Consider the following 71,364-nt stretch of genomic DNA (forward strand, 5'->3'; position numbering starts at 1 on the left):
TTGGAGACACAAATATGCTAATGCGGAACAGCACCCCCTATAGTTGCAAGAAGTTAAAGTGGCTAGTGGTACATGTATTACATAAAGATGGCAAGATGCAGTAGATGATATAGAGTACAGTATATACATATGAGATGGGTAATGTAGGGTATGTAAACATTATATTAAGTGGCATTGTTTAAAGTGGCTAGTGGTACATTTTTACATAATATCCATCAATTCCCATTATTATTAAAGTGGCTGGAGTTGAGTCAGTATGTTGGCAGCGGCCACTAAATGTTAGTGATGGCTGTTTAACAGTCTGATGGCCTTGAGATAGAAGCTGTTTTTCAGTCTATTGGTCCCTGCTTTGATGCACCTGTACTGACCTCGCCTTCTGGATGATAGCGGGGTGAACAGGCAGTGGCTCGGGTGGTTGTTGTCCTTGATGATCTTTATTGCCTTCCTGTGACATCGGGTGGTGTAGGTGTCCTGGAGGGCAGGTAGTTTGCCCCCGGTGATGCATTGTGCAGACCTCACTACCCTCTGGAGAGCCTTACGGTTGTGGGCGGAGCAGTTGCCGTACCAGGCGGTGATACAGCCCGACAGGATGCTCTCGATTGTGCATCTGTAGAAGTTTGTGAGTGCTTTTGATGACAAGCCGAATTTCTTCAGCCTCCTGAGGTTGAAGAGACGCTGCTGCGCCTTCTTCACAACGCTGTCTGTGTGGGTGGACCAATTCAGTTTGTCCGTGATGTGTACACCGAGGAACTTAAAACTTTCCACCTTCTTCACTACTGTTCCGTCGATGTGGATAGGGGGGTGCTCCCTCTGCTGTTTCCTGAAGTCCACAATCATCTCCTTTGTTTTGTTGACGTTGAGTGTGAGGTTATTTTCCTGACACCACACTCCGAGGGCCCTCACCTCCTCCCTGTAGGCCGTCTCGTCGTTGTTGGTAATCAAGCCTACCACTATAGTGTCGTCCGCAAACTTGATGATTGAGTTGGAGGCGTGCATGGCCACGCAGTCGTGGGTGAACAGGGAGTACAGGAGAGGGCTCAGAACGCACCCTTGTGGGGCCCCAGTGTTGAGGATCAGCGGGGTGGAGATGTTGTTACCTACCCTCACCACCTGGGGGCGGCCCGTCAGGAAGTCCAGGACCCAGTTGCACAGGGCGGGGTCGAGACCCAGGGTCTCGAGCTTGATGACGAGTTTGGAGGGTACTATGGTGTTAAATGCTGAGCTGTAGTCGATGAACAGCATTCTCACATAGGTATTCCTCTTGTCCAGATGGGTTAGGGCAGTGTGCAGTGTGGTTGCGATTGCGTCGTCTGTGAACCTATTGGGTCGGTAAGCAAGTTGGAGTGGGTCTAGGGTGTCAGGTAGGGTGGAGGTGATATGGTCCTTGACTAGTCTCTCAAAGCACTTCATGATGACGGAAGTGAGTGCTACGGGGCGGTAGTCGTTTAGCTCAGTTACCTTAGCTTTCTTGGGAACAGGAACAATGGTGGCCCTCTTGAAGCATGTGGGAACAGCAGACTGGGATAAGGATTGATTGAATATGTCCTTAAACACACCAGCCAGCTGGTCTGCGCATGCTCTGAGGATGCGGCTGGGAATGCCGTCTGGGCCTGCAGCCTTGCGAGGGTTAACACGTTTAAATGTTTTACTCACCTCGGCTGCAGTGAAGGAGAGCCCGCAGGTTTTGGTAGCGGCCCGTGTCAGTGGCACTGTATTGTCCTCAAAGCGAGCAAAAAAGTTATTTAGTCTGTCTGGGAGCAAGACATCCTGGTCCGCGACGGGGCTGGTTTTCTTTTTGTAATCCGTGATTGACTGTAGACCCTGCCACATACCTCTTGTGTCTGAGCTGTTGAATTGCGACTCTACTTTGTCTCTATACTGGGACTTAGCTTGTTTGATTGCCTTGCGGAGAGAATAGCTACACTGTTTGTATTCGGTCATGTTTCCGGTCACCTTGCCCTGGTTAAAAGCAGTGGTTCGCGCTTTCAGTTTCACGCGAATGCTGCCATCAATCTACGGTTTCTGGTTTGGGAATGTTTTAATCGTTGCTGTGGGTACGACATCGTCAATGCACTTTCTAATGAACTCGCTCACCGAATCAGCGTATTCGTCAATGTTGTTGTTGGACGCAATGCGGAACATATCCCAATCCACGTGATCGAAGCAGTCTTGAAGCGTGGAATCAGATTGGTCGGACCAGCGTTGAACAGACCTGAGCGAGGGAGCTTGCTGTTTTAGTTTCTGTTTGTAGGCTGGAAGCAACAAAATGGAGTCGTGGTCAGCTTTTCCGAAAGGAGGGCGGGGGAGGGCCTTATATGCGTCGCGGAAGTTAGTATAACAATGATCCAAGGTTTTACCAGCCCTGGTAGCACAATCGATATGCTGATAGAATTTAGGGAGTTTTGTTTTCAGATTAGCCTTGTTAAAATCCCCAGCTACGATGAATGCAGCCTCAGGGTGTGTGGTTTCCAGTTTACAAAGAGTCAGATAAAGTTCGTTCAGGGCCATCGATGTGTCTGCTTGGGGGGGAATATATACGGCTGTGATTATAATCGAAGAGAATTCCCCTGGTAGATAATGCGGTCGACATTTGATTGTGAGGAATTCTAGATCAGGTGAACAGAATGACTTGAGTTCCTGTATGTTGTTATGATCACACCACGTCTCGTTAATCATAAGGCATACATCCCCGCCCATCTTCTTACCAGAAAGATGTTTGTTTCTGTCGGCGCGATGCGTGAAGAAACCAGCTAGCTGCACCGACTCCGTTAGCGTCTCTCGAGTGAGCCATGTTTCCGTGAAGCAAAGAACGTTACAATCTCTGATGTCTCTCTGGAATGTTACCCTTGCTCGGATTTCATCAACCTTATTGTCAAGAGACTGGACATTGGCGAGTAGTATGCTAGGGAGTGGAGCGCGATGTGCCCGTCTCCGAAGCCTGACCAGGAGACCGCTTCGTTTGCCCCTTTTACGGCGTCGCTTAGGGTCGCCGGCTGGGATCAGATCCATTGTATTGGGTGGAAGGCAAAACACTGGATCCGCTTCGGGAAAGTCATATTCCTGGTTGTAACGATGGTGAGTTGACGTTGCTCTTATATTCAGTAGTTCCTCCCGACTGTATGTAACGAAACCTAAGATTACCTGGGGTACCAATGTAAGGAATAACACATAAAAAAACAAAATACTGCATATTTTCCAAGGAACGCGAAGCGAGGCGGCCATCTCGGTCGGCGCCGGAAGTACATGATGGAGCCTCCAGTATGCAAGGCCAGTATAAAGGCTTCTCTGCCCTGCTCTCTGCAAAGTCCACCAATCAAGTGCATGTGTGGTGCTATGCACACATTTTGAACCTTATTTTGGCAGACAGAACAGAGAGTGTCTTGGCAAGTGGGTCACTTTTTTCTCTCATTAACAACATAGCTGTGTTCTTCCGTGAATCCTACCAGAGGATGAACATTTGGGAGAAGGAGAGCACAGACGTCTTGTTCCAATTGGAGAGACACGCTGGTGGGCTAAAGACAGTGCCTTTAAAAGAAGGTCTTTGGAGCTTTTGGAAATCCAGATGAGGGTCTGTATGTTGACGTCCTTCTCACTCTTTCAACCATACAAGATCAGAAAAACATCAACACTTCTGCACGGGTCAAGGCACAAGGATACATTGAGGGGTTGAAACAATACTTACAGCTCAGATATTCCTCAGAATATTTCAGGTCACCTCACCAGTCTCAAAATATCTTCAAACAAGTGGAGTGGACATTCTGTCTGCGCATCGTATGGTTGTGTCTACAGAGGAGCAGCTGAAAGGAATGGCAGGAGATTTTGAGGCAGCTGCAGACACATTTGTTCAGTGGGCCAACAGGAAGTTGCAGGAACGGGATGAGGAAACAGAGCTGGAGTTAGAGACTACTGCCAATGAAAAGGTCTCGAAATAAGAAAACTATACCTGGAGAGATGGCACAATATGAGACATTAACTGGGGCAGAGAGTGCATACAGGATTGGTGTCCATAATCAAATTCTGGATACAGTTATAGATAGCGTCCATCTGGGATTTCTGAGTAATGGCACTTTGTATGCTGACATGGCTCTTCTGGACCCTAAAAACTTTTCTGGAAGAATACACAACCAGAATACACAGCCAGAATACACAGCCAGAATACACCGCCAGAATACACAACCAGAATACACAACCAGAATACACAACCAGAATACACAACCAGAATACACCGCCAGAATACACAACCAGAATACACAACCAGAATACACAACCAGAATACACAACCAGAATACACAGCCAGAATACACAACCAGGACGATGGAGGATCATGGACCTGAAGGGAATGAAGACGAGGTGGAGATGGTGAACGAGAGCTGTTCATCTTGCAAGGACCGTCCAGTGTGTTGCTACCGTATTCTTAGTCGGTACAACCTATTGACTGACCCCTACCACATCCTGGGCCTTGCTTACAAGTTCCTCCTTACCCTGTCAGTAACCCAGGTAGCGAGCGGAGCTTCTCTACTCTGAAATTCATCAGTAGGCTCAGGAGCGCTCTAGCTCAACAGCACCTGGAGGCTTTTATGCTCATGGCTACTGAGTGAGATGTTTTAATGGCCCTGGACAGTGACCTGGTTGTAGATGGCATTGATGAGAGAAGTAAGCTGCGGCAGAAATTGCTAATTTAAGGAGGTAGGAAATATGTTTATTTTAATTTTATTCTGACTTGCCTACTCACCAGTCTTTTCACCAACACATTTCTTCCTGTATTATTTATTCTACTGGTCAGATGGTTCCAGAGATTCTTGCCACCTTGCTGCCAAAGCCATTGTGCCAATATGTGCTCTTTCTAGCCAGCCTCCTCTGAAGAGCAACATGTTCCCCTTGTTCTATTTGACATCTATTTTACTAAATAATTGTTATAAATATTGTTCAGTAATCTTGTTTACATAAAGTGTGGCCCTGGTTGTGGTGTATAGCTGGGGGGGGGGGTTTGGTGGGCCGGTCTGAGTCAAAAAATCCAGAGCCATTTTTCATTCCCAGTCTGTCCCTGCCTGCTACAACAGGGCGCCCTGGAGGTTTTGTAACATTCTTGTGTAATTTCCTCAAAGTATAGAAAGTAGCAATTTTAGGGTGTTGAATAGCCAAAAAGTCATGTTCATTTTTGGTTATCTGACCAGAACTGTAATACCCATCTAGGACAGTAAAGATAGTGTTCTGAAATTGGGCAGTGGGGTCACTTCTGAGTTTCATGTCAAATGTGTTGTTGTCTACGACACTCATTTACATAAACCGTCCTATCCATGACTACAACCGACCCACCCTTATCAGCAGGACTAATAAGGACTGATGTATCGGATTGTAAATCAAGCAAAGCCTGTTTTTCATCTTTAGGTACATTATGGAGAGATATGTTCTCCTGTTTGTTCTTAAGGAGATGAACAACATATTTTTCAACGAGTCTGCAATATGTCACAATAGAGTGACTGCGATTGGATGGAGGTGCAAAATAACTCTTACTTCTAAAATGAGTCGGAGTATGTGCAGGTGAGCAACCTCTGTTCAGTAAAAATATCACGATAAGTATTCCCTTAAACGGATGTTTCTAAAAACGTAAACATGTTTACCATAACATCGAAATCGTTGCACTGAGTTGTAGGCACAAAAGATAACCCTTTATTAAGCAAGGAGACATGAGCAGGGCTCAACATCTTGCTTGATAAATTGAAGACACTCAGGCCCGTAGGTTCTGGGACGAACGGTCCCCTCTGCCTCTGGCAGTCGTTTCTTCTTACCCCGTCGGCACGGTCTCTCGATGGATAAGAAACTGGCACTGGAAGCAGATGAGGCGCTGGTTGTAGAGCTTTGGTCAGATGGGGGTGGATAGAAGTGAGCGGCCTCCCTCCAGCGTCTGTCATGGAGAGGAGGAGCAGGACCTCTTTTGTCAGGGTTTCTCCAGAAGTAGACTTTGTCCTCGGCCTTGTCTTTTTTGTCTTGGTTGAATTTCTTGATTTTTTAGTTCCTTTATTTCTGTAGACAACTTGTCCTGGAGCGCTTAGTTAGTTCTCATCAGTTCATTGAATATGCCATCATTAATAACAGCTCCCTGCAGAGCTGTGCGGTTCTCTTCAATCGTATTATCCATTTCAATAAAAATCATTTTCCAACTATTGTAAATGTTTGTAGGCCTATGTAGGCAAACTGTATCTATGATCGTATGCTATCCATTCATGTTTTTGGTATGTTATTTTTTATATCTGAGAATTAACTAATGATATAAGGCCACACCCGGCCATGATTACAGACACCTGTGTGTGTCCTTTGGCAGTATATAAACTAGTCACCCGGCAGTGTTTGTCATTATACCCTGATGAAGTTGAAGTCGAAACGTTGGATACTAGGTTATTCAATTATTGCATCTGAGCTCCTAGTGTGTGCGGCTCTCCTTTAATTTGTCAAGTGTTCTACTCCGCTAACCAGCACCTCACCTAAATAGGTGTGCGTTTCTTTCGCCTCTAGATTAAACCTACTGTTTTACCCATTTCATATGTATATGCATTATTCCAGTCAAGGCCATCCTATTCAACTGTTGTTGTACATATTCTGTCCTGTGTATTCTTCAGATATACTACATATTCTATCAACATACTGTCCAAAATGTCTATACATCCCATCACATATACATACTTAGCATTATTTGTTATACTAAATGTTATCAGATCTTCAACCAAAACCTAATATTAGATAAAGGGAAACTGAGTGAACAAATAACACATAATTACATATTTATTTTATTTATTTCATAAACAAAGTTATGTAACACCCAATTCACCTGTGTGAAAAGGTAATTGCCCCCTTACACTCAATAACTGGTTGTTCCACCTTTAGCTGTAATGATGCAACCAAACACTGTGGAGGAATTTTGACCCACTCTTGCATGCGGAACTGCTTTAACTCGGTGACATTTGTGGGTTTTCATGCATGAACTGCTTGTTTCAAGTCCTGACACAATATTTAATTGGGATTAGGTCTGGATTTTTACTAGGCCATTCAAAAACTTACATTTTGATCTTTTTAGACATTTTCATGTAGACTTGATTGTGTGTTTTGGATCATTGTCTTACTGCATGACCCAGCTGCTCAGAAGGATGGCCTGACTGTAACGGTTGTCGAAGTCGTTCTCCTCCTCAGACGAGGAGGAGCATGGATCGGACCAAGACGCAGAGTGGAAAGTGGTCATTATTTAATGAAAACGAAAACAATACACGATACAAAACAACAAACGTGACAAAACCGAAAACAGTCCCGTGTGGCACGAACACTGACACGAGATACAAACACCCACAAAACACACGTGAAACCCCGGCTGCCTTAGTATGATTCTCAATCAGGGACAACGATTGACAGCTGCCTCTGATTGAGAATCATACCAGGCCGAACACAAAACCCCAACATAGAAAATCACACATAGACAGCCCACCCCAACTCACGCCCTGACCAACTAAATAAATACAAGACAAAGGAAAAACAGGTCAGGAACGTGACACTGACATTCAAAAATAGAGAAAATCAGAAAGGGGGCAAATACCATTTCATGGCACTGTGTGTGACATATATATATTTATTTTAAAAATTTAACAGAAAAATTTGATATGTATATTAATATATTAATGTCCTGCTCATTGTACAGGTGTCACAACTTTCTCATCAAGGTTGTGTTTTGTGCTATATACACACTTCGGACTCCGACATTGCTCATCCTAATATTTGTATATTTCTTGATTCCATTATTTTACTTTTAGATGTGTGTAGTGTATTGTTAGATATTACTGCACTGCTGGATCTAGGAATAAAAGCATTTCAATACCAACGCAAAAATATCTGCTAAATATGTGTATGCGACCGATAACGTTTGATTTGATTTATTATAAACTATCCCACCGTGTGTGTTTGGTTCACAGGGTGACTTCTGCTCTACACAAAATACCCGCGACTTCATGCATCTGTGGAGTGGAAAATTCCATTCGAAGTGACATGTATGTGTGTGACCAATGCACTGTGTGACCCATGCAAGGGGCGTGCACGAGTCACACACATACACAGCTATGTTCCCTTGTTTCTCTTCTCCCACGAGCCCGCACTGCACACTCACTCACACACGCTGTCGCCTTCCGAGGAATATCATCCAAAGTTTCAGAGCCATACAGTGATCATACTGGAAGAATAGATCCGCCTGACATCGCTTTGATTTGGAGCGCGAGCGCCGTAAACACTTCTGACTGAGCGAGACGCGACACATCTACCAGGCACAGGAGTCAGGGTGGGTTTATTTTTCTCTCCCCCCTCCTCTCGCTCTATTTCAAATCAATTCAAATGGCTTTATTGACATGGGGTAACATATGTTTACATTGCCAAAGCAAGTGAAACCGATAATGAACAGATGTGAAATAAACAATCAGAAATGAACAGTAGCCTAACATTACACTTACAAAAGTTCCAAAGTAACAGAGACTTTTCAAATGTCATTATGTCTATATACAGTGTTGCAATTATGTGCAACTAGTTAAAGTACAAAAGGGAAAATAAAGAAAGAAATAGGGGTTGTATTTACAGTGCTGTTTGTTCTCTCTCTCTCTCTAGCCCAGGGTTCCCCAACTGGCAGCCCAAATGTGATTTTATTTGGCCCCCATGTTTTATGAGCAAAAAAAAAACAAATACACATATATATATATAATAATAATAATCATTATTATTATCATTTTTTTTGCATTTTCATTGTTTAAAAAACGCCAGGAAATCAGCTCCAGGTGATTTTAATTTGTGTAACCTGTTCCCAAGTATTCCCACGCATAATAGAGAGACACGTGATCGTATACAAATGTCAGCAAGGTTTGAAATTATTATGTCTTAGTCAAATATTATCTCTGTTTAGGATTCTTGTGGTCAATTTGCAGTCTACAAATTATTTATAATTATGTTGTGGCCCCGACCACCCACTCAAGAAAAAATCTTCCTGCATCTGTTTGTGGGTGTGTGAGTGAGTGACAGCTACAGTTGAAGTCAGAAGTTTACATACACTTATGTTGGAGTCAATAAAACTAGTTTCTCAACCACTCCACAAATTTCTTGTGAACAAACTATAGTTTTGGCAAGTCGGTTAGGACATCTACTTTGTGCATGACACAAGTCATTTTTCCAACAATTGTTTACAGACAGATAATTTCACTTATATTTCACTGTATCACAATTCCAGTGGGTCAGAAGTTTACATACACTAAGTTGACTGTGCCTTTAAACAGCTTGGGAAATCCCCCAAAATGATGTCATGGCTTTAGAAGCTTCTGATAGGCTAATTGACATAATTTGAGTCACTTGGAGGTGTACCTGTGGATGTATTTCAAGGACTACCTTCAAACTCAGTGCCTCTTTGCTTGACATCATGGGAAAATCAAAAGAAATCAGCCAATTGTAGACCACAAGTCTGGTTCATCCTTGAGAGCAATTTCCAAACGCCTGAAGGTACCACGTTCATCTGTACAAACAATATTACGCAAGTATAAACACCATGGGACCGCGCAGCCGTCATACCGCTCAGGAAGGAGACGCGTTGTGTCTCCTAGAGATGAACGTACTTTGGTGTGAAAAGTGCAAATCAATCCCAGAACAACAGCAAAGGACCTTGTGACGATGCTGGAGGAAACAGGTACAAAAGTATCTATATCCACAGTAAAACGAGTCCTGTATCGACATAGCCTGAAAGGCCGCTCAGCAAGGAAGAGGCCACTGCTCCAAAACCGCCATAAAAAAGCTAGACTACGGTTTGCAACTTCACATGGGGACAAAGTTTGTACTTTTTGGAGAAATGTCCTCTGGTCTGATGAAACAAAAATATAACTATTTGGTCATAATTACCATCGTTATGTTTGGATGAAAAAGGGGGAGGCTTGCAAGCCGAAGAACACCATCCCAACCGTGAAGCACGGGGCTGGCAGCATCATGTTGTGGGGGTGCTTTGCTGCAGGAGGGGTTAGTGCACTTCACAAAATAGATGGCATCATGAGGGAGAATCATAAAACACGGGACGAGATGTTAAAAACTGTCCATTGTGCCAATAGATGGTATGCACTCACATGAGATTTGCCGTGATGTTGACAGAGTGGCATGGGAGGTTTATTTCTTAGACTGGGTTAAGATGTCAATTTTGGGACACATCCTCAGTAGTGTGCCTTCGAATCAGTGGGTGTTTCGGCCTTTAATTACTAAACACCCTCATCAAAGGTGGCCAGCTAAAGGGTGATCAAGCCTTAGCTTGTGTCCCATGCCCAATTAAGATTTCCCACGGGACTATGCAAGGCAGGGGCGTCCTCTTCCCTGAGCCAGCCCTACAGCTGACCGCATACCTCATATGCCCTCCTCAAGTTGGAGGGATCTGAATTGGGTTCTCAGGTGGGGGTGGGGGGGTCATGAAATTATAGCCCAGCAAGGGTCCTTCCGTTTGATCCAGATCCACTGGCTGCCTCTTTCAGCTGCTTGAGAAACTGCTCTGACGGTCTGCCGCAGAGCCTGTCCATGGATTCCAAGTTCTTTCAGCAACCTGATGGTGGAAGAAGCCACGAATCCTCTGCATCCCACTTCAACTGGCCAGACTTTTGCATTCCAGCCACGCTGAGTTGCGTCTGCTGCCAACTCTGTGTAACGCAGTTTCTTACGCTCGTAGGCCTCTTCAACAGAGTTTTCCCACGGGACTGTGAGCTCTATGATGTACACAGCCTTTCGTGAAGGGGACCAGAGTACCATGTCTGGACTAAGGTTGGTAGAAGCAATCTCAGGTGGAGAAATGAGTTGCTGGCCAATATCGACAAGCATCTTCCAGTCCCGGGCCATGCCTAGGTGTCCAGTTTCTGGCTTTGTAGGAGGATGCTTGGGCCTTTTCTGTCCCTCCCGGATGAATGTTGTTGTTTTGACGGGATTGCTTGTTTTTGGAGGTAATGAATTGGTTGCACTCCTCTTGGTCTCAAGTGCTGCAGCCAGGCTCTTGAGGACCTGATTGTGCCTCCAGGTGTAGCGGCCTTGTGAGAGGCTGGTCTTGCAACCTGTCATTATATGCCTGAGAGTCGCTGGAGCTGGGCAGAGGGGGCAGGTCGGGTCCTCGCCATACCATTGATGTAGGTTTTTTGGTGATGGAAGCACATCATAAACAGCTCTTATGATGAAGCTGATGTTGCTTGCCTCCATTTGCCAAAGCTCACTCCAGTTGATCTTTCTCCTCTCCAGGCCTTCCCACCGCGTCCATTGCCCTTGTTTAGCAAGAGAGACAGCCTTTGCACTTCTTGCAGTCTCCTCCTGTCTGCGCACCTCCTCGACCACCAGCTTCCTGCGTTCAGATGTTGTTGCCTTATGGAACGTTGGTTTGCTTGCTGCCAGGCCAAAGCCTCCTCTTCCATGCTGGATATTCCCCACAATGTCTTGGTGTCTCAGGGCTGATGTTGCTTGCTGCACAGCCTTGGATGATGTCCATTTCCGTCCAGTTTGTAGGGGAGGTGCAGCCTTGCTAATGGTCTGGTCTTTGGAGTCCTTCAATGTCATCTGAAGGTTACTTTAGAGCACTTGTACTCCTCCGTTAGACTTGTAAGTGGTAGTTCAAGGACCCCTTTGCCATAGAGGCCGATGTTACTCAGGCATCGTGGGACACCCAGCCATTTCTTCACGTATGAGGTAATGGTTCGCTCCATCTTCTCCACTGTTGTTATTGGGACCTCATAGACGGTGAGTGGCCACATTACCCGGGGGAGAAGTCCAAACTGTAGGCACCAAAGCTTGAGCTTCCCAGGCAGTAGGGTCTTGTTGATGTTCTCAAGTCCGTCGGCGATGTCCTGTCTTACTTGCTGCACTTGATCTTTATCTCGGAGGCTTTCGTTGTACCATCTACCCAGGCTCTTGACGGGTTGCTCAGACACCGTTGGTATCGGGTCATCTCCAATGCAGAACCTCACATCTTTAAGCTGTCCCTTGACTATGGAGATGCTTCGAGATTTGCTTGGCTTGATTTTCATCCGGGCCCACTTGATGTTATCCTGCAGTTTTGCAAGTAGCCGCCTGGTGCATGCTGCAGTGGTGGTCAGTGTAGTCATGTCATCCATGTATGCTCGGATAGGTGGGAGACGGAGCCCTTCCTTAGTTCTCTCACCGCCGACCACCCATCTCGATGCCCTGATGATGACTTCCATGGCCATAGTGAAGGCCAGAGGTGAAATTGTACAGCCTGCCATTATGCCCACTTCCAAGCGCTGCCATGTTGTTGTGAAGTCAGGTGTTGTAAAACACAATTGCAGGTCTTGGAAATAGGCCTTTACCAGTGTAGTGATGGGTTCTGGTACGTGGAAAAAGTTGAAGGATTCCCAGAGGAGTTCATGGGGAACTGAGCCAAAGGCATTGGCCAGGTCGAGGAAGATGACATAGAGGTCTCTCTTGTCTTTCTTAGCTGTTTGGATCTGGTGCCAAATCATACTAGTATGTTCCAGGCAACCAGAGAAACCAGGAATGCCTGCTTTCTGTACAGATGTATCAATGTACTTGTTCCTTTCCAGGTAAGTGGACAGCCTCTGTGCTATTATACTGAAAAAAGGAATGTAATGTGGATATATTGAACCAACATCTCAAGACATCAGCCAGGAAGTTAAAGCTTGGTCGCAAGTGGGTCTTCCAAATGGACGATGACCCCAAGCATACTTCCAAAGTTGTGGCAAAATGGCTTAAGGACAACGGAGTCAAGGTATTGGAGTGGCCATCACACAGCCCTGACCTCAATCCTACAGAACATTTGTGGGCAGAACTGATAAAGCGTGTGTGAGCAAGGAGGCCTACAAACCTGACTCAGTTGCACCAGCTCTGTCAGGAGGAATGGGCCAAAATTCACCCAACTTATTGTGGGAAGCTTGTGGAAGGCTGCCCGAAATGTTTGACCCAATTTAAACAATTTAAAGGCAATGCTACCAAATACGATTTGAGTGTATGTAAACTTCTGACCCGCTGGGAATGTGATGAAAGAAATAAAAGCTGAAATAAATCATTCTCTCTACTATTATTCTGACATTTCACATTCTTTAAATAAAGTGGTGATCCTAACTGACCTAAAATAGGGATTTTTTACTAGGATTAAATGTCAGGAATTGTGAAAAACTGAGTTTAAATGTATTTGGCTAAGGTGTATGTAAACTTCCGACTTCAACTGTATGTGCTCTCGCGGGTCACTGACAGTTGAGGAGGGTAAAATAAGATGTTTTTTGTTGGTAGGTCAAAAACCATTTAACATCTCTGTTGTTGGCCTTATTGGAAGACATACAACCCGTTGTTTAGGCTATCCCCAAGTAGTGCATCTGGCTACCTTGAGGTTGATTTGGCCAGTCTGTCTCTATTCTGTCTCTATTCTGTTAAGGAACAGTAAACTTATTCTATTGAACATTTTTCCACAGGCTAAAGTCTCTTCACCACATAGTCTCCATCCTATTTTTAAAGCTGAGGGTTTTGAGAGTTTGTGTAAAATTATGTTCCTTGTGTTTGGATAGCCGGCAGTGTGCGAAGCCTCATTGGACCGGAGGCCTTGCTCGAGACCGTGAGAAGTCATTATCACCACATCAACATCATCATTTTATGTGGGCTACTGTTTGTACCGACATGATCACGATTATGATGATAATTAATTTGATGTGTTGTGTCGTGGAATATTCTAATCAAGTGAGAGAGACTTTGTCATTTCTTCAAACAATCATCTTTATTTAATATCGATTAATTATTGCAATAATGAGGCTGGTCAACCCCACACCCCTGAGTGTTGGACAGAGTAACCTAACCTTTACACAAATGCAGAGAACTATATATAGCTGACACTAACAATGCTAAGCCATGGTTGGTTCAACCCCCCTCATGCAGACTAAGGAGCATCATAAGCCACTCTGGGTTCATCCTGTCGTTATCTGCACGTGGGTTGTTGTCTTAACCCCACCCTGACTTAGTTTTCCAGATGCAAGGATGATTTTGAGACAATGAGGGATTGTTCTACTCCTAAGCTATCCATAGTAAAACACATTCTTGTCTATATAATGCAGTCTTCAACTCATTTGTCAGCTCAAGCCATCTCTGGTGACCATACGCCCAGATTAGCTGCAGGGAACTAGAGCGGAGACCATAAAAACACAGCATTAGCAGGACAGAAATGTCTTCCTATTCGTTAAGTATTAATTGCTAACTATTAATATCAAACAAATCGGGTAAATACCCATTTTTTCTCTCACAGTTGCTAGTCATGACAATCGGGTATGATGATGAATGTATAATAGCGAATGCATAAACCGAAAGTTCCCGGTGGTGAGGCTGCATTGGGGGATGATGTCCATGTAGCTAGGTAGCAGTGCGCGATAGTAGCGTTTCAATTGGTAAAGTCACTCGCACAGAGACCTTAAAGTAGTTGTTTCTCTTGCTCTTCAAGGGGTGTGGCTTTTGTGGAGTGTCATGTCATTGTACTATCATTAATGTTATGATGATTGTTTTATCAAATCGATTAACTATGTTTAATTATTATGATGATTAAATTACCCATGTAACAATTAATTAAGTGGTAATCTTGGGGCACCATGGAAAAATGTTTTTAACGAGTTACCGTTTTCTGAATGAACTCTTAGATATAAATATATCTCTTACATTTCAGTCATCAATCAGTCATTAATTAATTGTATACCTTCTATCAGTCTTATTCTGAATGTCACAAAATCCTTGTATATCTGCACGAACCCTAGCATAAATGATGAATCAGTGATATACAAATTGGCTTAATTATTTATTTACTAACTAAATGATCACACAGAATTACATAAACACAAACAGTTGGTTATTGTTTACTAACACAATGCCATGAAAGGTCCCTAGTGGACTAAACCCATAGGACGGCTTGGTAGACAATGGAAAGGTGTGGGGACAGATAAAGAGCGGGAAAGACAGGATGGGACCTACTACACACAGTTGATAACTAGGCTCATTGAAATGCTAATACTTTGTAAATGAACAGCCGCTCATTCGAAAGAAATTGCAATTTATATATTTATATTTATTTTCTTGTTTTCTCTCTGTTGAAATCGCCAGTCCGTCTGCTGGAGAGTCAGTCGACAGAAAGTCTCTGGTTTGTCCAGAGACTTTTGTAGTTGTAGCTCTGTTATAATGGGTACGTCAAACGTACCAATGGTCGTTCGTTAGGGAAATGTTCTCCAGAATGGATCTTTCAGAGTACCATTCGGTCATTCGATAGGGACGTGTTCTCCAGAATGGATCATTCAGAGTACCATTCGGTCGTTGGATAGGGAAGTGTTCTCCAGAATGGATCATTCAGAGTACCATTCAGTGGTTCGATAGGGAAGTGTTCTCCAGAATGGATCTTTCAGAGTACCATTCGGTGGTTCGATAGGGAAGTGTTCTCCAGAATGGATCTTTCAGAGTACCACCCGGTCGTTCGATAGGGAAGTGTTCTCCAGAATGGATCATTTCAGAGTACCATTTGGTTCTTCGATAGGGAAGTGTTCTTCAGAATGGATCTTTCAGAGTACCATTTGCGGTTCGATAGGAAAGTGTTCTTCATAATGGATCTTTCAGAGTACCATTTGGTGGTTCGATAGGAAAGTGTTCTTCAGAATGGATCATTCAGAGTACCATTTGCGGTTCGATAGGAAAGTGTTCTTCATAATGGATCTTTCAGAGTACCATTTGTGGTTTGATAGGGAAGTGTTCTCCAGAATGGATCTTTCAGAGTACCATTTGCGGTTCGATAGGAAAGTGTTCTTCAGAATGGATCTTTCAGAGTACCATTTGCGGTTCGATAGGAAAGTGTTCTTCAGAATGGATCTTTCAGAGTACCATTTGTGGTTCGATAGGGAAGTGTTCTCCAGAATGGATCTTTCAGAGTACCATTTGTGGTTCGATAGGGAAGTGTTCTCCAGAATGGATCTTTCAGAGTACCATTTGTGGTTCGATAGGGAAGTGTTCTTCAGAATGGATCTTTCAGAGTACCATTTGTGGTTCGATAGGGAAGTGTTCTCCAGAATGGATCTTTCAGAGTACCATTTGTGGTTCGATAGGGAAGTGTTCTCCAGAATGGATCTTTCAGAGTACCATTTGTGGTTCGATAGGAAAGTGTTCTCCAGAATGGATCTTTCAGAGTACCATTTGTGGTTCGATAGGGAAGTGTTCTCCAGAATGGATCTTTCAGAGTACCATTTGTGGTTCGATAGGGAAGTGTTCTCCTCTCGTCTTCGGTCGAGTTTACTAGACTATATAACATATAATAGTCTAGTAGTAGTTTTCTTAACCATTTCATGCGTGGGCACTGCATCCTCACCTCCTCTGGTCTGTATTTAAATTGCCAACCATTTCAACATGTAGCTACAACTCCATGCTCTCTGGTCTATAGAGTAGTAGCCATTTCAAGCGTGGGGACTCCCGTCCCTGCGATTTCTTGACTAAATGTACATTTTGTCACGCGTGCTATTCAAGCACTCGGGGGGGGGGGGGGGAAGGGGCGTTCCCTCCTTTGGTTGTAATGTCTGTGCTCACTTGGGCGTGGCCACTGACTTGGTTAAGACTTCATATGAAAAACAATTCTCTCATTTAGAAGGCTAACATCACATCACATCACATCTTCTCACAAATAGTTTAATATTTAATCATATCAGTTCCACAACATTTGGATGTGAATCTGATCACTGAGAATTATACACATTCAGATATACAGTTATGTTGTTCTACTGCCCTTAGTTGCAAATCTTTAACAAATTCAACAGGATTGTTCTTTAAGTGCCCACAGACCTTTCCAACTGGTTGGAATACAGAAATATTGTTTCATTATTAAACCGTTTTATGTTCAAGTTTGGCCAAGTCTCTCTGTGTGTTCCACAGTCACACATTCCATTCTCAATACTGCAGAGTTTTTACGACCGGTCATAAAACTAATTGGAAGAAGAGAAGAGGACAATCTGGTTTCTATCATTCTTGCAAGTCATGACAGGAGCAATAGGTAACGATGCTCTGACGCAGTTGTTGATATGTTCAGAGGGTCCCTGGTTCGAGCCCAGGTTGGGGCAAGGAGAGGGACGGAAGCAATTCGCTTATATCTTGATGTGTGTGTGTGATTGGCTCTGGATGTTCGTGGAAGTCTTATATCTTGATGTGTGTGTGATAGACTCAGGATGGCTCTGGATGCTGGTGGAAGTCTTATATCTTGATGTGTGTGTGATAGACTCAGGATGGCTCTGGATGCTGGTGGAAGTCTTATATCTTGATGTGTGTGTGATAGACTCAGGATGGCTCTGGATGCTGGTGGAAGTCTTATATCTTGATGTGTGTGTGATAGACTCAGGATGGCTCTGGATGTTGGTGGACTGGTGGCAGTGGTGGTCTTCTATGTCCTGATCCTGGCCATAGGGATCTGGGCCTCCAGGAAGTCCAAGAAGGAGGAGGAGAAATGTGTGGGCAGCAAGAGTGAGGTCACCATGGTAGGAGGACGCAATATCAACATTTTGGTTGGGGTTTTCACTATGACAGGTGAGTCCTCTCTCTCTCTCTCTGTGTGTGTGTGTGTGTGTGTGTGTGTGTGTGTGTGTGTGTGTGTGTGTGTGTGTGTGTGTGTGTGTGTGTGTGTGTGTGTGTGTGTGTGTGTGTGTGTGTGTGTGTGTGTGTGTGTGTGTGTGTGTGTGTGTGTGTGTGTGTGTGTGTGTGTGTGTGTGTGTGGGTAACAGAAACAGTACTTCAGCCTGGAGATGTCGGGGAAGATGTAACAGCGTGTTAAACCTTTGAGTAAACAGTAATGCTGTGACTGATATACGTTTTCCAGGAATGTGTTGTTCATTGAGATGTGTGTGCATGTTTGTGCTCACGACTGTGTATCTGTTGTCATAGCGACGTGGATTGGAGGCGGCTACATCATGGGCACTGCAGAGGCTGTCTACTCTCCCTCTCAAGGTCTCATCTGGGCTTTGGGGCCGCTGGCTTATCTTATCACCTTCCTATTGGGTAAGAAGCACGAAGAGAGCTTATCAGCAGTCAGCTGCACTGCTAGCATTAGCATGAGCTACACACCATCCACTAACACAGGTAGTTAGTATTAGCGACACGCCGTCTACCCATACAAGTTGCAAGCATTAGTATTAACAACATGATAGCATTAGCAACACACCATCCACTAACACAGGTTGTTAGCATTAGCAACATACCATCCACTAACACAGGTTGTTAGCATTAGCAACATACCATCCACTAACACAGGTTGTTAGCATTAGCAACACACCATCCACTAAACACACTAAGGGAGTGAACCACAGGAGACTGCTGTAATGAGTGTTTCCCTAAAAGCTGTCTGGGTTTAAAGATCTTATATTGTACAGAAAGTGAATAGCTTAATCAATTGACAGTGACAGAATTAGATTACTTCCCAAGCAAAGTACATTGTGTGTCTCCTCGGCTATAGAAGGTTGTAGCACAGCCTCAATGTCAAAGAAATGAAACGATGATATCCCCATATGCAACGGCGTCACGTCTTTCCTGGGTACTTTACAGCTTGTTTCTCGCATAAAGCATCACGAACCAAATCAGATCCATTTTATTTTCTTAAAAATGTTAAGCTATGAATGTGATTTTTGCGATTTTCTTTAAAACACAAAAACCACTGGGCCTCAAGGGACCCCCTTCAAGCTAATGAACAGTCATTTTGACTGCAACATTCTAAAAGTGTAATTAATACATTTCATATATGCTATCGCTAAAATAATAATTTGTTTGTATTTATGAAGGTCTAAGGTAATATTAGAATACGATTCAAATTTTATTTCACATAACACAATAGCATTTTCATTAGTTTATGTTACTGTAGGCTATATGTAAAAACAAAACTCACAAAAAACACACAAATTCAAGTTTTCAATCAATTTCTATTTGTAGAGTGCCTTTGTTACAACTATGAAACAAAAAATGTATGTGTTGGAACCAGGTAACAGCTTCTTTTTATAACGCCAAAATAAAACAAATACCCCAAAATACACCAACCACCAAGATGCATGATCAGCAAGACGCGCAGTCAAGTGGTAAAATCATCAGTAGCCTAAACATCATTATAAGCGCCAAGTGTGCTTGATAAATAATGAATGAAAGCAATAATGAATGAAAGCAATAATGACATTATAATGAATATAAGTGTCGATATGACAGCAGTCATATTATTTATACGTCGGGTACCATGGCGAATTTGTTTCTTTGTCATCAAAGTGGAGGTATGCATGGTCGTGGACTACAGGAAAAGGAGGGCTGAACACGCCCCCATTCACATCGATGGGGCTGTAGTGGAGCGGGTCGAGAGGTTCAAGTTCCTTGGTGTTCACATCACCAACAAACTACCATGGTCCAAACACACCAAGACAGTCGTGAAGAGGGCATGACAACACTTACTACCCCTCAGGAGACTGAAAAGATTTGGTATGGGTCCCCAGATTCTCAAACATTTCTACAGCTGCACCATCGAGAACATCCTGACCGGTTGCATCAGCGCCTGGTATGGCAACTGCTTGGCATCTGACCGTAAGGCACTACAGAGGGTAATGCGTACAGCCCAGTACATCACTGGGACCAAGCTTCCTGCCATCCAGAACCTATATACTAGGCGCTGTCAGAGGAAGGCCCATGTGACAAATACAATTTGATTTGACATCTCTGGAGAGACCTGAAAATAGCTGTGCAGTGACACTCCCCATCCAACCTGACAGGGCTTGAGAAGATCTGCAGAGAAGATTGGGAGAAACTCCCCAAATTCAGGGTGGCCAAGCTTGTGTGCCAAGCATCGTACCCAAGAAGTCTTGAGGCTAAAATCGCTGCCAAAGGTGCTTCAACAAAGTACAGTGTAAAGGGTCTGAATACATTTTCTAACTCACCCATTCTCCCCCATCATATTTACTTCATTTATTTCATCTGTTGTTAGATGTGGGAAATTAGTTTCGGTGTAGTTTAGGTTCAGTTACGAGGTAATTATGGGGGTGATTATCAACCGCTCACGGCACATTCCACTGTCAGGCGAGAGCAGGCCCTACTGTCAGGAGAAGGAGTTGAGTAGGCCCTACTGTCAGGAGAAGGAGTGGAGCAGGCCGTACTGCCAGGAGAAGGAGTGGAGCAGGCCCTACTGTCAGGAGAAGGAGTGGAGCAGGCCCTACTGTCAAGAGAAGGAGTGGAGCAGGCCCTACTGTCAGGAGGAGGAGTGGAGCAGGCCCTACTGTCAGGAGGAGGAGTGGAGCAGGCCCTACTGCCAGAAGAAGGAGTGGAGCAGGCCCTACTGTCAGGAGAAGGAGTGGAGCAGGCCCTACTGTCAGGAGAAGGAGTGGAGCAGGCCCTACTGTCAGGAGAAGGAGTGGAGCAGGCCCTACTGTCAGGAGAAGGAGTTGAGCAGGCCCTACTGTCAGGAGGAGTGAAGCAGGCCCTACTGCCAGGAGAAGGAGTGGAGCAGGCCCTACTGCCAGGAGAAGGAGTGGAGCAGGCCCTACTGTCAAGAGAAGGAGTGGAGCAGGCCCTACTGTCAGGAGAAGGAGTGGAGCAGGCCCTACTGTCAGGAGAAGGAGTGGAGCAGGCCCTACTGCCAGGAGAAGGAGTTGAGTAGGCCCTACTGTCAGGAGAAGGAGTGGAGCAGGGTCTACTGTCAGGAGAAGGAGTGGAGCAGGCCCTACTGTCAGGAGAAGGAGTGGAGCAGGCCCTACTGTCAGGAAAAGGAGTGGAGCAGGCCCTACTGCCAGGAGAAGGAGTGGAGCAGGCCCTACTGCCAGGAGAAGGAGTGGAGCAGGCCCTACTGCCAGGAGAAGGAGTGGAGCAGGCCCTACTGTCAAGAGAAGGAGTGGAGCAGGCCCTACTGTCAGGAGAAGGAGTGGAGCAGGCCCTACTGTCAGGAGAAGGAGTGGAGCAGGCCCTACTGTCAGGAGAAGGAGTGGAGCAGGCCCTACTGCCAGGAGAAGGAGTGGAGTAGGCCCTACTGTCAGGAGAAGGAGTGGAGCAGGGTCTACTGTCAGGAGAAGGAGTGGAGCAGGCCCTACTGTCAGGAGAAGGAGTGGAGCAGGCCCTACTGTCAGGAAAAGGAGTGGAGCAGGCCCTACTGCCAGGAGAAGGAGTGGAGTAGGCCCTACTGTCAGGAGAAGGAGGGGCAACCGAGGGAAGACAATTCAAAAATGACATGCCCTCCTTAAACTGGTTATAACTGTTTGTGAAATTAAGATTCTAACACCGACAGTGTGTTATATAGACTTATTTAGGACAAGTCAAGGACGGAGGGGGGCATGACTTTACAAATGAGCAGTTAATGAACAGTAAATGGGTAGTTAATGGACAGTAAATGGGTAGTTAATGGACAGTAAATGGGTAGTTAATGGACAGCTAATGGACAGTTAATGGTTAAAAGGTAGGCCTATGGCATACCCTCTCATACCCCTCAATTCGAGTCCTGGTTTTAACTTAACAGCTCTTCACTGACACGTAGGCAGACTATTTAAAGAGTGCGTGGTGGGTGGAGGAATTAGCTGACAAATCTATGGATATAGCAGCCTATAGCCTAATTTCATCAGTCAAACAGGTAGGTCTTCCTCTTATTTCTTAAATAGATAGAAATAGGCTCCAACACAGCGCCCTCTTGCTGTTAGTAATGTCTAATTAAAATGAAATGAATTATGCCTACTTGAATTGATCTACTTTCAGTCCATTTCCGATTGATTGGGCCACGGCTGCTACTTCAAGTTTCAGCACCAGAATATAAATGACCCGAATCGGGCTTATTGTTCGGTCAATAACTCGATAGGCAGGAGATATACTGTTTTTATTTAAATCATTTATAGTAGTAGCAAGCTATTAAAGTTCACCTCCGGTCCTCCTCATCTTCACGCTCTCCTTCTCAAACTGAACAGAACATAGGCTATAAACCCTCCCGTTGACTGAAATTGAAAAAGCATGCCCCTCCCCTATTTTCTCCCAGGTCCCCATTCTGTACATTTATATCCATCCCTAACACAGATACACATATACACAGGTACACAGATACACAGGTACACAGGTACACAGATATACAGATATACAGGTACACAGGTACACAGGTACACAGGTACACAGATACACAGGTGCACAGATATACAGATACACAGGTACACCTGTGCTCCAGTATCCCTGCACATTGTACATATACAGTCAGATCCAAAAATATTTGGACATTGACCAAGTTATAATTTCTACCACAGCATATTGGAGTTGAAATTGAAGAATGTTTATGAGCTGAAAGTGCAGACTTTCAGCTTTAATTTGAGGGTATTTACATTCAAATCGGGTAAACTGTGTAGGAATTACAACACTTTTCATATGTGATCCCTCCCTTTTTAAGGGACCAAAAGTAATTGGACAATTGGATGCTCAGCTGTTCCATGGCCAGGTGTGTGTTAGTCCATCATTAGTTCATTTGTGGTGAGCTCATTAACACCAAAAGGCCCGGAAGACCACGGAAAACAACTGTGGTGGATGACAGAAGAATTCTTTCCCTGGTGAAGAAAAACCCCTTCACAACAGTTGTCCAGATCAGGAACACCCTTCAGGAGGTTTGGTGTACCTGTGTCAAAGTCAACAATCAAGAGAAGACTTCACCAGAGTAAATACAGAGGGTTTATCACAAGATGTAAAGCATTGGTAAGCCTCAAAAACAGGAAGACCAGATTAGAGTTTGCCAAAAACATCTAAAAAACCCTGTACAGTTCTGGAACAACATCCTATGGTGAGATGAGACCAAGATCAACTAGTACCAGAATGATGGGAAGAGAAGAGTATGGAGAAGGGAAGGTACTGCTCATGATCTGAAGCATACAACCTCATCTGTGAAGCATGGAGGAGGTAGTGTTATGGCGTGGGCATGTATGGCTGCCAATGGAACTGGGTCCCTTGTATTTATTGATGATAAATACAGCAAAAAGCAGCAGGATGAATTATGTGTTTAGGGCTATATTATCTGCTCAGATTCAGCCAAGTGCTTAAACATTTATTGGACGGCGCTTCACAGTGCAGATGGACAATGACCTGAAGCAGACTGCGAAAGCAACCCAATACTTTTTTGAGGCAAAGAAGTGGAATGTTCTGCAATGGCCAAGTCAATCACCTGACCTGAATCCAGTTGAGCATTTCACTTGCTGAAGGCAAAACGCCCAACGAACAAGCAGGAAGTGAAGACAGCTGCAGTAAAGGCCTGGCAGAGCATCACCGGGGAAGAAACACAACATCTGGTGATGTTTATGGGTTCCAGACTTCAGGCAGTCCCTTGACCGTAAAGGATTTGCAACCAAGTCTTAAAACTCACAATTTAATTTATGATTATGATTATGTTTGTCCATGTTTGTCCAATTACTTTTGAGCCCCTAAAATTGGGGGGCTATGTCTAGAAATGGTTGTTATTCCTACACGGTTCATACAATCGTTTTGACAAAACTCTTAAATTAAAGATGAAAGTCTACACTTAAAGCACATCTTGTTTCCTTTCAATTCCGTTGTGGCGTCGTACAGAGACAGAATAATGCAAATAGAGTCACTGTCCAAATACTTATGGACCTGACTGTAGTACTGGAACTGACCCTGTATATAGCTTCTTATGTTCTCGTGTTCTTCTTATTTTGTGTTTTTGTTCTACCGTATGTTATATTTGCTACTACATTAATATTGAATACTTCATTGTTGGGTTTGGAGCTTGCAAGAAAGGCATTTCACTGTACTCGTGCATGTGACATTAAAACTTAAAACTACTGTAGCTTTTATTAGCGTTAGACTAACCCAGGCAGCTAGCATTAGCAACATACCACCCACTAACACAGGTATTAGCCTCAGCAGCACTAGCTGGCAGGAGGAAAGAAGCTCATTAATCAAATCAAAGTTTATTTGTCACGTGTGCCGAATACAACAGGTGTAGACCTTACAGTGAAATGCTTACTTACAGGCTCTAACCAACAGTGCAAAAAAGGTGTTAGGTGAACAATAGGTAAGTAAAGAAATAAAACAACAGACACCAGTTAGTCAGGCTGATTGAGGTAGTATGTACATGTAGATATGGTTAAAGTGACTATGCATATATGATGAACAGAGAGTAGCAGTAGCGTAAAAGAGGGGTTGGCGGGTGGTGGGTGGCGGGACACAATGCAGATAGCCCGGTTAGCCAATGTGCGGGGGCACTGGTAGGTCGGGCCAATTGAGGTAGTATGTACATGAATGTATAGTTAAAGTGACTATGCATATATGATAAACAGAGAGTAGCAGCAGCGTAAAAGAGGGGTTGTGGGGGGCACACAATGCAAATAGTCTGGGTAACCATTTGATTACCTGTTCAGGAGTCTTATGGCTTGGGGGTAAAAACTGTTAAGAAGCCTTTTTGTCCTAGACTTGGCACTCCGGTACCGCTTGCCATGTGTCAGTAGAGAGAGCAGTCTGTGACTGGGGTGGCTGGGGTCTTTGACAATTTTTAGGGCCTTCCTTCCTTTTAGGTCCTTGATGGCAGGCAGCTTAGTGATGTACTGGGCTGTACGCACTACCCTCTGTAGTGCCTTGCGGTCGGAGGCCGAGCAATTGCTGTACCAGGCAGTGATGGAACCAGTCAGGATGCTCTCGATGTTGCAGCTGTAGAACCTTTTGAGGATCTGAGGACCCATGTCAAATCTTTTTAGTTTCCTGAGGGGGAATAGGCTTTGTCGTGCCCTCTTCACGACTGTCTTGGTGTGTTTAGACCATTCTAGTTTGTTGGTGATGTGGACACCAAGGAACTTGAAGCTCTCAACCTGCTCCACTACAGCCCCGTCGATGAGAATGGGGGCGTGCTCGGTCCTCCTTTTCCTGTAGTCCACAATCATCTCCTTAGTCTTGGTTACGTTGAGGGATAGGTTGTTATTCTGGCACCACCCAGCCAGGTCTCTGACCTCCTCCCTATAGGCTATCTTGTTGTTGTCGGTGATCAGGCCTACCACTGTTGTGTTGTCTGCAAACTTAATGATGGTGTTGGAGTCATGCCTGGCCATGCAGTTGTGGGTGAACAGGGAGTACAGGAGGGGACTGAGCACCCACCCCTGGGGGGCTCCAGTGTTGAGGATCAGCGTGGCAGATGTGTTTCTACCTACCCTCACCACCTGGGGGCGGCCCGTCAGGAAGTCCTGGATCCAGTTGCAGAGGGAGGTGTTTAGTCCCAGGGTCCTTAGCTTAGTGATGAGCTTTAAGGGTACTATGGTGTTGAACGCTGAGCTGTAGTTAATGAATAGCATTCTCACATAGGTGTTCCTTTTGTCCAGGTGGGAAAGGGAAGTCTGGAGTGCAATAGAGATTGCATCATCTGTGGATCTGTTTGGGCGGTATGCAAATTGGAGTGGGTCTAGGGTTTCTGGGATAATGGTGTTGATGTGAGCCATTACCAGCCTTTCAAAGCACTTCATGGCTACGGACATGAGAGCTACGGGTCTGTAGTCATTTAGGCAGGTTGCCTTCGTGTTCTTGGGCACAGGGCACATGGTCGTCTGCTTGAAACATGTTGGTATTACAGACTCAATCAGGGACATGTTGAAAATGTGAGTTAGCGATGTACACACATCCATCTTATTACTTAGGCTTACTTGATGATGATGCTGACTTGATGGTCTCCTGAGGGAAATGTTATTTGGCATCACGTATACACAGAAGGGTGTGGGATTTCATTACTGTGTCTTTTATCAGTTTTCTGTTTCTGTGTCCAACAGCGGGGCTATTTTTTGCTAAGCCAATGAGATCACAGCGCTACGTGACGATGATGGACCCGTTTCAGCGTCGCTATGGAAACTCGATCACCACGGCGTTGCTGCTTCCCGCACTGATTAGTGACGTGCTCTGGGTGGCCTGCATCCTTGCTGCCCTGGGTCAGTAACCCCTGACCTCTGACCCTAACCCTCAAAACTAATGGTTGGCTATTGATTAACTCTGCATCGAAACAATGTATTTGAAATGTGTTTGTGTGTGTGCTTGCGTGTGTTGCAGGAGGGACGATGAGTGTGATTCTGGGCTTGTCCTCGTACTATTCCATTGCTCTGTCTGCAGCAGTAGCCATCACCTACACACTGATGGGAGGGCTCTACTCTGTGGCCTACACAGACGTCATCCAACTCTTCTTCATGTTCATCGCTCTGGTGAGAGAAACAGAGAGGTTTTTCCACTTCTCAGTCAAAGCACAGCGTAGATTAGATGTATGAATTACATCAGTTCTGGGTTATATTAGGTTGATTCTGCACTATAACGTAAAGCCCAGTGTAAAGTGCAATATGAATAGTGTGGTTTTGTTTTTCAGTGGCTCTGCGTTCCCTTTCTGGTTCTCAACCCAGCATCCTCGGAGGTCACACTCGCAGCCTTTTTCAACCAATCACAGCAGGCGCCCTTGATGGGCGAACTGAAGTTGGAACATGCTGGGAAATGGATAGATGAGCTGCTTTTATTGGTTAGATTTTTGTAGTATTTGTGTGTGTGTGTGTGTGTGTGTGTGTGTGTGTGTGTGTGTGTGTGTGTGTGTGTGTGTGTGTGTGTGTGTGTGTGTGTGTGTGTGTGTGTGTGTGTGTGTGTGTGTGTGTGTGTGTGTGTGTGTGTGTATCAGATTGCTTGCTGATTCAGTGTGGAGGGAAAAACCAGTAGATGAGGACTTTAGGTAGAGTTTAGGGTTAAGTAGTTAGGGTAAGTGTAGGGTTTGTTTTGGTAGAAATTGGTTGTTAGGATTAAACTGAAATGGTTTAGTTCTAATCTTTCACACCACCATTTTGTCTGGAACCTCCACTAGGGGGTGCTCATGAGTAAAAGAGGGTCCTGAAAGATGGCCTCAAATGTGCACAGGAGCAAAATAAATTGTTTCATGATATATTATGTATGTTATGAACCATACATTTTAAATTTGAGTCCGAACATGAGATAAAAAATGTACAACCAAAGTCCTGGACTGTCTTTAACATGTCAACTATCGACGACACAGAGGGTTGTTGGCACCTTAACTGGGGAGGACAGGCTCGTGGTCATGGCTGGATTAGAATAAGTGGAATGGGATCAAATACATCAAACACATGGTTTCTATATGTTTGATACCATTTCATTCACTCCGTTCCAGCCATTATTAGGAGCCACCCTCCCCTCACCAGCCTCCTGAAGGTAGACAACAAAGTCTTCGAAAAGTCACCATCATATAGAGTATCTCTACAGTACATCGTATCTCTACACTACACCATATATCTACAGTACATCATATCTCTACACTACATTGTATCTCTACACTACACCATATATCTACAGTACATCATATCTCTACACTACATTGTATCTCTACACTACACCATATATCTACAGTACATCATATCTCTACACTACATTGTATCTCTACAGTACATCGTATCTCTACACTACATTGTATCTCTACAGTACATCGTATCTCTACACTACATTGTATCTCTACACTACACCATATATCTACAGTACATCATATCTCTACACTACATTGTATCTCTACAGTACATCGTATCTCTACACTACATTGTATCTCTACAGTACATCGTATCTCTACACTACATTGTATCTCTACACTACACCATATATCTACAGTACATCATATCTCTACACTACATTGTATCTCTACACTACATCATATCTCTACACTACATCGTATCTCTACACTACATCATATCTCTACACTACACCATATATCTACACTACATCATATCTCTACACTACATCATATCTCTACACTACACCATATATCTACACTACATCATATCTCTATACTACATCATATATCTACAGTACACCATATTTCTACACTACATCGTATTTCTGCAGTGCATCATATCTCTACACTACACCATATATCTATACTACATCGTATCTCTACAGTACATAATACCTCTACACTACATCATATCTCTACACTACATCGTATCTCTACACTACACCATATATCTACACTACATCTCTACACTACATCATATTTCTACAGTACATCGTATTTCTGCAGTGCATCATATATCTACAGTACATCATATATTTCTACAGTACGATGCATCACATGGCTGCTTTAAGACTAACGGCCTCTATTTGTGGAGTGTGTATGTATGTGGATGTGTGTGTGTGTGTGTGTTGTGTGTGCGTCTCTGTGTGTTGCAGGCATTGGGAGGCCTGTCCTACCAGGCTCTGTATCAGCGTATCCTCTCTGCAGCATCGTCCACTCAGGCTCAGGTCACCTGCTTCGCTGCAGCCGGAATAGTCGTCATCATGGGAGTACCCTCGGTCATCATAGGAGCAGTGGCAGCCTCCACAGGTGCCCAGACAGACAGTCAGTCAGCCAGTCAACCAGCCAGTCGGTCGGTCAGTCAACTAGGCAGTCAACCAGGCAGTCGGTCAGTTGATCAATCAGCAAGTCAGTCAACCAGCCAGTCAACCAGTCAGTCCGTCATTCAGTCAACCAGCAAGTTGGTCGGTCAGTCAGTCAGTCAGTCAGTCGGTCAGTCGGTCGGTTGGTCAGTCGGTCAGCCAGCTAGTCAACCAGTCAGTTCGTCAGTCAATCAGTCAATATGTCAGTCCTTCAGTCAGTCAACCAGTCAGTTCGTCAGTCAATCAGTCAATATGTCAGTCCTTCAGTCAGTCAGTCTGTCAGTTACCCAGTCAGCTATCCAACCAGTCAGTCAGTCCTCCCTGCCATCCCATTTTCAGACTGGAACCCTCTCTTTACCCCTTCCTCTCTCTCCCTTCTCTTCCCCTACAGACTGGAACCTATCTTTACCCCTTCCTCTGTCTCCCTTCTCTTCCCCTACAGACTGGAACCTCTCTTTACCCCTTCCTCTCTCTCCCTTCTCTTCCCCTACAGACTGGAACCTCTCTTTACCCCTTCCTCTCTCTCCCTTCTCTACCCCTACAGACTGGAACCAGACGGCGTACGGCCTACCCTCTCCGTTTGCCCGTGGGGAGGCAGGCAAGGTGCTGCCTCTGGCCCTGCACTACCTCACCCCTCCCTGGGTGTCTGTGGTGGGCATCGGGGCCGTGGCTGCAGCTGTCATGTCCTCCATGGACTCTGTCCTCCTCTCCTCTGCATCCATGTTCACTCACAACATCTACAAGGGCACTCTCAAGGCACAGGTGTGTGTGTGTGTGTGTGTGTGTGTGTGTGTGTGTGTGTGTGTGTGTGTGTGTGTGTGTGTGTGTGTGTGTGTGTGTGTGTGTGTGTGTGTGTGTGTGTGTGTGTGTGTGTGTGTGTGTGTGTGTGTGTGTGTGTGTACACAGTTTTCTATTAACTGAAAGTATGAATAATTTACTTCTGAAAATTGCTGTTATGTCATTCAAGAAAAGTATACACGTTACAGTGTATTCAGAAACTATTCAGACCCCTTGACTTTTTCCACATTTTGTTACGTTACAGCCTTATTCTAAAATGGATTAAATCGGTTTTTCCCTTCATCAATCTACGATAAATGATATGATCTATGATAAAGCAAAAACAGAAATATCACATTTACATAAGTAATCAGACCCTTTTCCCAGTACTTAGTTGAAGCAACTTTGGCAGCGATTACAGCCTTGAGTCTTCTTGGGTATGACGCTACAAGCTTGTATTTGGGGGACACACCTGTATTTGGGGAGTTTCTTCCATTCTTCTCTGCAGATCCTCTCAAGTTCTGTCAGGTTGGATGTGGAGCGTTACTGCACAGCTATTTTCAGGTCTCTCCAGATGTTCGATCGGTTTCAAGTCCGGGCTCTGGCTGGGCCATTCAAGCACATTCAGACACTTGTCCCGAAGCCACTCCTGCATTGTCTTGGCTGTGTGCTTAGGGTCGTTGTCCTGTTGGAAGGTGAACTTTTGCCCCAGTCGGATGTCCTGAGTGCTCTGGAGCAGGTTTTCATCAAGGATCTCTCTGTACTTAGCTCCGTTCATCTTTCCCTCAATCCTGACTAGTTTCCCGGTTTTTGCCGCTGAAAAACATACCCACAGCACAATGCTGCCACCACCATGCTTCACCGTAGGGATGGTGCCAGGTTTTCTCCAGACATGACGCTTGGCATTCAGGCCAAAGAGTTCAATCTTGGTTTCATCAGAGCAGATAATCTTGCTTCGTATGGTCTGAGAGCCCTTTAGGTGCCTTTTGGCAAACTCCAAGTGGGCTGTCATGTGCTTTTTACTGAGGATTGGCTTCCGTCTGGTCACTCTACCATAAAGGCCTGATTGGTGGAGTGCTGCAGAGATGGTTGTCCTTCTGGAAGGTTCTCCCATCTCCACAGGAAGAGTCTTGATAGTTCCAAGCTAGTTCCAAACGTCTTCCGTTTAAGAATTATGAGGCCACTGTGTTCTTGGGCTGCTTCAATGTTGCAAAAATGTTTTGGTACCCTTCCCCAGATCTGTGCCTTTGACACAATCCTGTCTCTGAGCTCTAAGGACAATTTCCTTCAACCTCATGACTTGGTTTTTGCTCTAACATGCACTGTCAACTGTAGGACCTTATATAGACAGGTGTGTGCCCTTCCAAATCAAATCCAATCAAATTAATTTACCAGAAGTGGACTCCAATCAAGTTGTAGAACATCTCAAGGATGATCAATGGAAACAGGATGCACCTGAGCTCAATTTTGAGTCTCATAGCAAAGGGTCTGAAAATGTATGTAAATAAGGGATTTTTGCATGTGACTCCCCCCCACCATCTATCTCTCTCTCTCTCTCTCTCAGGCGTCGGACAGGGAGTGTGTGTGGGTGATCCGTGTCAGTGTGTTGCTGGTGGGTCTGGCTGGTACAGGTCTGGCGTTTGCTGAGGACAGTGTGTTTGCCTTCTGGCTGATGAGTGGAGACCTCATCTACTGCGTGGTCTTCCCCCAGCTGATCTGTGTTCTTCACTGCCGCTGTGCTAATGGCTACGGTGCTACCGCTGGTTACCTTGTGGCAGTCACTCTGAGGCTGCTGAGTGGAGAGCCTCTTCTCCGGCTTCCAACGGCCCTCCTGTTCCCTGGTTGGAGGGAGGAGGGAGGAGTCATCCGCCAGTACTTCCCCTTCAGGACTCTGGTGATGTTGGTGTCTCTGGTGTGTATCCCCCTAGCCTCCAGCCTGGCCACCCTGGCCTTCAGCCACCGCCTGCTGCCCCACTCCTGGGACCTGCTGGCCGCACTGGGGGAGGAGGAGAGGGTAAAGGAGGGTGACGATGGGAAACCTGCTGTCACCGAAAAGCTCCTGGCCATCTCCAGCACCAGGTGCTAGGAACAGAGGGAGGGAGGGGTACGGTGGGGGTCAAGCAGCACCTTCTCCCCCCTAAGGATAGGCAGGGGTGTTTGTGTGTTTTTTCACTGTCTAATCATGGCATGGGGTTGTTTAGTGACAGACATGTATCTAAAAGAAATCTATCGCTTGATAGTTTCATTTTAGAGACAAATAACCATGTTGTTATAGCAAAATGCTATATATCCTCCTCACTCTCAGAGAAAGAAGTAGTACTGCTAGGTTTTACACAGTAAAAGTAATAAATAATAAAAACAATTATAAAGAACTGTATAAATTATACAATTGTTACATCAATATTACATTTTTAAAGTTATTAAATACAGTAATATGAGATCTGTCTGTAAAACATTTACTTTTTGACATTTTTGTTTATTAACAGATGCTCTTATGCAGAGCGACTTACAGTTAGTGCATTCATCTTAAGCTAGCTAGGCGAGACAACCACATATCACTGTCAAATATACAGGATACGAACATTCCATTCCAGCTAAACAATGGTTATATAGTGTGTCTGAGAATTCAAATATTTTACACACTTGAAGTTACCCATGATGAGCAATCTTTTCTCATGAAAAAGCACACGTGAAAAATTGGTGGATATAGCATTTTGGAATTAAACTCTTCAATAACACTGCTTAAGGAGGGAGAAGTAATTGCTTGGAGGGGCTAACGAGTACTGAATAACTGCTCTATTATTGTGACTGTCTAAGCGATCATTGAGTATTTGGTATAGGGTCAAGGGTCAAAGTTAGCTTTAATCTCTGGAAAGGTTTTCAGTTGTATGTTTTCCTGCATCTTCATTGTGTAATCTCTCTCTGCCATGTATGTATAGGCTACTTTGTCTTGCTTCAGAGTAGCCTATAGCCAGAATCACACCATAGAAACGTGGAGGCAATTATTTTTTATAAAGACTTCCTCATTATGCTTTCTCCTGTACTATTGGTTTTCTTTCAACTTCATTGTCTAGCAGCCAAAGGCATTATCATATTATCACCCCGTGATAGTGTATTTGTTGCGTCTTTAAATCCCCTCTCCTTTTACATTTCTAACGGATATTTCCATCTCTGTCCATGTCACCGCTCACATGTGCAGTGGGCATTTTAGAATGATGTTTTGCCGCAAATTGCATTTCAGAACATTTACAAGTAGGCCTAGCGCGTGCGTACATTGCCGCGCCTAAAATTTGAGGAAATAATAGTTTACCATCATTTTAAGCTAAACATTCCTATCTGTTCTAACAGCCTTATTAGTTGATACAGTGTATACCTCCACTACACTACTTTGATATGTATCAGTGGGGATTAAGAAGTGAGTATACACAATGCCCACTGAAACATAAGTGGGTATTTGGCGTATACCTGCGTATACCCTCCACTACACCACTGATTGAAGGTAATGTCGTGTCTTTACTATCATTAAATGAAGACTTCGTTTTTATCAAAGATTCTCTGTAATTAGTATTACGCGATTAAACTGATTAATCATGTAACTGTAATTAACTAGGAAGTCGGGGCACCAAGGAAAATATTCAGATTACAAAGTTAGAATTTTCCTAATATAACCTTTCAGATATTTTCATATCTGATCCATAGTCTTCAGATTAATTAATTATTTACTTTACCTCACGTCAGTCTCATTCCAAACATCGTAAATTGTTGGTTATCTATACGAACCCAGTCTTCACTATGAGTCATCCATACATCAATTGTCTTAAATCAGTTATTTATTACTAACTAGGTAATTCACAAAATGCATAAACAAAACAAACAAAGTAAATATGGTTACAAGTAATGATAGGAGAATGTGCCCTAGTGGGCTAAACCGGCATGGCGGCTTGTTAGACCAAAGGGAAGTGGGGGTCGACTGAGAAGTCACTACAGAGTTAATAATTATAACAATTGAAATGCTAATCCTTTACACATGAACGCTCACTCATTCGGGAACAATTCCAATCAATATATATATTTACGCTCAGTGTGTCGTCTTGATCGCTGTTGAAAAGTTTGTCTCTTTTGTAGAATTGTCCGTCTCTCTCTCTCTGTCGTGGTTATAGTGGATAGTTCAGAGTGACATTCATTCATGTTATTGTAGAATAGATGTTTCGGCGGTTGTCGTTCTTCGCGTTCAATGATACCGAATTCCTAGCTGCAGACTAGTAATTAATATCAAAGACTTGTTCTTATTCTGTCGGTATCAATAGTCTAAGAGTTTAACCACGTGGTATGGTTAAAAGATTCAGCAATGATCTGCAACCTTTGTCCTCCCGTGATTGAGAGAAACATGGTCTGGTGATAGAAAACCCGAGTGGGAGTTTTATTCGGAAGGGCCGAAAAAGGGGCTGTCCCAGGATGTCTGACCCTAACTGGGCTCATGGGCGGTCCTCTGATTTAGTTCAACTCAAAAGGGAATTGGAGTTTCCTTCATTAAACAGTCCAAAATCACATGACACAATTTTACAAACAGTATCATACTCACTCATTCATCTTATACAACAATTAGATGTAAACCTCATATCTGAGGCTATTATATAAACAGCGTTATGGTAATGTGGCCACACCGTCTCCCTTGAGCTTCCCCAAGTTGTAACAATCGGACCAGTTCGTAGCTGGATTCTTCACCGATCTTCTCCGGAACGTAAACGTTGTTTGGACCTCAAGTTCTGTGAGGTGGAAGAAATTCCTTTGTTCTCTATGAAACTTCACTCTATCTCTATACTGTGTGGCCATAAGGCAGGGTCTTCCCTAGGAATTTACGACCTCACTGACCACAGCAGCCTGAAGGAGCAAAGAGGATGGTGCTCGCTGTACCCAAAGAGGGCAACGTCATGACAGTAGTGTGACTTTACTCACCATGAACAGCGATCAGCGTTTACCTACCAATGTTTTTTACCACTACATCTCTGGTTAACACCAGATCAGTAGGGTAGGGGCTAGGACCAGTTAACACCAGATAAGTAGGGTAGGGGCTAGTCCCCTACCCTGATGATCTGGTGTTAACTGGACCTACTCCCTACCCTGATTATCTGGTGTTATCTGGTCTTATCCCCTACCCCGTTGATCTGGTGTTAACTGGGCGTGGCCCTACCCTGATGATCTGGTGATAACTGGGCCTAGCCCCTACCCCGATGAGCTGGTGTTAACACCAGATCATCAGGGTAGGTGTAGGTCCAGATAACACCAGCTCATCAGGGTAGGGGCTGGGTCCAGATAACACCGGCTCATCAGGGTAGGGGCTAGGCCCAGTTATCACCAGATCATCAGGGTAGGGCCACGCCCAGTTAACACCAGATCAACGGGGTAGGGGATAAGACCAGATAACACCAGATAATCAGGGTAGGGAGTAGGTCCAGTTAACACCAGATCATCAGGGTAGGGGCTAGGCCCAGATAACACCAGATCAGTAGGGTAGGGGGTAGGTCCAGATAACACCAGATCATCAGGGTCAGGGTAGGGGGGAGGCCCAGATAACACTAGATCATCAGGGTAGGGGCTAGGTCCAGATAACACCAGATCAGTTGGGTAGGGGCTAGGCCCAGTTAACACCAGATCATCAGGGTATGGAGGTAGGTCCAGTTAACACCAGATTGTCAGGGTAGGGGTGGGGTCCAATTATCACCAGATCAACAGGGTCAGGGTAGGGGATAGGTCCAGATAACACCAGATCATCAGGGTCAGGGTAGGGGGAGGCCCAGATAACACTAGATCATCAGGGTAGGGGCTAGGTCCAGATAACACCAGATCATCAGGGTAGGGCCTAGGTCCAGATAACACCAGATCAGTACCCCCTACCCTGATGATCCGGTGATAACTTGACCTACCCCCTACCCTGATGATCTGGCGTTATCTGGACCTACCCCCTACCCTACTGATCTGGTGTTATCTGGACCTATCCCCTACCCTGACCCCATTGATCTGGTGTTATCTGGGCCTCGTCCCTACCCTGACCCCGTTGATCTGGTGTTAACTGGACCTACCCCCTACCCTACTGATCTGGTGTTAACTGGGCCTTTCCCCTACCCTGATGATCTGGTGTTAACCGGAGATGTAGTGGTAATAAACATTGGTAGGTAAACGCTGATCGCTGTTCATGGTGATTAAAGTCACACTACCTATTACTTTCAATCAGTGGTGTAGTGGAGGGTATACGCAGGTATACGCCAAATACCCACTTATGTTTCAGTGGGCATTGTGTATACTCACTTCTTAATCCCCACTGATACATATCAAAGTAGTGTAGTGGAGGTATACACTGTATCAACTAATAAGGCTGTTAGAACAGATAGGAATGTTTAGCTTAAAATGATGGTAAACTATTATTTCCTCAAATTTTAGGCGCGGCAATGATACGCACGCGCTAGGCCTACTTGTAAATGTTCTGAAATGCAATTTGCGGCAAAACATCATTCTAAAATGCCCACTGCACATGTGAGCGGTTACATGGACAGAGATGGTAATATCCGTTAGAAATGTAAAAGGGGTGAGCAGATGCGTGTTGTGTAAGGTGCTGTAAAATCTAAAAACTAATCATTGGCTCGTCATCTCAGCTAAGGCTGGAAATAGCAAATAAGAACCTTGATAGTGCTGCTGCAAGTTCTACATTTTAAATTTTGTTATAATTATTATTTGTGTGTATGTATGTATATGTAGGAATGTATATATGTATATATATATATATAACATTTTTTTATTTTTTATTATTATTATTATTTTTTTTTTTAAGTCTGTCACATCTGTGAATGTGGAATGTGTTTGGTTGGTTGTTTGAAAACTTAATAAAACTTTAAATTGAAAAAAAAAGAAATGTAAAAGGAGAGGGGATTTAAAGACGCAACAAATACACTATCACAGGTTGATAATATGATAATGCCTTTGGCTGCTAGACAATGAAGTTGAAAGAAAACCAATAGTACAGGAGAAAGCATAATGAGGAAGTCTTTATAAAAAATAATTGCCTCCACGTTTCTATGGTGGGATTCTGGCTTTAGGCTACTCTGAAGCAAGACAAACTAGCCTATGCATACATGGCAGAGAGAGATTAGACAATGAAGATGCAGGAAAACATACAACTGAAAACCTTTCCAGAGATTAAAGCTAACTTTGACCCTTGACCCTATACCAAATACTCAATGATCGCTTAGACAGTCACAATAACAGAGCAGTTATTCAGTACTTATTAGCCCCTCCAAGCAATTACTTCTTCCTCCTTAAGCAGAAAGTCTTGCTGAGACCACAGTCTCTTTGGCAGATGAGCCCTGCATGAACAACAATTACACTGTACATATCAATATACACATCAATTACACTATACACATACAATATACAATAACGAGGCTATATACAGGGGGTACCGGTAATGAGTAATTGTGCATGGGTACAGGTTAGTCAAGGTAATTTGTAAAATGACTATGCATAAATAATAAACAGTGAGTAGCAGCAGTGTGAAAACAAAGGGGGGGGGGGGTCAATGTAATAGTCCGGGTGGCCATTTAATTTAATTGTTTAGCAGTCTTATGGCTTGGGGATAGAAGCTGTTAAGGAGCCTTTTGGTCCTAGTTCTGGCGCTCCGGTACTGTTTGCCGTGTGGTAGCAGAGAGGGTGACTGGAGCCTTTGACAATTTTTTGGGCTTTCCTCTGACACCGCCTAGTATATAGGTCCTAGATGTCAGGAAGCTGGGCTGTGTCATTTCCGGTCACAACTTGCAGAGTTGTTTACGTGCTGCTGTGCGTTTTGTTGCCAACCTTACTTTGCTACCTGACAACTTTACGTTTTTTTCTTTTTAATTACCGTTTATATTTTTTTGTTTTTCCCTCACTCAACTTTTTTTCATTCAACTTTTTCACTCCGGACGCTTTATCTGGACATGGTTCGTCAGGACTTCCAACATTAATTAACATTAACATTAATGTTAATGTAGTAACATTAACATGATGCCTTCTAATTGCAGTCGCTGTACTCATAATATACAGGAGAACGATTGCCTTACGGCGAGGATGCAAGCCCAGCTTCAGACGCAATCATTAGCCAAGGGTAATTTCAGTGTAGGAAAGGATGAAACAGCGTCTGTGCCACCAGTAAGTACAGATAGTAGTATAAATCCCCTCGCACGGTCCCTGCAGCCGGACAACTTTCTCATGGCTTCTGGAGGGAAATGCTGTAGGAATGCTCAACCCGTGTCGCTCATTCAGCCGACAGAAACTTTCAACCGGTTCTCCCTATTAAGCAGCGAGTCGGAGTCAGAGGCCGAGCCTTCAATGGTCTCTACTCCTTCCGTTACGTGGGTCTGAGACGCCAAAGGCTCCCACCATTAGCTCTGACAAATTGAAAACCCTAGTCATTGGCGACTCCATTACCCGCAGCATTAGACTTAAAACGAATCATCCAGCGATCATACACTGCCATGGGGGCAGGGCTATCGACGTTAAGGCTAATCTGAAGATGGTGCTGGCTAAAGCTAAAACTGGCGAGTGTAGAGAGTATAGAGATATTGTTATCCACGTCGGCACCAACGATGTTAGGATGAAACAGTCAGAGGTCACCAAGTGCAACATAGCTTCAGCGTGTAAATCAGCTAGAAAGATGTGTCGGCATCGAGTAATTGTCTCTGGCCCCCTCCCAGTTAGGGGGAGTGATGAGCTCTACAGCAGAGTCTCACAACTCAATCGCTGGTTGAAAACTGTTTTCTGCCCCTCCCAAAAGATATAATCTGTAGATAATTGGCCCTCTTTCTGGGACTCACCCACAAACAGGACCAATCCTGGCCTGTTGAGGAGTGACGAACTCCATCCTAGCTGGAGGGGTGCTCTCATCTTATCTTCGAACATAGACAGGGCTCTAACTCCTCTAGCTCCACAATGAAATAGGGTGCAGGCCGGGCAGCAGGCTATTGGCCAGCCTGCCAGCTTAGTGGTCTGCCACTAGCACAGTCAGTGTAGTCAGCTCAGCTATCACCATTGAGACCGTGTCTGTGCCTCGACCTAGGTTGGGCAAAACTAAACATGGTGGTGTTCGTCTTAGCAATCTCACTGGAATAAAGACCTCCTCCGTTCCTGCCATTATTGAAAGAGATCGTGATACCTCACATCTCAAAATAGGGTTCGCAAATGCCATTGAAATAGCAGCAGCTGTATGAGAACCAGCATATTCTTGAGCATGCAATACGACTTTGCTCATGACGAAATCCTTGTCGACCCACTGTGCTGTCAGACTCAGCATGCTCATGGGGCTGACATCGCTGGTGCAAATATCAGTCGTGAAGTTAATAGCAGTGACGCCCATAGCAAGTAGCTCATGGATGTGTGTTTCAACAATACTGTGTAACTCCGTTAGGGCAACATCTGAAAAATAGCACCTACTTGGTAGTGTGTACCGGGGCTCGAGGTGCTCGACCAGTCGGCGAAAGCCAACATCAACCACAACAGAGAACAGTTGATTGTCAAGGGCAATGAATTCCATTATCTTGGTGTTAATTTAATGGATTTCTCCTTTGAGTTGTCTCACTGAAATGTTCTTACTCTTTCAAATGACTGCTGGACTTGAACTGTTGGAAGTGTGCATGTAGTTTTCTTCTGCTTTTGTTCTAAGTAGTCGCAGAACGTCTGGGGGTGATGCACTTTCAAATGAGTCCTTAGGTTTGTGGTATTGAAAGATGTCACTTTCTCCCCTCCTCGGGAAATAATAGCAGCACAAACGTTGCATATGGCCTTTTTGTTATCTTCCTTTGAGACACCAAAATAGATCCACACAGCAGACATTGTGGGCCAGGTTAGGAATGCTGTGTTGCACGTGTAGCGCTGTATTTTTGCACATCGGCTTTAAACTAGACATCCGGCCGATGTTGGCATTTTTAGCTAATATCGGCCGATTACGGTATGCTTGCCGATATTTCGTGCATCCCAATTCGTTGGTGATGTGGACACCAAAGAACTTAAACTCTCGACAAGCTACACTTCAGCCCCGTCGATGTTAATGGGGGCCTGTTCGGCCCTCCTTTTCCTATAGTCCATGATCAGCTCCTTTGTCTTGATCACATTGAGGGTGAGGTTGTTATCCTGGCACCACACTGCCAGGTCTCTGACCTCCTCCCTTATAGGCTGTCTCATCGTTGTCAGTGATCAGGCCTACCACTGTTGTGTCGTCATGAAACTTAACGACGGTGTTGGAGTCGTGCTTGGCCACGCAGGCAGTCATGGGTGAACGGGGAGTACAAGAGGGGACTAAGAACACACCCCTGATAGTCCCCAGTGTTGAGGATCAGCGAGGCAGATGTGTTGTTACCTACCCTAACCACCTGGGGGGGCGGCCCGTCAGGAAGCCCAGGATACAGTTGCAGAGGGAGGTGCTTAGTCCCAGGGTCCTTAGCTTAGTGATGAGCTTTGACGGCACTATGGTGTTGAACGCTGAGCTGTAGTCATTTTCACATAGGTGTTCCTTTTGTCCAGACGGGAAAGGGCAGTGTGGAGTGCAATAGAGATTGCATCATCTGTGGATCTGTTGGGGCAGTATGCAAATTGGAGTGGGTCTCAGCTTTCTGGGATAATGGTGTTGATGTGAGCCATGACCAAAGTCTGGTCATGGCTACAGACGTGAGTGATACGTTTCGGGAGTCATTTAGGAAGGTTACCTTAGTGTTCTTGGGCACAGGGAATATGGTGGTCTGCTTGAAACATGTTGGTATTACAGACTCAGACAGGGAGAGGTTGATAATTTCAGTGAAGACACTTGCCAGTTGGTCAGCGCATGTTCAGAGTACAGTGCCTGGTAATCCGTCTGGCCCTGCGGCCTGTTTAAAGGTCTTACATCGGCTGCGAAGAGCGTGATCACACAGTCGTCCGGAACAGCTGATCCTCTCATGCATGTTTCAGTGTTACCTGGAAGCAAGTATATAAGTTATTTAGCTCGTCTGGTAGGCTCGTGTCACTGGGCAGCGCTCGGCTGTGCTTCCCCTTGTAGTCTGTAATAGTTTGCAAGCCCTGCCACATCCGAGGAGCGTCAGAGCCGGTGTAGTACGATTCAATCTTAGTCCTGTATTGACACTTTGCCTGTTTGATAGTTCGTCAGAAGGCATAGCGGGATTTCTTATAAGTTTCCCGGTTACAGTCCCGCTCCTTGAAAGTGGCAGCTCTACCCTTTAGCTCAGTGCGGATGTTGCCTGCAATCCATGGCTTCTGGTGGGAGTATGTACGTACAGTCACTGTGGGGATGACGTCATCGATGCACTTATTGATGAAGCCAGTGACTGATGTGGTGTACTCAATGCCATCGGAAGAATCCCGGAACATATTCCAGTCTGTGATAGCAAAACAGTCCTGTAGTTTAGCATCTGCTTCATCAGACCACTTTTTTATTGACCGAGTCACTGGTGCTTCCTGCTTTAAGGATATAATTATGGTCAGATTTGCTAAATGGAGGGCGTTTCAGCACTCAGCGGTCCCGTTCTGTAAGCTTGTGTGGCCTCTCCCTTCATGGCTGAGCCGTTGTTGCTCATAGACGCTGCCACTTCACAATAACAGCACTTACAGTTGACCGGGGCAGCTCTAGCAGGGCATCCTATGGCTGTGCCACATTGAAAGGCCATTCTACTGCCAATGTTTGTCTATGGAGATTGCATGGCGGTGTGCTTGATTTTTATACACCCGTCGGCAACGGGTAAGGCTGAAATAGCGGAATCCACTCATTTGAAGAGGTGTCCACGTATTTGATAGGTTTGGTTTCTGAGCTTTATGTATTATCATCATTAGGTATAATAGAGACATGAGGGGTGAAGCTTGGGAGGGGCTGAGTGCAGGGAAAACGATCCCATGTAGCAGTACTGATAAGGGGAGGAACCGTTTAAGGCCAAGATCACTCAGATCCCTGCCTAGCAATAACGATGCAATGATTAGTGATAAGGAGGAGACTCCACCCAAAGCGTGGTATGTATACTACCACGGGTGAAACCATGCCTTTGTCTAATGGAGCTGTATTAACCCTCTGGGAAGAATAAACTTGGTTTAAAGCTTTCATAGTGTCCGTCTAGTTTGTACTCTGAAAATTAGAACCTAACATAGATGTGAATGATGCAGTGCCTGATCTTTGGGTTCCCACATCGGACAACTGTTGAAATGATAAGGCAACTCTAAACGATCTGCATTACTCCCACACTGCAATACCAGCTATACACCACCATGGACCAACTGGTTTCCTGGTTGATGTCTGGTCGGCCAAACAATGTCCGCCTGCCTACCTACACAGTGGGAAGAAGTCAATTGCATACTTCTCACGTCCCCTCTCATCTCCTTCTTAAAACCCATCGGAGAAGGTCAGAGGGGAGGGACCTCTGGCTTTCTCATCCAATGGGTTTTGAGAAGACGAGGAGAGGGGACGCGAGAAGTATGCAGTTGAGATCTTCCATGTGTTCACTACCAGTCCTAACCAGAAGATGGCGCCATGGAAACAGGAAAAACAACACTGACCTCATTTGACTGGTGTGGTACCCTGTAGGGCCAGACACTGGACATGTGCTACTCTGTTCAAGTGGCCAACTCTAAATAAACATACCTTTGTCCTTCCTTGAACTATCACTGATCTGACAAAGTTGGCTCAATGCCTCCACCATAAATCTCGCCATGATTTCACGATACATGTTCCACTTAAATGGCACGTACCAGAAATAGCCGTTTCACACAGGACATTTTGACACCAAGTTTTGAACAATTTGTATTAAGCCAGTCCCAAAACCCTGCTCCATAACATGGCCATCTAAGCCCTGGGCTAAGGTTGGTATTACCCCACAACAGAATATACAAGTGTGTAACAGCCCTGGGCTAAGGTTGGTATTGCCCCACAACAGAATATACAAGTGTGTAACAGCCCTGGGCTCTATAACGTGGAAGAAAACTGGCAGTGTGAAAATCCCTCATCAGTGCTGCACTCAAGGAAGGAATGAGAAAAGGTTAAACTTTTAATGTATTTGTAATGGACCACATTTGATCATATCCCTGAAGTAACAAAGGTTATCGTTTTAATAGTCTTGTTTTTTTTATTAAACATATTAAAGAGTGTTTATTTATTTGTCCACTGTCCTGTAGATAAATCTCAATCGTGTTTGCGTCCTCGCCATGCCTCCTCCTTAAAACGCATTGGAGGAGAAGATCTGAGGGAGGACCCTCCAATGTGCTTTGAGGAGACGAGGAGGGAGGGAATACTGAGGGAATACAAGGGAATACAATTGAGATTTACTGTTTAGCTCGTCTTGTGTGCGTTCTAACATAAAGCGGGTGTGAATGTCAACAAGTGAGTGTATGTCACCTGTAGAGTGTGTGTGTGTGTGTAGGTGCGTCAAACAGGAACAGTAAACACACACCTGAAATAGAAACAGGAAGTATTTAATACATTTGCTGAAAGCGGACGGTTGCCATGGTGACTGAATGGGTCCAACACTGACCAATAACAGGGCTCAACAACACTGACTAATGACGCTTTAGGAGCTCAGAACGGCCAATCAACAGTCAAAGCAGGTCTTCAGATGGTATGGAAAACTCCAGCTAGAAGTTAGAATGAATGGAAACCTAATAGACGCTGGGACCTCACCATACGACATTATCTCACAGTTAAAAAGAAGATTGAAAACAAGCTATAGGATGAAAAATAAGAGTTTAGACACAGGTACAGCCAGCTAACGCTTCCTCTGTTCTGAACAGGCAGCGTATTGGCAGCCCAGGGGTCCATCGTCAGGACCATAAGTGGGGTGAAGAACTATGGGTAAGTTAATCATACATTCACAGCTCACTAGCCAATAAGAAACATGAACATTGTCCAAAGGGGCGGGGTTAAAGCTATCGCCGGCCACTCCTACTGGAGCCTTTAAACGGGTCAAAGTCCTCCTGAAAGAGAGAACGGAGGTTAGACAGACACACACTACAACAGGCATATTTCAGTCATCTCACAGGTCTCATACCTCATCATCGTCGTCATCAAATGTCACTCCTCTGTATGATTGGCTCTGACCCTGGGAGCCCCGCCTACTGGAGGAGGAAGAGGAGGAGGAGGCCCGAGAACCGTTAGTGGTTCAATGCAGCTGTTTTTAACTCTTATCAAATCATTACAGGGTAACAATTACATACCTTACTGTGATTGTTTTACATTAAAATAGTCAAAAAAAGAAACAAAAACAGCTTCTTATCAAAAAGCTTTTTTTCAAGCAAGAATTTATCTAGAAGTGTTCTGAGTGAGCAGCCTAATGGGAGGGATATGCAACCTGAAAACCATCTGTTATTGGTCTATAAACTCCACCCATGCAAAATAAGCTGAAGTTTCAAACAGCTCTTACACTAAAAAGGGCATCATTCTGATTTTATTCAATGTATTATTCCAACCTCAGTTTGCAAATATATATATAAAACATAGAAAACCACATTTATGACTGCACTGCCCCTTTAATACCCTCTAATTACAAACAGACACATACATACAGATCACTAATCAATGTCCAACTCCTACCCAACACACACTTTCGTACCTCTGTGTTGGTCGTGATTCAGGTGTTGGTCGTGATGCAGGAGTCAGTCTTGATGCAGGCTTCACAAAGGAAACATCGTCAGAGTCATCATCGTCAATGGTTATCTAGAGATGAGAGAGATGGAGGAGGAGGGAGGAGAAGGGAGGAGAGATGGAGGAGGAGGGAGGAGAGATGGAGGAGGGAGGGAGGAGAGATGGAGGAGAGATGGAGGAGGGAGGGAGGTGAGATGGAGGAAGAGGGAGGTGAGATGGAGGAGGAGGGAGGAGAGATGGAGGAGGAGGGAGGAGAGATGGAGGGAGGTGAGATGGAGGAGGGGGGAGGTGAGAGGGAGGAGAGATGGAGGAGGAGGGAGGAGAGATGGAGGAGGAGGGAGGAGAGATGGAGGAGGGGGGAGGAGAGATGGAGGAGGAGGGAGGTGAGATGGAGGAGGAGGGAGGTGAGATGGAGGAGGAGGGAGGGAGGAGGAGGGAGGGAGGAGGAGGGAGGAGGAGGGAGGGAGGAGGAGGGAGGGAGGTGAGATGGAGGAGGAGGGAGGGAGGAGGAGGGAGGAGAGATGGAGGAGGAGGGAGGGAGGTGAGATGGAGGAGGAGGGAGGGAGGTGAGATGGAGGAGGAGGGAGGGAGGAGGAGGGAGGGAGGAGGAGGGAGGGAGGAGGGAGGGAGGAGGAGGGAGGGAGGAGGAGGAGGGAGGTGAGATGGAGGAGGAGGGAGGGAGGTGAGATGGAGGAGGAGGGAGGTGAGATGGAGGAGGAGGAGGGAGGTGAGATGGAGGAGGGAGGTGAGATGGAGGAGGGAGGTGAGATGGAGGAGGGAGGTGAGATGGAGGAGGAGGAGGGTGGTGAGATGGAGGAGGAGGAGGGAGGTGAGATGGAGGAGGAGGAGGGAGGTGAGATGGAGGAGGAGGAGGGAGGTGAGATGGAGGAGGAGGAGGGAGGTGAGATGGAGGAGGAGGAGGGAGGTGAGATGGAGGAGGAGGAGGGAGGTGAGATGGAGGAGGAGGAGGGAGGTGAGATGGAGGAGGAGGAGGGAGGTGAGATGGAGGAGGAGGAGGGAGGTGAGATGGAGGAGGAGGAGGGAGGTGAGATGGAGGAGGAGGAGGGAGGTGAGATGGAGGAGGAGGAGGGAGGTGAGATGGAGGAGGAGGAGGGAGGTGAGATGGAGGAGGAGGAGGGAGGTGAGATGGAGGAGGAGGAGGGAGGTGAGATGGAGGAGGAGGAGGGAGGTGAGATGGAGGAGGAGGAGGGAGGTGAGATGGAGGAGGAGGAGGGAGGTGAGATGGAGGAGGAGGAGGGAGGTGAGATGGAGGAGGAGGAGGGAGGTGAGATGGAGGAGGAGGAGGGAGGTGAGATGGAGGAGGAGGGAGGTGAGATGGAGGAGGAGGGAGGTGAGATGGAGGAGGAGGAGGGAGGTGAGATGGAGGAGGAGGAGGGAGGTGAGATGGAGGAGGAGGAGGGAGGTGAGATGGAGGAGGAGGAGGGAGGTGAGATGGAGGAGGAGGAGGGAGGTGAGATGAGGAGGAGGAGGTGAGATGGAGGAGGAGGGAGGTGAGATGGAGGAGGAGGAGGGAGGTGAGATGGAGGAGGAGGAGGGAGGTGAGATGGAGGAGGAGGAGGGAGGTGAGATGGAGGAGGAGGAGGGAGGTGAGATGGAGGAGGAGGAGGGAGGTGAGATGGAGGAGGAGGAGGGAGGTGAGATGGAGGAGGAGGAGGGAGGTGAGATGGAGGAGGAGGAGGGAGGTGAGATGGAGGAGGAGGGAGGTGAGATGGGAGGAGGAGGAGGGAGGTGAGATGGAGGAGGAGGAGGGAGGTGAGATGGAGGAGGAGGAGGGAGGTGAGATGGAGGAGGAGGAGGGAGGTGAGATGGAGGAGGAGGAGGGAGGTGAGATGGAGGAGGAGGAGGGAGGTGAGATGGAGGAGGAGGAGGGAGGTGAGATGGAGGAGGAGGAGGGAGGTGAGATGGAGGAGGAGGAGGGAGGTGAGATGGAGGAGGAGGAGGGAGGTGAGATGGAGGAGGAGGAGGGAGGTGAGATGGAGGAGGAGGAGGGAGGTGAGATGGAGGAGGAGGAGGGAGGTGAGATGGAGGAGGGAGGTGAGATGGAGGAGGAGGAGGGAGGTGAGATGGAGGAGGAGGAGGGAGGTGAGATGGAGGAGGAGGAGGGAGGTGAGATGGAGGAGGAGGAGGGAGGTGAGATGGAGGAGGAGGAGGGAGGTGAGATGGAGGAGGAGGAGGGAGGTGAGATGGAGGAGGAGGAGGGAGGTGAGATGGAGGAGGAGGAGGGAGGTGAGATGGAGGAGGAGGAGGGAGGTGAGATGGAGGAGGAGGAGGGAGGTGAGATGGAGGAGGAGGAGGGGGGTGAGATGGAGGAGGAGGAGGGAGGTGAGATGGAGGAGGAGGAGGGAGGTGAGATGGAGGAGGAGGAGGGAGGTGAGATGGAGGAGGAGGAGGGAGGTGAGATGGAGGAGGAGGAGGGAGGTGAGATGGAGGAGGAGGAGGGAGGTGAGATGGAGGAGGAGGGAGGTGAGATGGAGGAGGAGGGAGGTGAGATGGAGGAGGAGGGAGGTGAGATGGAGGAGGAGGGAGGAGGGAGGTGAGGACACCAACATTAGAACATCTATCTACAACACACACATTCACTTCAAGACCAGTAAGAAAGTCTATAAAGCACGCAGAGATGGGGAGTGTGAGGGACTAACCTCGTCTGAGTAAGATTTAGCCGCCACCGCCCCTCTCGATGGCCGCTGGGGCGGAGCCTGGAACGCTGCAGGATGGAGGGAGGAGAAAGAGAGGGAGGAAAGAGGGAGGGATGGAAGATAAGTAGTAGATCAGTACAATAATACACACACACTTAGGTTTGAGAAACACAACAACACAGCAGCCACTCACCATCCATGATGTTTCTGCCCTGGGTGGGGGTGGCCACTGAGGCCTTCCGAGAACCGGCCCGCCCTGCTGGCTTCGGCTCTGCTGCACCTGGACACAAAATGCACCCACGCCAACAACACATACAAACAAATGCAGTCGTTAATATATACATGCATAAATATAATTAACCCTTTCTCATGAGTGAATAGATCTTGGAGAGAAACAAACCTCTTCCTCTCCTGGCTGTGGTTTGGCCCCTTCCCCTGCCACCCCGCCCCCTGCCCCTGGTGGGGGGAGGAGGGGCAGAGTCCTCGTCTGAATCCATGGACACATCATGCTCATCTGATAGGTCCAGGTCTTCGCCTCGCTCTATGCGGTGAGCTTTAGCCCTGTTGAGGGCCTACACAGAGAGGAGAGTACTGGTATGAACGTATACGTGTGTGTGTGTGTGTGTGTGTGTGTGTGTGTGTGTGTGTGTGTTCCTGACTCACCACCTGAACCTCTTCATCCTCCTCTGCAGTATTTTTCTTAGATTCTCTGAAACGGCGAATCTGAGGAGAGAACAGGTTGCTGTGGTTACTATCATATCTCCCCCATCTCCTCTGTACCTTCTGGTCAATCTCCTCCTCTGTCAGTGCTCCTCTCTGCTGGAGGTGCTTACCCCTCCTCTCTCTCCCCTCTCCTCTGTACCTCCTGGTCAATCTCCTCCTCTGTCAGTGCTCCTCTCTGCTGGAGGTGCTTACCCCTCCTCTCTCTCCCCTCTCCTCTGTACCTCCTGGTCAATCTCCTCCTCTGTCAGTGCTCCTCTCTGCTTGAGGTCTCTACCCCCTTCTCCTCCCCCTCTCTACACCTCCTTGTCAATTTCTTCCTCTGTCAGTACTCCTGTCAGCTGGAGGTGACTACCCCCTCCTCTCACCCTCCTCTGTACCTCCTGGTCAATCTCCTCCTCTGTCAGTACTCCTGTCAGCTGGAGGTGACTACCCCCTCCTCTCCCTCTCCTCCGTACCTCCTGGTCAATCTCCTCCTCTGTCAGTGCTCCTCTCTGCTTGAGGTCTCTACCCCCTTCTCCTCCCCCTCTCTACACCTCCTTGTCAATTTCTTCCTCTGTCAGTACTCCTGTCAGCTGGAGGTGACTACCCCCTCCTCTCCCCCTCCTCCGTACCTCCTGGTCAATCTCCTCCTCTGTCTGTACTCCTCTCTGCTGCAGGTGTCTCTGGGTTTTCTCCAGCTGGTATCTGATCAGTTCCTCGATGGCATCTTTCTCCTCCTTGTCCACATACTCCTGCACCGCCTTCCCCATGCCCTGCTCCGTCAGCAGGGAGAGCTGCACCGTCTACACACACAGTCATGTTAAAACACACACACACAAGGGCTGTCCTTGACAAAACAAAATCTTACGTCAACCGAAAGTCGTCTGTTCTTTCGACCAATCGATTACTCAAAAATGTTTAAACGTGTATTTTTCCATTTATAGACATTTAATAAAATGTGCATAGAGCTTGTCTGATGCTTTAAGCTTATGGTTTGATGCCTCAAGAGGGCGCCAGAGATCTAGATAACCAGAAGAATAAAAACTTAACCTGACCAAATTATTCTCCTCCCTCTCCTGCTGGCTTTCGCAGATTTTGCCATTACTCTCCTGAAGTTGCCGGTAATAGGCTACACGGGGAGTCTGCAACCTTTTCCCATGTGGAATGCCAATTTATCTGACCATTCTACCGATCTGCGTGCCAGTTATTGTTTTCATATGCACATTTTCATTAAACAGTTTAATTTAATTTATGATAATGTCCTCATATCTCAAAATCATTGCCATGTAGTTAATCAAAATGATATCCAAATCTAAATGAAAATGATAAACCTAAAATCTAACTTCTATTGCCACTTATTTAAAAATAGCCTACATAAAGCCAACAAATTTTTAAAAATTCAGTCTGCAGGTAGAAAATATCCTGATTTAAAAATAAATATCCTATATATCACATTGTTGCAAACAGGCCATGTGTAGCCAAACTTTAAACATTGTATCAACTATTAAATTGGGTCTAGCCTGGAAGCTAGCTAGCGAACTTGCAACATTGTATAAAATATTCTGGGCCCTCAGTTTCCCATGCCAGGGAGCTCGGGACAGACGCAGCTGTAGGCTTGACTTGGGCAGGAGTTCGCCGGAGCCGAATACCAGCACCTCAACATGTTCTACTGCTTGAGCTCCTGTTCCTCTTAATAAATATTAGCTCAAAAGTATTGTGGAGCTCCTGCACCTACATATAAACAGTACTGACACCCAAAATGAGTACCGGAACCTATTTCAGTCCAAGTCAAGCACTGATGAGAAGTAAATCAGGAAGGTCTACGTTTCCAATGGATCAGAGCAAGACATTTTTCCCTTTCACGCCAAGTGGTTATCAAAAGGGAGAGAGCTGGAAAGATTTTTCTGGTAGTCTATAGGCCTACTTCTGTGTGTCCTTATTCACATGGACAGGAGAGCTCCAAACAAAACACAATGACTAAATTAACAAAATTCATTAACGGAATAAAATAAACCAAAACGTATTTCTCACAAGTGTAGCATAGGTTGTGCACTCTGCAAACAATGTGTCCACTCAGACAATGAGAACAGGAAGACTGGAATAATATATTGAATACATAAAAAATAATTACCATAACCAAAGTAACAAACAGCAGAAGTCAGGGCAAGAACGGCCTCGGCATAAGTCAGGGCAAGAACGGCCTCGGCAGAAGTCAGGGCAAGAACGGCCTCGGCAGAAGTCAGGGCAAGAACGGCCTCGGCAGAAGTCAGGGCAAGAACGGCCTCGGCAGAAGTCAGGGCAAGAACGGCCTCGGCAGAAGTCAGGGCAAGAACGGCCTCGGCAGAAGTCCAGGGCAAGAACGGCCTCGGCAGAAGTCAGGGCAAGAACGGCCTCGGCAGAAGTCAGGGCAAGAACGGCCTCGGCAGAAGTCAGGGCAAGAACGGCCTCGGCAGAAGTCAGGGCAAGAACGGCCTCGGCAGAAGTCAGGGCAAGAACGGCCTCGGCAGAAGTCAGGGCAAGAACGGCCTCGGCAGAAGTCAGGGCAAGAACGGCCTCGGCAGAAGTCAGGGCAAGAACGGCCTCGGCAGAAGTCAGGGCAAGAACGGCCTCGGCAGAAGTCAGGGCAAGAACGGCCTCGGCAGAAGTCAGGGCAAGAACGGCCTCGGCAGAAGTCAGGGCAAGAACGGCCTCGGCAGAAGTCAGGGCAAGAACGGCCTCGGCAGAAGTCAGGGCAAGAACGGCCTCGGCAGAAGTCAGGGCAAGAACGGCCTCAGCAGAAGTCAGGGCAAGAACGGCCTCAGCAGAAGTCAGGGCAAGAACGGCCTCAGCAGAAGTCAGGGCAAGAACGGCCTCAGCAGAAGTCAGGACAAGAACGGCCTCAGCAGAAGTCAGGGCAAGAACGGCCTCAGCAGAAGTCAGGGCAAGAACGGCCTCAGCAGAAGTCAGGACAAGAACGGCCTCAGCAGAAGTCAGGACAAGAACGGTCTCAGCAGAAGTCAGGACATTCATACTGATTGCGGAGCAGTGCAGAGCTGTTGTCAGGGGAGTGTGTTTATACAGGATGTACCACCCTCACCTACCGTCAAACAATCATGTCAACGTGGAGCTATACAGAGCCCTCCACATTGTTACAACATTTGGGAGGGGCATGGCGATGTGGTACAGAGCTCAATATGGCCTCTGGTTGCCTCTGGAGGCTCAGCAATTGCGTCACACCCTCCATATGGGGCCACATTTTCAGAACAAGCTTTAAATGGGCTTTTAATCTAGGCTTCCGCAATGGATTAGTTCACCGAGATGGGTGCAAATATATATACAGAACCAGTCAAAAGTTTGGACACACCTACTCATTCAAGGGTTTTTCTTAATTTTCTACATTGTAGAATAATAGTGAAGAGTTCAAAACGATGAAATAACACATATGGAATCATGTAGTAATAGTAGTTCAAGTGTTAAACAAATCAAAATATATTTTATAGTTTAGATTCTTCAAAGTAGCCACCCTTTGCCTTGATGACAGCTTTGCAAACTCTTGGCATTCTCTCAACCAACTTCATGAGGAATGCTTTTCCAACAGTCTTGAAGGAGTTCCCACATATGCTGAGCACTTGTTGGCTGCTTTTCCGTCACTTTGCGGTCCAACTCATTCCAAACCATCTCAATTGGGTTGAGGTCGGGTGATTGTGGAGGCCAGGTCATCTGATGCAGCACTCCATCCCTCTCCTTCTTGGTCAAATAGCCCTTACACAGCCTGGAGGTGTGTTGGGTCATTGTTCTGTTGAAAAACAAATGATATCCCCAAACCAGACGGGATGGCGTATCGCTGCAGAATGATGTGGTAGCCATGCTGGTTAAGTGTGCCTTGAATTCTGAATAAATCACAGACAGTGTCACCAGCATAGCATCACCACACCATCACACCTCCTCCATGCTTCACGGTGGGAACCACACTTGCAGAGATCATCCGTGCACCTACTCTGCGTCTCAAAAGACACGGTGGTTGGAACCAAAAATCTCAAATTTGGACTCATCAGACCAAAGGACAGATTTCCACCAGTCTAATGTCCATTGTTTGTGTTTCTTGTCCCAAGCAAGTCTCTTCTTCTTATTGGTGTCCTTTAGTAGTGGTTTCTTTGCAGAAATTTTACCATGAAGGCCTGATTCACACAGTCACCTCTGAACAGTTGATGTTGAGATGTGTCTGTTACTTTTACATTTATTTGGGCTGCATTCTGAGGCTGGTAACTCTAATGAACTTATCCTGTGCAGCAGAGATAACTGGATCTTACTTCCCTGTGTCGGTCCTCATGAGAGACAGTTTCATCATAGCGCTTGATGCTTTTTGCGACTGCACTTGAAGAAACTTTCAAAGTTCTTGAAATGTTCCATATTGACTGACCTTCATGTCTTTCAGTAATGATGGACTGTCGTTTATCTTTGCTTATTTGAGTTGCTCTGGCCATAATATGAACTTGGTCTTTTACCAAATAGGGCTATCTTCTGTATACCACCCCTACTTTGTCACAACACAACTGATTGGCTCAAATGCATAAAGAAGGAAATTAATTCAACAAATTAACTTTTAACTAGGCACATGTGTTAATTGAAATGCATTCCAGGTGACTACTTCATGAAGCTGGTTGAGAGAACGCCAAGAGTGTGCAAAGCTGTCATCAAGGCAAAGGGAGGCTACTTTGAAGAATCTCGAATATAAAATATATTTACATTTGTTTAACACTTTTTTGATGATTCCATGTGTCATATTTCATAGTTTTGATGTCTTCACTATTATTCTACAATGTACAAAATAGTACAAATAAAGAAAAACCCTTGAATGAGTAGGTATGTCCAAACTTTTGACTGGTACTGTATATTTGTTACTGCTCAACTAAAACAATCTTGTTCGACCAACAGCCTAGCAACCAAACAATCGACGAGTCGACTAATTGGGGTCAGCCCTACTACACACACAGTCATGTTAACACACATCGTCATGTTAACACACATCCAGACACACAGTCAAGGTATGGAGAAATGTGTGTGTACCTTTTCTGCTGTCTGGAAGTACTCTTTAACTAGATCCTCCACCCTCAGACCCTCAGTTGAGGAGTGACTCAGGAGCTGCCCAAAGTCAACATCCTCTTCGCCTACACTTACACAGCAAAAAAGACAGAGTCAGGCGAGTGATCTGAACATCAGAAAAAGTAGGCTTGTCAAATGTTATGATTATGGTGCATGGTGTGTGTGTTACCTTTAACTTTGGCCTTGTACTCCTTCTGTCTGATGAAGTGAACAACGTCTTTGGGGTTCGCAACCTGCTCTACAAACTTCTGACTGAAACGAGTGGCATTGAAGGCCTCAAAACCACCGCTGTAGTCCACCTTGAGAGAGAGAGACAAAGAGAGAGGGAGAGACAAAGAGAGAGGGAGAGACAAATATTACAGTGACAAATACTCAAGACCTACGATAATCTTTCTTTCCCAAAATTATCCTTCAGTACAAAGAATTTGAAACTATAAAATATTTATTGGGTGAAAAGCCTAAATGTTTTGGCATCCAAATACTGTATGTGTCCTCCTGCCAAAACTTGAGGGACAACCAGTGAAAAGTACAATGTAATGTAAATAATATTTCCCATTTAGATTTGGTTTGTCTTTCATACCATGTCATGTGTCTTCTCAGTCATGTTGAGACTGATCAACTACTATTGATTTAATGTATTGTTATTCTCATTAATATTGTTGTTGTAGTTGCTGTTAATAGTAATCACATTTCCACTACTACTATTAATGCCTTGTTGCTGTTGGTCCCACCATTTTTTGTTATGTATATTTTGACAATGTAAGTAATTTAATTTGCCATGTCAAAAAAGTCTACTGAATTGGAGAGAGAGCGAGAGAGAGAAAGTGGGAATTGTAAATTGTACCTTGAGAAATACCCTTGATGCTGTTGCAGTGTTCAACAGAATAACATGTTTTATAATCTGGGTGGTTTGAGCGCTGAATGCTGAATGGCTAACAGCCGTGGTATATCAGACCGTATACCACGGGTATGACAAAACATTTATTTCTACATTTCTAATTACATTGGTAACCAGATAACCAGTTTAGAATAGAAATAAAGCACCTCCGGGGTTTGTGGCATATCACCAATATACCACGGCTAAGGGCTGTGTCCAGGCACTTGTGCATAAGAACAGCCCTTAGCCGTGGTATATTGGCCATATACCACACCCCCTCGGGCCTTATTGCTTAGGTATAAAATGTTACTAGTGTCTCACTCACTCTGAGGCGTATGAGGGGTTTCTCAGGGGTAAGGGGCTTTCCCAGTCGATCTCGCTCTGCTTCCTCAATCATCGCTTCCACCTGGGAACGAACACACACACACAGTCAGGGAGAGCGAGAGAGAGAAAGAGCGAGGAAGAACGCCTTGTGCTCACCTTCTCCTGGCAGAAGGCCTCTACCCTCTGGTTGACCTTGGGCATGTCAGGGTTGAAGAGGTCAGGGTGCTCTGAGAGGACCAGGTCCTGGATGAAGAACTGACGCACCGTGTGCAGCGGGATCTTCTGAAGGCTCATCTTACGCCCCTTCACCCTCAGCAGACCTATGTGCCTGCACACACACACACACACACACACACACACCACACACACACACACACACACACACACACACACGGGCATAGAAATATGCAGACAAACACACACAGTGAGTGCTGCTTGAGCGTATATAAAAGTGGTTTTGAGTATGTGTGTGTGTGTGTGTGTTCGCGTACTTCTTGACGGCCTCTCCGGGGGACAGTGACGTGGCAACAGAGCTACCAGGCTGGGTGACGTAGAACAGCCGCTGTTCGTTCCTGCTGGGGTTTATCAGACACTCATGTTCATGACCCCACACTACCAGGTCCAGGAAGTCATCCAGAAACTGCTCTGGGATGTAGTTGGTGGCCCCGTGCTTACTCCTGCAACACACACACACACCTGTTCAGGTGGACAGTATATATACACACCTGTTCTGGTGGACAGTATACACACACACACACACACACACACACACACACACACACACACACACACACACACACACACACACACACACACACACACACACACACACACACACACACACACACACACACACACACACACCTGTTCTGGTGGACAGTATAAACACACACACACCTGTTCTGGTGGATGGTGAAGAGGTTGAACCATTGGTCCTGGTCTTCTTTGGGGCGGAGCATGGTCACCTGGTTGTTAACAAACATCCTGTAGAGGCGCTCATCAGGAATAGAGCCGATGCCGTACAGGGCTAGCTTAGTGCTGCCTTTCTGCAGGAGGACGGGACTAATCTCTATCCTCTCTACTGATTGGCTGCGGCCAAAATGATTGACAAGTCCGGCAGAGCTCAGGAGATCCAACGCACACAGACCATCCGCCTGGAGTGGAGACGAGAGAGATAGAGTTACACATAGAGATACAGACATATGCGTCTGTGGTTCAAGCTGGATGACTGAAACCTTGGCAACGGAGCTTACCCCTGTAGGATCGTCATGGTTACCGTGCACGCTGAACACGGGGATGGAGATGTTCAGGTTCTCATCCTGATAGTTCACCCACGGGAACCTGAGAACACACACAGAAACATTTGATGCACATACTGTACTTTACATACGACCCACGTTTGGAAAGTCTTTAATAATACGTGGATATTTTATCTAGTAAGTTCAACTAGAATATTATTCAACATTTGTGACAGGTGATGAATAGGTTTTCACCAATTAAAAAAAAGTGTGAGGATGCTGTCCATGCAAGGGCAAGCATCGCCACGCCAGGGCTAGCATCGCCAGGTCAGGGCTAACATCGCCACGCCAGGGCTAACATCGCCACGCCAGGGCTAGCATCGCCACGTCAGGGCTAGCATCGCCACGCCAGGGCTAGCATCGCCAGGTCAGGGCTAACATCGCCACGCCAGGGCTAGCATCGCCACGCCAGGGCTAGCATCGCCACGTCAGGGCTAGCATCGCCACGCCAGGGCTAGCATCGCCAGGTCAGGGCTGACATCGCCACGCCAGGGCTAGCATCGCCACGCCAGGGCTAGCACCGCCACGCCAGGGCTAGCATTGCCATGTCAGGGCTAACACACAGACTGACTTGCTGTTGCTGAAGTTGACAGCCTGGTCACTGAGGACATCGAAGAGGATAGGAGTGTCTCCCATGCAGTACTTCCTCAGCAGAGAGATGCAGGAGTGAAGACAGCGTCTGGAAGGCTTGTTCTCATGGAACAGATCACCTCCCAACAGGATGAAGTCGACCTGCGGACAGAGACAGAGGTGAGTGTGGGAGAGAGAGAAATTACATTCTCACACACACACACACACACACACACACACACACACACACACACACACACACACACACACACACACACACACACACACACACACACACACACACACACACACACACACACACACACTTGGTTCTCTTTGGCACACTTCAGGATCTCGTCGAAGGTGTTGAACGTGTCGTTGCCACGGACAGCATCTTTCTCCAGGTAACCAAGGTGAATATCCGTGGCAATCAGGATCTTGAAGGTGTCCTCATCGTCCCTGGCAACAGAAGCACAATCAGAACCCCAGAGTCTCCAGATGCACTCAGTGACAACTACACCACGACGAGACAGATTACTCTGAGGTTACATACAGGGTGTTCTCTGATGTCATGTTGAATGGAAACGGGTCCAGAGCAGCTTCTCAGAGAACCCTTCAGCAACAGAGGGAGTGACGTCAACACCTAGATCAATACAGTTAACACGTCTCTGGAGATGTCACCTACAGACAGACAGAGAGAGAAAGACAAGTCTGGTTGATGCTCTGACAAATGCCAGCAGTCGCCTTAACGTATAGCCTGTAATTGGGGCACAGAGTTTTCCCTGGTCAGGTCATACTGTTTGCCACAACATTGTGAGCCAATGCAAATCTCCCATAGCTATGATTCTGAGGTTGAGCCAGCTCGGCTAACTGTAGGAAAGACTTCTGAATCCAATATGACCAATGACTGAATACACGGATTAAGTTGAATTTTCCCCGGCCTTGACGCTGATCTAAGGGCTAAGGTAACGTTACAGTTTTGCATTTCCCCCTAAGCAGTTAGGTAAGGTTAGGATTTCCGGGGGTTAATGCATAACGTTACATATTAACTAAGAGCACTCTGCAGTTAGCTAGCCAATGAGGTTCCAACAACGGATTAAAAGCACATTTAGCTAACGTTAGCTAGCTAACTAACTCTAGCTGTTATAAAGCCGCGCAGTGACTGTGCATTAGATGATACAACAACTGGCATATCTGACCCCCATGCGAATATCATGTTCTCAAATACTAGCTAATTCCATTATACACCGAGATAGCTATTCTTCACAAACCACGCACCTCTCCTACTCCCCGCGCTCGATTATTGTGTACATGTGAACAACTCCCCTTACGGAAGTTAGCACAGGAAACGTGGTTTCCGAGAAGCAAATGTAGTTTTATTTACATGAAGCCTCCGCATGTAGCCATACTATGTCTGACGAAGAAAAACAGCAAATCCCAAAAGAAGACGATAAATTCCATGAAGCGGAGTTAGATGTGCTTGATTTGTAGTGCGCTTGCATGAGCGGTTTAGGACATGTTCAATTATAGGTCTAGGTAGGCTATATGCTTTTATAGCGGCATATAGGTTTTATTTTAGAGTCATGAGAGATTAGGAACAAATTAGAGATTAGGAATGAATGATGTCATATACTCTCTACTCACTAGAGCGCAGTGGTGTAAAGGTCTTAAGTAAAAAATACTTTAAAGTTCAACGTAAGTTGTTTTTTGGGGTATCTGTACTTTACTATTTATATTTTTTGACTACTTTTACTTCTACTTCACTACATTCCTTAAGAAAATATTGTATTTTTTACTCCATACATTTTACTCCATACATTTTTACTCCAGACACCCAAAAGTACTAGTTACATTTTGAATGCTTAACAGAACAGGAAAATGGTCCAATTCACCCACTTATCAACAGAACATCCCTGGTCATCTACTGCCTCTGATCTGGCGGACTCACTAAACAGAGAACATCCCTGGTCATCCCTACCGCTTCTGATCTGGCGGTCTCACTAAACAGAGAACATCCCTGGTCATCTACTGCCTCTGATCTGGCGGACTCACTAAACAGAGAACATCCCTGGTCATCTACTGCCTCTGATCTGGCGGACTCACTAAACAGAGAACATCCCTGGTCATCTACTGCCTCTGATCTGGCGGACTCACTAAACACACATTCTTCATTTTTAAATGATGTCTGAATGTTGGAGTGTGCCCCTGGCTGTCCTTAAATATATACAAAACAAGAAAATGGTGCTGTCTGGTTTGTTTAATATAAGAAATGTGTAATGGTTTATACTTTAACTTTCACTTTTGATACCTTTGTATATTTCAGCAATTACATTTACTTTTGATACTTAAGTATATTTTTAATCTAATACTTTTAAACTTTTACTCAAGTAGAAGTTTGCTCTGTGTCTTTTACTTTTACTTGAGTCATTTTCTATTAAGGTATCTTTAATTTTACTCAGGTATGACAATTGGGTACTTTTTCCACCACTGGCAGTATGTGTAATAGTAATCATTTGGTGGGTGCTTATATTTCTCCTATTTCACACATGCACAAGTATGTATTGAAAAGTTTTTTTTTTTTGCATATCCCTCTCCCTGAGACATTCTCTGAGAGTGGGGTCATGGCCAGGGTCTGCTTATCAATAACAACCTTGTAGCAATTAGGGTTAAGTGACTTGCTCAAGGGCACATCGACCGATTTTTCACCTTTTTGGCTCGGGATTTGAAATAGTGACCTTCTGGTTACTGGCTCAAACCGAGAGAGAGAGAGAGAGAGAGAGAGCGAGAGAGAGAGAGAGAGAGAGAGAGAGAGAGAGAGAGAGAGAGAGAGAGCGAGAGCGAGAGAGAGAGAGAGAGAGAGAGAGAGAGAGAGAGAGAGAGAGAGAGAGAGAGAGAGAGAGAGAGAGAGAGAGAGAGCGAGAGAGAGAGAGAGTGTGTGTGTGTGTGTCCCCTCAGTGGCCAGATAACAGAACAGACAGAATGTCTCTAAACACAGACGAAGAGGCAGAATGTACGAGAAATTAATATTTCTTTATTTTTCTCTCCCTACTTGGTTATTTAATTCTTCCTCTCTTCTTCTTCTCTCTCTATCCCACCTCTATCACTCCCTTGCCTCTTTCTCTCCCTCCCTCATTCCAAGGACGCCCCTATGTGTGTGTGTGTGTGTGTTGAGGCAGGTCTGGGCAGAGTCGGCATGTCTGTGTGACTGTGGGGTTTGATGGTTTGGTGGATTTAGACGCCCCAAAGCACACACTCATCGCTGACTCTCACCATCATCGTTCTCATCCGACATTATCCACGGGCAACACTCAGGTAGGACAATCTCCATTAAATGGTGGGGTGAGGGGGCAGAGGGAGACAGAGGGCGAGGAAGGGACGGAGAGAGAAATGGACAGACGGAGGGAGAGAGAGAGAGAGGAGGGGGGGGGGGGATAAAGCGTAGGTACTGTGAGAGTGATCTGTGATTGACTTTCTCCTCTGCTCTAATCTGTATTGTGAATAAGCAAGGGGAAAGTGTGTGAGAGAAGTGAGAGATAAAGGGAAATAGGGATAGAGATCTCTCACACATGGTGTCTTGTTGCTGTAGGGAATGTTTTTCAGACTACACACACACACGCACAAGTATGTGTTTACAGACTGTAGTTGAGTACCAAGCAAGTTCTCACATGCAGGAATAAAGCTAACCACACACACACCCTAACCAGAGCTTCCTCTGACCAGGGGGAAAGCAGGCATGGAGTCAGGGTCTGAAAGAAATGCTGGACTGGATTCTGAACCCAGGGTGAAGGCTGGTCTGGCGTCAGGGTCTGAAAGAAATGCTGGACTGGATTCTGAACCCAGGGTGAAGGCTGGTCTGGAGTCAGGGTCTGAAAGAAATGCTGGCCTGGATTCTGAACCCAGGGTGAAGGCTGGTCTGGAGTCAGGGTCTGACATAAATGCTGGCCTGGATTCTGCACCCAGGGGGAAAGCAGGACTGGAGTCTGGTGAGAATTGGATTCCAGAAGATGTGGCTCAATGGCTGGATCACATTGGAGTGTCCAACGAGCCCGAGCATGACGGAGGTAGTCTACACATGCCCCCCCCCACCCCCCACCTCTCTCCCTGTGTGTGTGTGTGTGTGTGTGTGTGTGTGGTTTTGTTTATCAAACCTCATGGGGACCTGAAATCCTCAAAAATCCCCACAAGGATAGTAAAACAAGGAAGCTTCCCACACCCCCACGAGGACAAAGGCTATTTTAAGCATAGGGGTTAGGGTTAGGGTTAGAATTAGGGTTAAGGGTTAAGGTTAGGATTAGGGGTTAAGGAAGATCGGAATGGAAGTGGAAATCAATTTTAGGTCCCCACTAGGTTAGACAAATAAGTGTGTGTGTGTGTGTGTGTGTGTGTGTGTGTGTGTGTGTGTGTGTGTGTGTGTGTGTGTGTGTGTGTGTGTGCGTGCGTGCGTGCGTGCGTGCGTGCGTGCGTGCGTGCGTGCGTGCGTGAAAAGAAGGCTCTGAAAAATATTACCTGTAACAAAACACCAGGTGAGACAGAGTTACAGTGGGGAGAACAAGTATTTGATACACTGCCGATTTTGCAGGTTTTCCTACTTACAAAGCATGTAGAGGTCTGTAATTTTTATCATAGGTACACTTCAACTATGAGAGACGGAATCTAAAACAAAAATCCAGAAAATCACATTGTATGATTTTTAAGTAATTAATTTGCATTTTATTGCATGACATAAGTATTTGATACATCAGAAAAGCAGAACTTAATATTTGGTACAGAAACCTTTGTTTGCAATTACAGAGATCATACGTTTCCTGTAGTTCTTGACTAGGTTTGCACACACTGCAGCAGGGATTTTGGCCCACTCCTCCCTACAGATCTTCTCCAGATCCTTCAGGTTTCGGGGCTGTCGCTGGGCAATACGGACTTTCAGCTCCCTCCAAAGATTTTCTATTGGGTTCAGGTCTGGAGACTGGCTAGGCCACTCCAGGACCTTGAGATGCTTCTTACGGAGCCACTCCTTAGTTGCCATGGCTGTGTGCTTCGTGTCGTTGTCATGCTGGAAGACCCAGCCACGACCCATCTTCAATGCTCTTACTGAGGGAAGGAGGTTGTTGGCCAAGATCTTGCGATACATGGCCCCATCCATCCTCCCCTCAATACGGTGCAGTCGTCCTGTCCCCTTTGCAGAAAAGCATCCCCAAAGAATGATGTTTCCACCTCCATGCTTCACGGTTGGGATGGTGTTCTTGGGGTTGTACTCATACTTCTTCTTCCTCCAAACACGGCGAGTGGAGTTAGACCAAAAAGCTCTATTTTTGTCTCATCAGACCACATGACCTTCTCCCATTCCTCCTCTGGATCATCCAGATGGTCATTGGCAAACTTCAGACAGGCCTGGACATGCACTGGCTTAAGCAGGGGGACCTTGCGTCCGCTGCAGGATTTTAATCCATGACGGCGTAGTGTGTTACTAATGGTTTTCTTTGAGACTGTGGTCCCAGCTCTCTTCAGGTCATTGACCAGGTCCTGCCGTGTAGTTCTGGGCTGATCCCTCACCTTCCTCATGATCATTGATGCCCCACGAGGTGAAATCTTGCATGGAGCCCCAGACCGAGGGTGATTGACCGTCATCTTGAACTTCTTCCATTTTCTAATAATTGCGCCAACAGTTGTTTCCTTCTCACCAAGCTGCTTGCCTATTGTCCTGTAGCCCATCCCAGCCTTGTGCAGGTCTACAATTTTATCCCTGATGTCCTTACACAGCTCTCTGGTCTTGGCCATTGTGGAGAGGTTGGAATCTGTTTGATTGTGTGTGGACAGGTGTCTTTTATACAGGTAACGAGTTCAAACAGGTGCAGTTAATACAGGTAATGAGTGGAGAACAGGAGGGCTTCTTAAAGAAAAACTAACAGGTCTGTGAGAGCCGGAATTCTTACTGGTTGGTAGGTGATCAAATACTTATGTCATGCAATAAAATGCAAATTAATTATTTAAAAATCATACAATGTGATTTTCTGGATTTTTGTTTTAGATTCCGTCTCTCACAGTTGAAGTGTACCTATGATAAAAATTACAGACCTCTACATGCTTTGTAAGTAGGAAAACCTGCAAAATCGGCAGTGTATCAAATACTTGTTCTCCCCACTGTAGGTAGAGCTCTCTTTCCATCCCTAAATCAGCATCAGTTTTACAGTTGAACCTAACTGAATCCATTAGGTTTTTCTTGGGGGCGTGACATCATTGGAACCCTATATCCTGGGGTTGAACTATGACCCCTGATTAGAGCCTTTCCGATTGGTATTGGTGAAAGGGCCCAGGGAAGAAAATGGCGGAAGCGGATGTTCTGTTTGAATAAGATGGCGTGAGTAGAGATGAGAGTGAGACAAATTGGATTACAGAGGCGAATTCAAAAGGAAATAAGATAAGTCAAGTGGTTGTGGAATCAAACAAATCCAAGCCTAGTTCAGTCTTTTTCTGGACAGAGTAAGGGTTTTGGATCTATGTCGTTATCTGGGAGATCCATTTGAAGCCTCTATAAAAATTGAGGTGGCATCGATGAGAGTAATGAGAAGAGCGTGCTCTGCGCCTCAAGAAGATATGGGATTGGAGTGTGTTGTTTGGGGATCTTTTTATTTATTTATATATATATATATATATTTGAACTTTTACCCCTTTTTCTCCCCAATTTTGTGGTAAGCAGTGAGACGAGTGGAAGAAAGGAGTGGAGTTGAAGAACTAATGGTAGCAAGAGTAGAGACACCAGAGAATATTCCTTGTCTGCAGAGGGATTCTGACATGTTGCAGGTTAAAAGAAGGTGGACTTTGTAGCATTTACTGCATTGGTTATCAACTGCACAGTGCGAACAGAGAGGAAATCGGAGAAAACAGACATCATTGTGAGTGTGGCTGAGTGTTTATTAGGACTCAAGGATTTTACAGCAGTGGTATTACAAGGAATCCTGTTGATGAATGCTCCATCGTCACAGGCCCCGAGCTTGTTCAGGAGGGGATCTGAACTGTGCCTGAAGGAGTGGGGTGTTTGTTTATTCATGTTTTGTATGATGTGGGGTCTACCGCCCAATGGAATATTTTTTGTTTCAATACAGTAGGTGGCAGCAATACATCATTTGGTGTAGTCTGTCATAAAACCTTAATTAATAATAAGAAGAAGACCCCTGGTTATTCCCTTGCGGGCGCTAGGACCCCGGCACGCCCCCCTGAACTGCAGGTCTTGCGTTGTCATTCCGCTCATGCCAGAACGAACCGTCCGGGTTATGACTCTGATTATGATCGCGCTACTGTCGCTGACCCACTGCTGTTTGCGCCTCTGCCCGAATCTGCTATTCTGAAAGCCGGTGGAGTCAGCATCAAGACCGGTTGCACCATTAGCGCGCGGAGAGAAGTGTCTCAACACGACCGGTCATTTAGTACCGAGGTAAACGTTTATGCCTGTATAAGGGAAAGAAGTGCGCGAGGTCAGCTTTCTTACAGCATGTGATGTTTTGGTCAGTTCAATCCACGCGCTCCTTGCGACACGCACAGACTCATTGAGCTGTCTCAAATGTTGTAGGGCCGTCTCTGACCGGCTTTCGGGAAGTAGACTTGCCTAAATAACTTTTGGCTGTTTGTCTTCAAAGTGTGCATAGCGGCTTGGTCGAAGTTATAACTGACTACATAGTGCTGGCATTTGGCTCTGGTTCTATTTCGTTCCGTAATGTGTCAGTTCAGTTGTCTATTTCTGTCCTTTAGTGTGTCAGAGTTCTATTTCGGTCTGTTAGTGCAGGGTTTCCCAAACTCGGTCCTGGGGCCCCCCCTGGGTTCACGTTTTGGTTTTTGCCCTAGCACTACACAGATGATTTAAATACCAACTCATCATCAGCTTTGATTATTTGAATCAGTTATGTAGTGCTAGGGCAAAAAACTAAACATGAACAGGGGGCAGGACCGAGTTTGGGAAACGGGGGGCAGGACCGAGTTTGGGAAATGGGGGGCAGGACCGAGTTTGGGAAACGGGGGGCAGGACCGAGTTTGGGAAGCGGGGGGCAGGACCGAGTTTGGGAAACGCTGGGTTAATGTGTCAGTTGTCCAGTAGGCCACAACAGCAAGCTTGCTATGCATATGGTTCAAATATTCTCTGGACATCTTCCACATTTTACTGTGTGTGTGTCTCAGAGGACAGGCAATAGTTGGACATGTGGTTGAGTCTGTTTGCTTTGAGAGGTACTGGAGGGAAACACCAGGATGGGAATGCTGAGGACAGCAACTAGACAGTGTTGTCTCCTGAGAACTAGGCACTAACACTCACCTGGTCCCTAACCTATTATAACTTACAAGTAAAAACAACTATTTATGTTTTGTTTCTTTTCCAGGTCTCTCTTTGTACCATAGTTTCCCAGGAGTCTTTGCACTGGAGGACGTCGTTCAGTGCCCCCCAGAAACAGTCCCCTTCACCATCAACAATGACCCCACCTCAATGACCACTCATCCACCGTCAGTGTCCATCCATCCCACCCATCACACCTCCACACCTGCCAGGGAACCAGGTACACTAGCAGTTAGGGGGAGATAAGCTAGGCCTTAGGCATTATTCACCTGAAATTGACCTCTGACCCCTGCTGTTTCCTAGGTGATGCAGCCTTGGCGTTTGTGTCCCACCCCTGTGTGAGCGCCATGCGAGGAGAGGAGGAGGAGGGCGGGAATCTTCTCTCAAGCACCATACAAGAACAAACCAGCTACGGAGGAGGAGGAGGAGGAGAGGGAGGATGGGGGCCTCAGAGTGACAACCTGAACCCCATGCAGCCCTCCCAGGTGGCCTCCCCACCCCTGCTGCAGCAGCCGCCCAGCAGTACAGACTGTAGCGGCGCCCCCACCTCAGGCAGCCAACTACCACCTTACCCCCTTACCTTCCCTCACCGCCCACTAGCTCACCCCCAGTTCCCCCAGTTGCGCTGGGCTCGGCAGGAGCCTCAGGGGCAGGAGCAGCAGGCTGATGGTAGCTCCGTGGAGAAACATGGACCCCCCCAGCCCCCTCTCCCTCATCCCCAACCCTCCCTCCAGCCCAGTTTAGAGGAACTGCCGAGCTATGAGCAGGCCAAGGCCCAGACCCAGGGACAACACCACTACCAGGACCAGCTGTATTATACACTGGAGGACCAGGAGAGCCTGCCTAGCCCCTCTCACACCCCAGACAGCCAGCCCTCAGCCTGGACCAGCTTAGCTCCTAACAGCTCCTCTGAGACCTCTAGCCCTGACACCAACACTGACCCCTCTCCTTTCCCCAGCCCCAGCCCACCCCTGGGCCCTCAGCAAGGCTTTATGAGTGATGGGGATGAGGCTGAGGGTTTGTCTATCTGGGGTGGAGTGGCCAATGGAGACTCTGCTCTGAGGGAACTGAAGCAGGGTCATGTGTATTCCCTCAGCCAGAGGATCCTCCAAATCAGCATTGAGACCAATGGAACTAGTAACCTTCCCTCTAGCAACCCCTCCCCCAGTTACCCCCCACCCCTAAACATAACCCCACTCACAGGATCAGTAGACCCCCGCGGACCACCACCAGAGTACCCCTTCAAGCCCACTCAGCCGCCCTCCTGCTCCCCCTTAGGGAAACCCCAGCCCCCCTCCTCTCATTCTGAGCTGGGCCCTCCCTTCATTGATTCCCCTTCTTCCACAATAATGGACTGGTCCACAGTCCAGCCAACCAGAGCTGAGAGCAACCCCCCACCTGAGTACCAGAGCAGGCGACACCACCCCGGGGCCCTAGGGGGTCCCTCAGTCCAGTACCACCACAGTCCCACACACTCCCAGATCCACACCTCCACCCTTCTCCCCAACATCCAGGCCCAGACTTCTACCCGTGTCTCTCAGCTCCAACCTCAGCCTCAACAACCTTCCCCAGGCCCCTCCGGTATGGAGGTGGTCATGGCAGCCAAGGTGCAGCAGATGGTCCAGTTGCTGTGTGAGGAGAACCAGACTCTGAGACACGAGCTGCTGACACACAGAGAGAAGGCCTCCAAACTGCACTGGGTATGAGGGAGTTTGTATGTGACTGTATAACTGATTCACTATAACCTTATAGGCCCATTACAGTCAATATTTTAATGTTTTGTGTGTTTTATATCATATTGTGTTTTATATCATATTGTACAACATCTGATAAAATGAACACTGTAAAAGTGTGAACACATTTGATCATTGTTATTTCCTGATAGTTGCTGGTTGAAAATACAATCTACACAGGACCTTATAATCAGCAGTTTTGGCTTTCCATGGTGACATCACCATGTGGTAAATTGATTAATAGACCAATAACAAATAGTTCCAAACCTCTCTGCCAATAACAGCTACGTTTCAGTTTTACCCTCCCCGTTTAGACCACTCCCAGACAGTCCTAGCTGAATTCTTGCTTGAGAAATGGTTTTGCTATAAAGATATTTTTGAACATTTGATTGGAACTATATCACGGTAAGGTACTTAATTGTTACCCAGAAATGATTTGATATTGATATAAAAACGGCTTCATTTGGCCTTAAACCAGGGTTTAACAAACTCATCCCCCCCCCAGACGCTTCACATTTTTGTACTAACCCTAAACTGGCACACCTGATTCAATTAGTCAACTAATCATCCACCCTGCCTTAAAGCATTAGGGGAAGAAACATATCTGACCCTATTTCAGTCATTTCTACGAACTATTCTTCCTTGTACTGCAGTTAGAGGAGGAACTCCAGAGGATCTCTGAAGAGTATGATTGGCTGATGAAGAGCTCGTCAAAGAGGGAGGGACTGGACCGAACCATGAGATGCAAACTGGAGGGGGAGATTAGACGCCTGACTGTCTTCAACAGAGACCTGAGAGGTAGGACAGGAGGGAGGGACCTGTAAAAGGATGTTGAAAATAAAATAAATCATTGGGTCCTTAAAGTGCCGTCACCCTTTTCTCAACCTTCTTCCTAGCTGTATGTTTGGGATTTGGGTCATTTTGACCAATAAGTTGTGTTAATAGAAGAAAGAGGAGTTGAACATGTTCATCTATGTTGTATGACTAAGTTATGACTGTGCCATGTCTCTGTATGACTGTGCCATGTCTCTGTATTTATTTATTTCACCTTTATTTAACCAGGTAGGCTAGTTGAGAACAAGTTCTCATTTGCAACTGCGACCTGGCCAAGATAAAGCATAGCAATTCGACACATACAACAACACAGAGTTACACATGGAGTAAACAAAACATACAGTCAATAATACAGTAGAACAAAAGAAAACAAAAAGTCTATATACAGTGAGTGCAAATGAGGTAAGATAAGGGAGTTAAGGCAATACATAGGCCATGGTGGCGCAGTAATTACAATATAGCAATTAAACACTGGAATGGTAGATGTGCAGAAGATGAATGTGGAGATAGTAGAGATACTGGGGTGCAAAGGAGCAAGATAAATAAATAAATACTGTATGGGGATGAGGTAGGTAGATAGATGGGCTATGTACAGGTGCAGTGATCTGTGAGCTGCTCTGACAGCTGATGCTTAAAGCTAGTGAGGGAGATATGAGTCTCCAGCTTCAGAGATTTTTGCAGTTCGTTCCAGTCATTGGCAGCAGAGAACTGGAAGGAAAGACGACCAAAGGAGGAATTGGCTTTGGGGGTGACCAGTGAGATATACCTGTTGGAGCGCGTGGTACGAGTGGGTGCTGCTATGGTGACCAGTCAGCTGAGATAAGGCGGGTCTTTACCTAGCAGAGACTTGTAGATGACCTGGAGCCAGTGGGTTTGGCGACGAGTATGAAGCGAGGGCCAACCAACGAGAGTGTACAGGTCGCAATGGTGGGTAGTGTATGGGGCTTTGGTGACAAAACGGATGGCACTGTGATACACTGCATCCAGTTTGTTGAGTAGAGTGTTGGAGGCTATTTTATAGATGACATCACCGAAGTCGAGGATCGGTAGGATGGTCAGTTTTACGAGGGTATGTTTGGCAGCATGAGTGAAGGATGCTTTGTTGCGATATAGGAAGCCAATTCTAGATTTCATTTTGGATTGGAGATGCTTAATGTGAGTCTGGAAGGAGAGTTTACAGTCTAACCAGACACCTAGAATACGTGGACAACTACAAATACCTAAGTCAGAGCCGTCCAGAGTAGTGCTGGACGGGCAGGCAGGTGCGGGCAGTGATCGGTTGAAGAGCATGCATTTAGTTTTACTTGCGTTTAAGAGCAGTTGGAGGCCACGGAAGGAGAGTTGTATGGCATTGAAGTTTGTCTGGAGGTTAGTTAACACAGTGTCCAAAGAGGGGCCATAAGTATACAGAATGGTGTCGTCTGCGTAGAGGTGGATCAGAGAATCACCAGCAGCAAGAGCAACATCATTGATGTATACAGAGAAGAAAGTCGGCCCGAGGATTGAACCCTGTGGCACCCCCATAGAGACTGCCAGAGGTCTGGACAACAGGCCCTCCTATTTGACACACTGAACTCTATCAGAGAAGTAGTTGGTAAACCAGGCGAGGCAATCATTTGAGAAACAGTATGACTGTGCCATGTCTCTGTATGACTGTCATGTCTGTGTATGACTGTGTCATGTCTGTGTATGACTGTGTCATGTCTGTGTATGACTGTGTATAACTGTGTCATGTCTGTGTATAACTGTGTCACGCCTGTGTATGACTGTGTATGACTGTCACGTCTGTGTATGACTGTGCTACGTCTCTGTATGACTGTCATGTCTGTGTATGACTGTGTCACCTCTGTGTATGACTGTGTCACATCTGTGTATGACTGTGCCATGTCTGTGTATGACTGTCATGTCTCTGTATGACTGTGTCATGTCTGTGTATGACTGTGCCATGTCTCTGTATGACTGTGTCACGTCTGTGTATGACTGTGCCACGTCTGTGTATGACTGTGTCATGTCTGTGTATTACTGTGTCATGTCTATGTATTACTATGTTATGTCTGTGTATGACTGTTATGTCTCTGTATTACTATGTTAAGTCTGTGTATGACTATCATGTCTGTGTATGACTGTGCCACGTCTGTGTATGACTGTGCCACGTCTGTGTATGACTGTGTCACGTCTGTGTATGACTGTGCCACGTCTGTGTATGACTGTGTCACGTCTGTGTATGACTGTGTCACGTCTGTGTATGACTGTGTCACGTCTGTGTATAACTGCCACGTCTGTGTATGACTGTGCCACGTCTGTGTATGACTGTGCCACGTCTGTGTATGACTGTGTCACGTCTGTGTATGACTGTCACGTCTGTGTGTGACTGTGTCACATCTATGTTATGTCTCAGATCGCCTGGAGACTGCCAATCAACAGCTAGCGTGCTGTGAGCCAGAAGGAGAGGAGGATGGACATGCTGCTGAGCTTAGTAAGTGTGCATGTTTGTGTCTGTATTTGTGGTATTGATGAGTGTTTGTGTGTTTGTGGTGTTGATGAGTGTTTGTGAGTGGGAATGAGGACACACCCAGCATTCTTCTCTTTTCTCCACCACTCCCTCTCTTCCCAGGCTAAATTCAGCACACATACAATTATCCCATTTCCTTTTAGCCACACACACACACACACACACACACACACACACACACACACACACACACACACACACACACACACACACACACACACACACACACACACACACACACACACTTTTATTAGAGAGTCAGTGTGAATACAGACAGTGACCTCGTCTGGCCTGGAAACCCAAACAGAGAGGAACAGAGAGAACTTTCTCCTCCTGACCACCACCTTTCTCACATTATCACACTCTCACGCTCTATCTCCCTCCCTCTCTCTCTCTCTTTCCCACTCACTCTCCCTCCCTCTCTCTCTCTTTCCCACTCACTCCCTCTCTCTTCCATTCCCCTCTCTCTCTCTCTTTCCCACTCTCTCTCTCTCTCTCTCTCTCTTTCCCACTCACTCCCTCTCTCTTGCACTCCCCTCTCTCTCTCTCTTTCCCACTCACTCTCTCTCTCTCTCTCTCTCTTTCCCACTCACTCCCTCTCTCTTCCACTCCCCTCTCTCTCTCTCTTTCCCACTCACTCTCTCTCTCTCTCTCTCTCTCTTTCCCACTCTCTCTCTCTCTTTCCCACTCTCTCTCTCTCTTTCCCACTCACTCCCTCTCTCTTCCACTCTCTTCCACTCTCTCTCTCTCTCTCTCTCTCTCTCTCTCTCTCTCTCTCTCTCTCTCTCTCCCACCACTCCCTCTCTCCCCATTTCTCTCCCTCCCTGGGCACCATGAGAGAGGAGAGGAAGTGTTTGTTGTATTTCACTGGGCTGTCTGGTATGTAACACCAGGAATGAGGGATAGAGTGGGGAGGGAGAGATAAAGAGAGGGGGAGGCCAGTAAAGACAGGCAAAGGGAGGGAAAGGGGGGATATCTTATAGCATTTTTAGGACAGGTGCTCTTTCAACTTGTCATCCCCCCCCACAAACTACCCAAATACTCTGCACCATACCTCCTCCCCTCCTCCCTTTACACACACCTGTCTTTCTCCCCTCTTCTGCATGTGTGTGACATGTTAACCCAGAGACAAAGGGGAATGATCTGGTCTGTGCTGGGAATGCAGCCTCAGCAGATTCCACTACACCCCCCCCCCTTAATCCACCATCCCCCACCCAACACACATCATCCCCTACCTAGAGTTTGGTCAACTGTAGAGCTGGATGCCATGTTGCTACCTCTGAACATTCCAGTCATGAGGAGTATCGGGTTCTCTAATTCTAACTTTAAAGGGTTAGTAAGTCTGATTTGAGCATTTTTTCTCTTATCTTTTATCTTCCCCCTTTCCTTCTCTCTGTTTCTCACTGTCTCTCAGGGGATGGACTGATAGAGAAAGAGCGTTTGGAGGAAGAGGTGGAGAAGCAGCAGCGGAGGGCAGAGAGACTGGAGTCAGCTCTGAGCAGCGCCCAGCAGAGAGCACTACACTTAGAGGAGGAGGTATACATTACGTCACGGTATATCACATTACGTCACGGTATATCACATTACGTCACGGTATATCACATTACGTCACGGTATATCACATTACGTCACGGTATATCACATTACGTCACGGTATATCACATTACGTCACGGTATATCACATTACGTCACGGTATATCACATTACGTCACGGTATATCACGGCACGGTATATCACATCACGTCACGGTATATCACATCACGTCACGGTATATCACATCACGTCACGGTATATCACATCACGTCACGGTATATCACATTACGTCACAGTATATCACGTCACAGTATATCACGTCACAGTATATCACGTCACAGTATATCACGTCACATTATATCCCATTACGTCGCAGTATATCACGTCACAGTATATCACATTACGTCACAGTATATCACGTCACAGTATATCACATTACGTCACAGTATATCACATCACGGTATATTACATTACGTCACGGTACATCACGTCACAGTATATCACATCTGTCACGATTGTCCAAGGGAGAGAGAGAGGACCAAGGCGCAGCGTGTAAAAAATACATCTTCTCTTTATTTAGGAGATGAACGAACGAAGCAAAACAACAAATAGACGACCGTGAAGCTATAACCGAACAAAATGCAAACATGCGACCTAGACACAGACACAGACCTAGACAATGACCCAACAAAAACATGATGCCTATGGCTGCCTAAAATATGGCTCCCAATCAGAGACAAATGAACGACATCTGTCTCTGATTGAGAACCACTCAGGCAACCATAGACATACCTAGAAACATTCACTCAACCATAGACATACCTAGAAACATTCACACAACACAAACCCATACACTAAACCCAACACCCCCTTTTCCATATAACCACCCGAAACGAGACAAAACACAAACATTCCCCATGTCACACCCTGACCTAACTAAAATAATAAAGAAAACAAAGATAACTAAGGCCAGGGTGTGACAACATCACGGTATATCACATTACGTCACGGTATATCACATTACGTCACAGTACGTCATTCATTCAGACACTTATTCACACACCATATACACATACAGATCAATCCAA

The 71,364-nt window shown here is 46.0% G+C and overlaps 3 protein-coding genes across 7 annotated transcripts in view; 2 read left to right on the plus strand and 1 right to left on the minus strand.

The window, feature by feature from the left end:
* The first annotated feature begins 8,132 nt into the window (after positions 1-8,132).
* LOC139548244 (high affinity choline transporter 1-like) lies at positions 8,133-32,238 on the plus strand. The gene is made up of 9 exons (XM_071357788.1): positions 8,133-8,314; positions 17,387-17,577; positions 17,932-18,045; positions 25,791-25,946; positions 26,065-26,213; positions 26,372-26,518; positions 28,219-28,372; positions 28,970-29,187; positions 30,767-32,238. Exons 2-9 carry the CDS (start codon positions 17,394-17,396, stop codon positions 31,286-31,288), a joined length of 1,644 nt encoding a protein of 547 aa, XP_071213889.1. The 5' UTR covers positions 8,133-8,314; positions 17,387-17,393; the 3' UTR covers positions 31,289-32,238.
* A 10,418-nt stretch (positions 32,239-42,656) lies between these two features.
* On the minus strand, positions 42,657-56,736 carry mre11a (MRE11 homolog A, double strand break repair nuclease). Of its 2 annotated transcripts, none has more exons than XM_071357790.1 (19): positions 56,626-56,736; positions 55,901-56,028; positions 55,674-55,806; positions 55,349-55,509; positions 54,733-54,820; positions 54,377-54,633; positions 53,971-54,156; positions 53,636-53,807; positions 53,481-53,561; positions 52,448-52,577; positions 52,243-52,343; positions 47,829-47,999; positions 47,158-47,217; positions 46,895-47,066; positions 46,688-46,774; positions 46,498-46,562; positions 43,806-43,909; positions 43,245-43,308; positions 42,657-43,170 (listed from the first exon to the last, which is right to left on the minus strand). In XM_071357790.1, exons 2-19 carry the CDS (start codon positions 55,918-55,920, stop codon positions 43,123-43,125), a joined length of 2,100 nt encoding a protein of 699 aa, XP_071213891.1. In that variant the 5' UTR covers positions 55,921-56,028; positions 56,626-56,736; the 3' UTR covers positions 42,657-43,122. The 2 variants fall into 2 exon arrangements, with proteins under 2 accessions (XP_071213891.1, XP_071213890.1); XM_071357789.1 differs by having other exon boundaries at positions 43,245-43,311.
* A 1,770-nt stretch (positions 56,737-58,506) lies between these two features.
* The window catches only part of amotl1 (angiomotin like 1), a 19,202-nt gene continuing 6,344 nt past the window's right edge, over positions 58,507-71,364 (plus strand). Inside the window, exons 1-7 of one of the 4 annotated variants that reach the window (XM_071357792.1) lie at positions 58,507-58,659; positions 59,068-59,408; positions 63,711-63,884; positions 63,968-65,364; positions 66,051-66,195; positions 68,630-68,707; positions 70,158-70,279. In XM_071357792.1, coding sequence (XP_071213893.1) covers positions 59,081-59,408; positions 63,711-63,884; positions 63,968-65,364; positions 66,051-66,195; positions 68,630-68,707; positions 70,158-70,279 — 2,244 coding nt within the window. In that variant the 5' untranslated portion in view covers positions 58,507-58,659; positions 59,068-59,080. Of the gene's footprint in view, positions 58,660-59,067; positions 59,409-62,557; positions 62,777-63,710; positions 63,885-63,967; positions 65,365-66,050; positions 66,196-68,629; positions 68,708-70,157; positions 70,280-71,364 lie in introns of those variants that run through there. The other 3 variants (XM_071357791.1, XM_071357794.1, XM_071357793.1) reach the window with 3 other exon arrangements.

This window comes from Salvelinus alpinus, chromosome 21, assembly GCF_045679555.1.
Source record: "Salvelinus alpinus chromosome 21, SLU_Salpinus.1, whole genome shotgun sequence".
Classification (NCBI taxonomy): Eukaryota; Metazoa; Chordata; class Actinopteri; order Salmoniformes; family Salmonidae; genus Salvelinus; species Salvelinus alpinus.

What these genes read in the sequence shown, in the direction of transcription:
- LOC139548244 (XM_071357788.1), top strand. Translation starts at nt 17,394, where the DNA reads ATGGCTCTGGATGTTGGTGGACTGGTGGCAGTGGTGGTCTTCTATGTC. An exon ending in TCTTATCACCTTCCTATTGG is followed by an intron (nt 18,046 to 25,790) that starts GTAAGAAGCACG and finishes TGTGTCCAACAG; the next exon opens with CGGGGCTATTTTTTGCTAAG. An exon ending in AGCAGTGGCAGCCTCCACAG is followed by an intron (nt 28,373 to 28,969) that starts GTGCCCAGACAG and finishes CTACCCCTACAG; the next exon opens with ACTGGAACCAGACGGCGTAC.
- mre11a (XM_071357789.1), bottom strand. Translation starts at nt 55,920, where the DNA reads ATGACATCAGAGAACACCCT. An exon ending in GTACAAGGCCAAAGTTAAAG is followed by an intron (nt 52,344 to 52,447) that starts GTAACACACACA and finishes GTGTAAGTGTAG; the next exon opens with GCGAAGAGGATGTTGACTTT. An exon ending in GGGCAGAAACATCATGGATG is followed by an intron (nt 46,563 to 46,687) that starts GTGAGTGGCTGC and finishes TCCATCCTGCAG; the next exon opens with CGTTCCAGGCTCCGCCCCAG.